Source organism: Pistacia vera, unplaced genomic scaffold (assembly GCF_008641045.1).
Source record: "Pistacia vera cultivar Batoury unplaced genomic scaffold, PisVer_v2 Contig487, whole genome shotgun sequence".
NCBI lineage: Eukaryota > Viridiplantae > Streptophyta > Magnoliopsida > Sapindales > Anacardiaceae > Pistacia > Pistacia vera.
The window spans coordinates 863056-921784 of NW_022196320.1; the positions used below are offsets into that span (position 1 = coordinate 863056).

Genomic DNA, 58729 nt, shown 5'->3' on the forward strand with positions numbered 1-58729 from the left:
CTTACTTACCATGAATGATACTATCTAAGTTTACCCCTAATCTTCTCTTTTTCCCATTCCGCTTGTCAAAGGAATGGAACTAAGCAGAGATTAAAGAATACAATGAATCCTACCTACCACAGGACATGCCCTGGGTTAGGTTCAAAAGTATCAGAGCACAAAACCCATATGCATAACCATTATCAAGAGCAATTCCATAACCATGGACATTAACAAGGTAGGGCCCGTTAATGACACAAAGACAAAGCACTAGATCAACACCCCAAGTCTTCCAATTGTCAAGGTAGCCTCTTCTAGCACAATCGCTCGCCGAGATATCATAAAACCAAATCCCCTTACACGATAAAAAACCCATCACATAAATACAAACCATATAATTACCTCCCATGGGATGTTTTAAAAATAGACATGGGGAGACCCCATTTCTCGGCAAGTCTTCTATTGTAGGTACTCCTTATGATCTTGCTAAGGTCCATAGCCCTCTCCCTCACCACATTCTTGATGGAGTTGTAGAGAGTATGGGGCATCCTTGCATTCCCCACCAAAAATCCGGCTATTCCTCTCTCTCTAAATAGAGTAAACAGTGGCTCCCAAACTTTTTTTTNTCCACTCTTTTGTCAGCAGATTAGGCATCTTATACTTTATTCATTATTCATTGATATTGGGACCTTCTATAACATGATTAGGGTTCTTTTTTGAACTTGAAGTCAAGGGCTTCTGATGTTTCATATACTTAAAAAAACTTTTCTTTGGAGCTTCAAGAAACCTCCTTTTCTTTATTCATTTGTATTAGGACCTTCTATAACATGATTAGGGCGAGCTTTTCTTTTTGAGTTTTAAGTCAAGGGCTTCTGATGTTTATGGATTGATAACTCATCCACTCTTTTGTTGGTAGATTAGGTATCTTATAGCCTGCCATCTGCTTTAGAACTTTTTGACTAAAATTTTTGTTTGACTTTAATGTGATTTGTGTTGTATCTGCTTAGTTTACAGACTGGTCATCTATTTGCTGGCCTAGTTGGCAGACTAGTTTGGTCATCTATTTGCTGGCCTAGTTGGCAGACTAGTATCTGAAGGACATAATTATTGAAATTCTTAAAAAGATCAGCATACATTTTCTGCATGCCGTAGGGGTTGAGGTCCATTATACATATTTATTGACATTTGACTAAGTAATTACACGAGTTTTCATGTTTATAATCTGTGTGCATCACAGGTGGAAGAACCAGTTAAAGGCAATTGTAACTGTTCTGAAGAACTTTGGTGCTGACTTCCTATGCATACAGGTTTCATTTACATATATATGTTGGTGGGATTGGGGGTTCTGTTTTGCCTTTGCTTTAGGCCATTTCTTCCTGCATAATCTGTGAATTTTAAATTTTCTTTACAAAAACTGTGTTCCTTCATATTTATCATCTCGTGCAGGTGCATAAAGCATGTGTTTCAACTTTTATTTACAGTCATTTATGAGAATATATTGTCTTTGTGGTTTATATTATGAACCTTACCAGGAATTAGATGAGAATGACTTTTACAAAGCAAATTTGAAGACTGACGGTTATTCTAGTATATATATTCAGAAAAGTGGGCAGAAGCTTGATGGGTGTGGAATTTTTTATAAGGACAACCGGTATGCTGACTTTTCTCCTTTTTTGATTCAGGATAGACGTTGCCTTTATTTAAGAGTTATGTGCCCAATTGGCAAAATATTTAACCATGTTATAGGAATATACTTGTAAGTTCTTAAAAATTATAATCCAATATATTTTATTGATTTCAAATAAATTTTATATTTTAGCCAAAACAAGCCATAGGTATCCATAATTCTATCACTATTCACGAGTGCTAATTAGAAATGAACTCAAAATATCTTGACTCCTAAACCTTGGTTGGCTATATGTGCTTGGGATATGCTCAAATGGGTGGGATGGGATTGGAATCAGTCTTAGGCGAAAATATTACGAATCATTAGTAACAAATTTAAAAATAGTTGGCTGCCCTGATTTTGATTTCTATAGCAACTAGTTGGACTGTCAAGCTACTAAACTTAAAAACTTAAGCTTATAGGAAAGGATGCACATTTATTTTTAAGTTCTAATGTGCCATACCACTTTCAAGGGATGTGAATCTAACAAAACCAGAAAATCAACAAAAGGGATGAACACAACTTAGATATATCTAATTATGAAGGATCGGGATTCAAATGCAAAATCACCTGGTTATCTTGGCATTGATAAATATGAAGTAACCAATCAACCTAAATGCTTAAGTTGATATGTAACGGTATTTAAGCTCTAACTAGAACTAAATGTATACCATAACCTTTGGCAACTGTGCCTTCTTTACCTACAACATTAGTCAGTACTTTATAATGAAGAGTCATTTGCCCCGTGCTGAAGTCATTTAAAAAAAGCATATGCTAAGGCCCTCTATTCAAAACTTGAAAGTTTATCTACCAAAATTTGTGACACAAGGTGCGTTATACACCCTATATTTACCACATATTAGAATAATAGCTTTTTCATTGTCTTGTGCACATGGGAATCCATTACAATTGCTAGCTTATGTGTTCTTTCAATCATAATGAAAATATTAACGTATAAGAGTTGTCATTTGTTCAATGTAGAATTGCTTGTTGAGGAAAGAATAGAGCACAATGTTCTTGTAAACTCACTACAAGATGAAAATATTTCATGTGGTAATAAACAAAATGATATTCTGGCTGTAGAGAATGAAGATGCTGATCCAAAGAACGGTAACTTGTTTTGTTAATTCTTTTCATTTTTGGGTTTACTATTGTTAAATTGTTATGTTTAGTTGGGTGGAAGGAAACAAAGGAGAATTCATGAGTTCCTTGCGCCGGTGACTTGACGCATTCAAGATCTAGTGAGATTAAGCAGTGTTGGAGGAAATTTTGAACAGATTAAAGGCTCATGGATACCAGCCAAACTCAGTTCTGTTCCTTATGATGTAGCTGATGAGGAGAAGAAGACTATATTAATGACTCACAGTGAGAAGTTGGCATTGGCATTTGGAGTGCTCACAACAATGCTGGCTGCATCATAAGAATTATGAAGAACATGAGATATGCGAAGATTGCCACGTATGTGTGGTGCATCTCAAGGTCACAGGGAGTGAGTATTATTGTGAGAGATAACTTAGATTCCACCACTTCCGAGATGGTAAATGTGTGGTGATTTCTGGTTGACTAAAGGTCGGATTTTCTTATACACATTTTTTTCAATGCAATTTTCTTTTCAATTTTAAAACTCTTGAAAGTGTTAATACTTTTGAAATTTAGTCTCTTCATTTGTTTTATCTGGAACCAATACAGTTCATATGCTATCTGAAATTAATAATCCTAAATTTTCAAATAGTTCTTGGTTCATCATTCGGCTTATAACCTTCACCTTTTCCCAACAGTTTACATCTAACTAATATGACTTTGGGTTCCCTACCGAACGGCTGCTTACATATGGGTTATGCCACGCATACATGTTCTTTTAGTTTATTATTATTATTATTTATTTTTTTTTAACTAAAGAATATATTGCTTCATACTTATCTCATTTAATGGGTTATAATATGCAAAAAGTTCTACTTGATGATTAAAGTAAAGAAAAGTTTGAATATTTGTACTATGGCTTTTTATGGAAACGAAAAAAGAGGTTGTCTGGAAAGTTAAAATCAAATTCCTAAAAGATTGGATTAAAAATGGTGAGAATCCCTTATAAAATTTTAATAACGAATTAACACTTCATGTCCAACAAGAAAGAGTGAGTTAAGTTTAGACAATTTAGCCTCCTGAAATGGCCATTACCATTAAGTTTCCAAATATTAATGTTTGTTTGCTGCTAGTCAGATCAAGTTATCTTGACCGTATGTTGAAGAAAAAAAAAAAAAATATTCCAGATAAATGTGCAAATGAGTTGGAATCGTGAAAGCAATAAACATTTTCTTGGATAGAGACTGTTAGGATATATTGGAATGAACTTTCACATTTTTCACTTGTGTTACTGAAGTTCATTATTATGCAAGTACTGACCAGGAAGTCATCTGAGGCAAGAAGCTTGAATTCGAATGAAACCAATTTTGGTAATTTGGTAAGTTTGGTGTTCTATGGACTATGGTTAGGAGTAACAAACTAGTTCATATGATGAATATCACATCTTTGTGACCTTTTTTCTGGCTTTGTCTGTTCCCAGGTGTGCACGCAACATCTTAGTTGGTCAATACTCTGTAAGACTTAAACCTTCTTTCTCTTTCAGTATTCTTTCCAAGTTGTAATTGGAGACATTGGAGGCTCTCCACCATTACTTTGATGATATACTTGCTAAAAGATGCTATGTGAAAATATCTCCATGTTTATGATCTTTCTTCTTGCTCATTTGCTTAGCCAACTTTAATTTATGTCTTCATTAGCTCATTTCTGAGTGGGTCCAGTGGGTTTTTACTAGTTTGTTGCTGGATGAAGGCTGGGTATCTGCAGAATTTGTTGCAGAAGAGTGAGCTCAAAGCTGTCATTAGCAAGCCTAAAATTCATGTCTGTTGAAGGGGGTGATCCTTCGAGTAAAAGCGATGGTATGCAACTTTTTTGTTTATTTGGTTAAATCATTTGCATCATGCAGGCAATATTTTTTAGTATTGTCATGATATGACACTTTGATGTGTGATTTTCTACCCTGTTTTTACTTAAGATAATTATTTTCGTTATGTTACAGCTGAACAGCACACTCCTCAATCTTGAGTAATCTAACTCTTACCAATGGAACTCTCAAGATTGATAATTTATGTTTAAATTCTAAAAGCACATGGACCCTAATCTACTTTTATCTTTCTCCAAATATAAAATTAGGCCGCAAGTTTAGGAATTTTAATGCTATTGGAGACTGAAGGGCGCACGTTAGGAAAATTATGTTTGGCTTTCAAATATGCCTTTTGCTACAATTTTATCAAGATTCAGGATGTGCATTGGTTATGATGACTTAAATTATTTGCGAAAATTGTTGTGTGTGATTGACATTATATTCGATGGGGATGCTATTCATAGTACCAGTGTTTGCAGTTTATCAGTTTTGGAACATGCATTGTGCAGGGCAACGATGGTCATTTAATGTTGTTTTCATCTCATTTAATGTACGCTATGCTGTACTAACAAAATAATTTGTATCCAAGGGTGTGACAACTAATTTGGTTACCCATAAATGAAGGGACAATGTGTTAAAATATATAACTATGGTTCAACGAAGATGAGGGGTTCAACTCTCCCTGGGTTTACTTGTAGTGACAGAGCCATAGGTGTCTAGAGGGTACAATTCCCTAACCCAAAATTTTTTTGGATGTATTATCCAAATGCATGGTTTTGGTTTTTTATTTAGTCTTTGTACCCTCCGAGCAAAGCAAAAGTCAACTACTAAGTTTGCTTTTACCCTCTTTCAAAACAGAAGATGCAAAATTTGGACATAGCTTCAAGTAGAAACAACTTCTGTAGTTGCTGGATGTGGTTTGTGGCTAAAAAGGAAACATTATGATGAAACAGCAGAGATTTTCATTAACTGTCTTTATCATGACATCTCAAAATCTGATACCTAAGCATGATTTCAAATTGTTATTTCAGTGTGCAATATCAGTCTTGTCTCTATCATTTCAGTACAGGTATAACACTTATCACCAGCTGTCAATTGTTTAATTTAAGTGATTGTGTGATTTTTTAACCTATCAAGTTTTTTCTTCATCTTATTATTCTAATGGTGTACTTATAGGAAGTTTTGCTTTTGTTTGGTGCCAATATCACTTTGATTGAAGAGCATAAAGATGTTAAAGCATTCTATTTTTAAAACCAGGGCCCACAACTTCAGGATACCTATTTTACGTTGTGCTAAAAGCAATTGAAACTTTGGTGGGGAAATTTCTTGGGTTGCATCTTGCACCTTGAATGCAGGATTTGTGTATTCTATTGGATTGGAGCTCATCTGAGTTTCTATTAAGGTTAACTTGTATATAAGCTTAAACCTATGATGGATTAAATAGATGTAGTTTTGAGACATTAAAATTTTTTGGTGCTTGGTTTAGAAATTTTTGAATTAACATGTCAATTTTCTGCGGGTGCTATTACTTTGATTCTAACATGCAGAGGTTTATGTGAAGAGTTCTCTCTTTCCACACTCTCCATCTGCTTCCTCTGTAAATCTTCACATTTTGTTCCATCCCTTTTGTTCCATGTCCTTGACTGCACTTTTAGCTCTAGGACAAAAGATAAAGTTGTCATTATTGTAATTGAAATCATTAATCAGCGTTTTTAATAAGCTTTATTCTGACAACATTTGTTTTTCAAAACCACCACTGATTTCGTATCTCCATATACTGTAAAAAACTATCCTTTGAGCTTCAAGAAACTCGTTTTCTTTATTCACATGATATTAGGACCTTCTATACATGATTAGGGTTCTTTTTTGAACTTTAGTCAAGGGCTTCTGATGTTTCATATACTAAAAAAAACTTTTCTTTGGAGCTTCAAGAAACCTCCTTTTCTTATTCATTTGTATTAGGACTTCTATAACATGATTAGGGAGCTTTTCTTTTTGAGTTTTAAGTCAAGGGCTTCTGATGTTTATGGATGGATAACTCGTCCTAGAGAGAGTCGAGAGAGATAGAGAGTGAGAGTGAGAGACTGAGTGAGTGAGTGACTGAGAGTTAGCCAGTTAGGGTCTTACACTCTTACTTAGGGATTCCAAAGTCAAAAACCCAAAATGCATAATTTCAAATTTGTTTAAAAATTCGGTTCAAAAACCGGTTTCCTGGTAACCGGAATTCATTTAACCAAAAACCGAAACCAAACCGAATATTCGGTATTTTTTATAAAACCGAACCGAAACAAAAAAAAAAACCGAATTTTTGGTTCGGTTCAGTTTTTGGGTTTTTTTTTTCCACCCCTAGATACAAGGTCGGACCTAGGAATTAACATTAGAGAGGCAAATTTAAAAATAATAAAAAATAGAAGAAAAGTAAATAAGTTGAGTCAATTATAGAAACGTTAATACAAATATAAGATGGTCAAAAAAGAAAAAGAAAAAGAAAAACTAAACCAAAATAACGAAAAAAAGGACTGGGGTCACCAACACTCATGCATCAATAGTTGGATCCGTCCATAATGATATTTGCTGTTATATTTGATTACAGTAAAACCTCTCTATAGTGATACTCTATATAGGAATAAACTTTACATAGTCATCAAAAATTCTAGTCACAATTTGGGATAGTTATAAATAAGAATAAACTCTATATTGTAATAAGTTATAATTTTTCTAATTCCCGCCTTAAGGAAAATTGCCTCTACATAGTAATAATTATCTGTATATTACAAAAAAATATATGTTATGTAAAATTAAAAGTTTAAAATGAAATAAAATATTTATTTAAAATTGTTTGGGACAATGATTTATGCTTTAGAGTTGTTATCACATCTTTTACCTTATGAATACGTAATAGTTCGTTAGTATGGATACCTTCTTGTTGAAGCCAAAATATTTTTAGTTTCTCAAGCATGTTTAGAGTTTCATGACACAAGACTTTTTGTATTTCCGTACCATTATCTTTAGGATTATTTCCTTTCTCTTCTTGTCCAATTGCAACAATGATTTCTCTTTTTGTTAAAGCATACACAATTTGTTGCTCATTTGGATAATCGAAGAAGATATTAATATCCGTTCAATTAGTGTAGTGAAGTTGTCAAATCTGATCACTCAATTCTATAGCGACTCTTTTATTCTCCTCATTCACTTCATTTGTAATTTACAATTCATTGACATTAGTGGTCCTAATTTTACAGCGTTTAAAACCATTGGTAATTGTTTGTGGCTTTACATCAATTGACCATGTATCAACTGCATTTACAGTTCCATCAATGACACTTATTTTTCCTAGTTCTAAGAAACGATCTTTTATCCGTTTCAAAAATAGGCAATTGAAGTGCTGAATTAAAATCCTAATACTGTATTACTAAAACATGAATTATAAAATAAGAAATCAAAACTATAATTTTTATAACTACACCTTTATTAACTTACTAATAAAATTAGTTAGTCCCATGACTGTAAAGAGGTTTTGCTGTTACTTTGGTGAGATTCATAAACTATAAATGCTGAAATAACATCAAACATTTCGTGTGGACAAGTGTTAAAAATGTGATTGCTAAAATTTATAAAACTTTTTTACTGCACAATGTTATTAAAAATACGATTATATTTTATTTCTTGATTCCCAGTTCTTGACATTTTTTTTTTTACTATTTCAAATGCTTTTTTTTATATTTATAAAGTTTTCAAACTTATTTCAAATTAAGAAAGGGTTGATTTAAATAATTTTCTCATAAATCATACAAGCTCATGCGTAATTAAGTGATTTAAAGATATGAGGTATAATACTCAAATTAGTATATACTGTATATAAGAAAATTATAAATAAATATAATTTTAATATACGTAATTTAATATAAAATTAAATTTAAAAAAATAAAAAGGACACATGAATGGACAGTGCCAAACACAAGCCAACTTTGGGTATGCTTTGGCAAGGTCCAACGGGTTGAAATCTCAAGCTCAACCTAGCTCAGATTTGGGTTCATGTTCATGTCGTGCTGTAGCTGTACAATATGGTGTTATCAAATTATTGTTATTTGCAACATTAAGTGTCAGATTCATGACAATTTCCTCCACTTCTAAAAATAGCCGTTGAATTTGATAACCCAAACTTCACTTCCTCCATTATAAAAGGAACTTGTACTGCACACCTCAATAGTCACTCCAACGGCTCTTTTCTTCTTCTCCAAACTAAAACCCAAACAAACCCTATTCTCCCCCAATTTGAATCGGTGAAATATAGAAACCTCTGCTCTCATTCGTGAGATTCTTGATGTGAATTTGGGTAGGCAGTTGCATGCTCAGACGCTTTTGGTTGGAGGTTTTGTGTCTCATCTATATGCCATTAATACCTTGATTGATATGTATGTATAATGCGGGTTTTTTGATTGTGGGCGTAAGGTGTTTGATGAAATGGCTGAGAAAAAGAAGGGTCTTAAAAAGAATCCTGGATTTAGTTGGGTGGAAGGAAACAAAGGAAAGGAGTAATTCATGAGTTCCTTGCGCCGGTGACTTGACGCATTCAAGATCTAGTGAGATTAAGCAGGTGTTGGAGGAAATTTTGAACAGATTAAAGGCTCATGGATACCAGCCAAAACTCAGTTCTGTTCCTTATGATGTAGCTGATGAGGAGAAGAAGATTATATTAATGACTCACAGTGAGAAGTTGGCATTGGCATTTGGAGTGCTCACAACAAGTGCTGGCTGCATCATAAGAATTATGAAGAACATGAGAATATGCGAAGATTGCCACGTGTTATGTGTGGTGCATCTCAAGTCACAGGGAGTGAGATTATTGTGAGAGATAACATTAGATTCCACCACTTCCGAGATGGTAAATGTTCATGTGGTGATTTCTGGTGACTAAAGGTCGGATTTTCTTATACACATTTTTTGTCAATTGCAATTTTCTTTTCAATTTTAAAACTCTTTGAAAGGGTATGATACTTTTTGAAATTTTGTCTCTTCATTTGTTTTATCTGGAACCAATATAGTTCATATGCTATCTGAAATTAATAATCCTAAATTTTCAAATAGTTCTTTGGGTTCATCAGTTCAGGCTTATAACCTTTCAGACCTTTTCCCAACAGTTTACATCTAACTAATATGACTTTGGGTTCCCTACCGAACGGGCTGCTTATCATATGGGTATGCTTAAGTGTCACATACATGTTCTTTTAGTTATTATTATTATTATTTATTTATTTATTTTTTAACTAAGAATAATATTGCTTCATACTTATCTCATTTAATGGGTTATAATATGCAAAAAGTTCTTACTTGATGATTAGAAAGTAAAGAAAAGTTTGAATATTTGTACTATTGGCTATTTATGGAAACGAAAAAAGAGGTTGTCTGGAAAGTTAAAATCAAATTCCTAAAAGATTGGATTAAAAATGGTGAGAATCCCTTTTATAAAATTTTAATAACGAATTAACACTTTCATGTCCAACAAAGAAAGAGTGAGTTATAGTTTAGACAATTTAGCCTCCTGAAATGGCCATTACCATTAAGTTTCCAAATATTAATGTTTGTTTGCTGCTAGTCCAGATCAAGTTATCTTGACCAGTATGTTGAAGAAAAAAAAAAAATATTCCAGATAAATGTGCAAATGAGTTGGAATCGTGAAAGCAATAAACATTTTCTTGGATAGAGACTGTTAGGATAATATTGGAATGAACTTTCACATTTTTCACTTGTGTTACTGAAGTCTCATTATTATGCAAGTACTGACCAGGAAGTCATCTGAGGCAAGAAGCTTGAATTCGAATGAAACCAATTTTGGTAATTTGGTAAGTTTGGTGTTCTATGGACTATGTGTTAGGAGTAACAAACTAGTTCATATGATGAATATCACCATCTTTGTGACCTTTTTTCTGGCTTTGTCTGTTCCCAGGTGTGCACTGCCGAGCATCTTAGTTGGTCAATACTCTGTAAGACTTAAACCTTCTTTCTCCTTTCAGTATTCTTTCCAAGGTTGTAATTGGAGACATTGGAGGCTCTCCACCATTACTTTGATGATATACTTGCTAAAGGAATGCTATGTGAAAAATATCTCCATGTTTATGATCTTTCTTCTTGCTCATTTGCTTAGCCAACTTTAATTTATGTCTTCATTAGCTCATTTTCTGATGTGGGTCCAGTGGGTTTTTACTAGTTTGTTGCTGGATGAAGGCTGGGTATTCTGCAGAATTTGTTGCAGAAGAGTGAGCTCAAAGCTGTCATTAGCAAGCCTAAAATTCATGTCTGTTGAAGGGGGTGATATCCATTCGAGGAGTAAAAGTGAGGTAGCAACTTTTTGACTTATCGGTTTAATATTTTGCAATCATGCACAACAGACATGTTTTATTATTACTGTCATGATATGACACTTTGATGTGTATTTCCTAACCATGTTTTACTAAAGATAATCATTTTCGTTCTTGTTACATCTGAACAACAGTCTGAATCTTGGAGTAATCTAACTCTTACCAATCGGAACTCTCAGATTGATATTTATACAGGAGTTGATTCTTAAAAAGCACATGGACTCTAATCTACTTTTACCTTGCTCCAAATATAAAATTAGGCCCGCACAGTTTGTTAGCCTTTAATGGTAGTGGACTGAAGGGCGCACAGTTTTGGAAATTATGGTTGGCTTTCAAATATTGCCTTTTTGCCACAATTTATTAGATCAGGATGACATTGATTATGATGACTTAAATTTTGGCGAAAATTGTTGAGTGTTCGACATACATTCGATGCGGATGCTATTCAATAGTACAGTGATGGCAGTTTATCAGTTTTGGAACTTGCTCTTGTGCAGGGCAGTGGGTCATTTATGTTATTTCATCTCATTTTAATTGTATGCTAATGTTGTCTATAAACAAATAATCTTGTATTCCAAGTGTGTGACAAACTAATTTGGTTTTACCACATAAATGAAGGGACAATGTTTTAAAGTATATAACTGGTTCAATGAAGATGTAAGGGGTTCAACTCTCCTGAGGTCTACTTGGAGTGACAGGTGTCTAGAGTACCAATTCCTTAAACCAAAAATTATTTTTGGATGTATAAATCCAAATGCATGGTTTGGGTTTTTATTGATCTTTGTACCCTCCGTACAAAAGTCAACCATAAGTTTGCTTTACCCTCATTCAAACAGAAGATGCAAAACTTGGGCATAGCTTCAAGTAGAAACAACTTCTGTAGTTGCTGGAGTGTGGTTTGTGGTTAGAAAGGAAACATTATGATGAACAGAGAGATTTAGTTCATTGTCTCTGTCATGACATCTCGAAATCTGATAACTAGCATGATTTTCAAATTGATATTTCAGGTGGCAATTTCAGTCTTGTCTCCTATAACATTTTAGCACAGGTACGATAAAATTATCACCTGCTGTCAATTGTTAGTAATTTAACTGATGTTTGAACTTTTTAACCTATCAAGTTTCTCCTCTATTATTATCTAACTGGGGTACTTATAGGAAGTTGTTGCTTTTGTTTGGTGCCATATCACTTTGATTGAAGAGCATAAAGATGTAAAGCATTCTATTTGTAAAAACATGGCCTCCCAACTTCATGATACCTATATTACTTTGTGCTAAAAGCAATTGAAACTTTGGTGGGGAAAAAATGTACACTTTGAAGGCAAAAATGTAAATTCTTTTTGGGTTGCATCGTTGCACTACAAATATAGGGATTTGTGTATTCTATTGGAATGGAGCTCATCTGAGTTTCTATTAGGAATGAGTTCTATATAAGCTTAAACATGGAATTCAATAGATGTAGTTTGAGATTTTTAAAAGTGTCTGGTGCTTGGTTATAGAGTAATTTTGAATTAACAGGTCAATTTTGTGCAGCTGTAGCTGATTTAATGTTGCCAGAGATTGTTTTATTATATAGGTTTATGTGAAGAGTTTCTCTTTCCACACTCTCATCTGCTTGCCTCAAGTAAATCTTCATACTTTTGTTCCATCCCTTTTGATAAGTTGCTTCATTGTTTTTCATTTGATTGATGTCAATAGTTTCCAATTTTTGACTGCACCTTTTATCTCTAGGACAAAAGATAAAGTTGGGATGTACTTGTAATGAAATCATGATCATGCTTTTGTAACAAGCTTTATTCTGACAACATTTGGGTTGAAAAACCACCACCTGATTTTGTATTCATACACTTTAAAAAACTTGCTTTAGAGCTTCAAGAAGCATTTTTTCTTTATTCATTGATTAGGACCTTCTATAATATGCTTAGGATGGCTTTTCTTTTGAGACTTCAAGTCAAGGGCTTCTGATGTTTCATATTCCTTAAAAAATATTCTATGAGCTTCAAGAAGCCTCTTTTCTTTATTCATTGGTATTGGACCTCTATAACATGATTAGGGAGGGCTTTCTTTTTGAGTTTTAAGTCAAGGGCTTCTGATGCTTATGGATTGACAACTTCCACTCTTTGTGGCAGATTAGGTATCTTATAGCTGCCATCTGCTTTAGAAATTTTGACTAAAATTTTGTTTTATTTAATGTGATTTGTATTGTACTCTTAGTTTACTGACTAGCCATCTATTTGCGGCCTAGTTGCAAACAGATGACAGGTCAGTAAACTAAGCATACATTTTTGCATGGCTGTAGGGGTGATGTTCATTATACATATTTTTGACCCTGATAAGTTTACACGAGTTTTCATGTTTATAATCTGTGTGCATCCCAGGTGGAAGAACGGTCAAAGGCAATTGTAACTGTTCTGAAGAACTTTGGTGCCGACTTCCTATGCTTAAGGTTTCATTTACGTATATATGTTGGTGGGATTGGCGGGTGTTTCGTTTTGTCTTGCTTTAGGCCATTTCTTCCTGCATAATCTATGAATTTTAAAATTTTCTTTACAAAAACTGTGTTCCTTCATATTTATCATCTAGTGCAGGTGCATAAAAGCAGTGTTTCTGCTTTTATTACAATCATTTTTGTTAATATATTGTTGTTGTGAGGTTTATGTTATGAGCTTGACCAGGAATTAGACGAGATATGACTTTACAAAGCAAATTTGAAGACTGATGTGTTATTTATATATGTTCAGAGAGTGGGCAGAAGCGTGACGGGTGTGGAATTTTTTATAAGGACAACCCGGTATGCTGACTTTTTCTCCTTTTTTGATTCAGGATAGATGTTGCTTTATTTAAGAGTTATGTGCCCATTGGATAATATTTAACATGTTATAGGAATATACTCGTAGTCTTTAAAAATTATAATCCAATATATTGTATTGATTTCAAACAAATTTTATATTTAACTGAAACAAGCCATAGGCATCCATAATTCTAACTATCATGGATGCTAATTAGAAAAGAAACTCAAAATCTTGACTCTAAACCTTGTGTGGTTTACAGTGCTTGGATATTCTTAAATGGGTGGGATGGGATTGGAATCAGTCTTAGGCAAAATATTACAAATCAGTAGTAATAAATTTAAAAATAGGTTGGCTGCCCTGATTTTAATTTCTATTGCAACTGGTTGGACTGTCAAGTTACTGAACTTAAAACTTAAGCTTATAGGGTGGATGCAACTTTATTTTTAAGTTCTAATATGCCATGCCACTTTCAAGGCATGTGAATCTAACAAAACCACAAATCAACAAAAGGGATGAACACAACTTAGATGAACCTAATTATAAGGATGGGGATTCAACACAAACTCACTTGGTTATCTTGGCATTGATAAATATGAAGTAACCAATTACCTAAATGCTTAAGTTGATAGGTAACTGTATTTAAGCTAACAAGATGAAATGTATACATAACCTTTGGCAACCGTGCCTTCTTATCTACAACATTAGTCTACTTATAATGAGAAGCTTGTTAACATTTACCCTGTGGAAGAGTCATTTGAAAAAAGCAGATGCTAAGGCCTCTATTCAAAACTTGAAAGTTTATCTACAAAAATTTGTGACACAAGGTGCATTATAAACCCTTATATTTACCACATATTAAAATAACAGCTTTTCATTGTCTTGTGCTCGGGAATCCATTCAATTGCTAACTTATGTGTTCTTTCAATCATAATGAAAACATTAATGTATATGAGTGTAATTTGTTCAGTGCAGAATTGCTTGTTGAGGAAAGAATAGAGTACAATGATCTTTTAAACTCACTACAAGATGAAATATTTCTGTGGTAATAAACAGAATGATATTCTGGCTGTAGAGAATGAAGATGCGATCCAAAGAACGGTAACTTATTCTGTTAATTCTTTTCATTTTTGGGTTTCTAATGTTAAAAGTTATGTAGATCATTCAAGAATTTTTATAACTATAAATCTATATCTTATGATGTACATAGGAGATAAAAGCTCAAGAGAATTTTAACATGATTACGTTAGATTGTCTTTCCACTGCCTATGACTGGTATATGGGGCTTATTCTTGAATGATCTACTCTTCAGGTTCATCATCAAAAAAGAATACTTTAGAGGATCGTGGAGATCTTAATGACCCTTATGTAAGGTTTAAACGTGACTGTGTAGGAATTATGGCTGCATTTAGACTCAAAGGTCCATTTGTTCATGTTGTTATTGTAGCAAATACGCACCTTTATTGGTAAGTTGTTCATTTGTACCGATCATTTTTATTATTATTATATTATTATATGATGTAATCTTGTCTTCTATGGTCTTTCATTATTTGAATATTTCTTCTAGTTGTAACGAATGTATTTCTGCTCCAGGGACCCAGAATTGGCTGATGTCAAACTTGCACAAGCTAAATATCTATTATCACGCCTAGATCAGTTAAAACACTGGTGTCAGCAGATATGAGTGTGCACCTTCAGTTTTTTGGCTGGTGACTTCAATTCAGTCCCGAATGACAAGGTCTCTATTACTTTTCATGTTTATATAATTGGTTCATCTTTTCATGCCCGCGATTCATTTAAATCTTCCTTTTAAGTTGTATAGTAACACTGACGATATGTGATAATGGATGATGTATATCCTACAGAAAATAAAATAAAAAATTCCCAACAGACACTTGCAAGATTCAAGTCCCTAATCTGCAACTCGACATGTTAAATAATTAATATTGATGTGAGATTAGTCAAGTTCTACACATTAGATCACTAACAAATGGCATTAAGTAATTAGTACATGAAACTCTATTGTTACGAGACTTTCCCAGCAAAAGTGTCTTAACATTTATTTGAGAACGGTTCTGAAGTCCTATTCGTTTAAGGTCTCGCTCAAGTCTCAAGTATATGTTATACAACTGTCTTGAAGTTCCTTTAAGCTTTTAGAAATGAATTGATATTTCTGTAGTCCTATATTCTTGCAATAGTTCTGAAGTGCTTCTCTTTTCAGGTCTACCAGTACCTTACGTGGGCTACTCTTTCCTTGGAAACACTGGCAGAATGTACAGAAGAGCTTCCAATTCCCTTATGCAGTGTGGCATGCCGTTACAACAGGGGAACCAGCATTTACAAACTGCACCCTGACTTCACCAATACTCTTGATTATATTTCTTCTCTCCGTCTGACTGCTTAAAACCACAACATACTTGAACTTCCAACTCAGAGTCGCAGAAGTTGCTGGTTGTTTACCGAATTCTACCACCCGAGTGATCATCTCCAATTGGTGCCGAATTTAGAATCACCAGGTGATAAAAATCAGGAACAATAAGGAGCAAATACATACATATCCCTGAAGTTTACTTATTCTTTTGTCCTCTAAGACGCAGGAAAGTGATGGTGTATGCCGAAATTTGGTACCTGTCCTTGTTAACAGTTTATTTCTTGAATTTGTTTGAACAACTATTCTCTTTCATTAGCCGCCCTAGGTTGAATAAGCTGACAAGATTGACAATACGTTAGTGCTTATAATCTTCCAAACGTCATTAGAAATTATTTTGCAATGACAAGCACTACCGTTGCCATTATATTTGATTTTCATTGGCTTTGTGCGTTTCCTATACTTTGGGAATGCCCAGTAAGATAATAATATTCATAAGCAAAATTATTAAATGCATTTGATGATCAAGTGGGAAAGTGGCCGGCCAAACCTCAAATCCTTCTCTTCACCACTACGAATTGCAAAAGAAAAACTCTTTCATTTGGATCGTCGAGTTTGGCAGGCATCCCAAGTGCTGACGAATGAAATGCACTACATTAGTTTACACATACATGGCGATTGCCTTCTCTTTTGGGAAAATTAATAGTAATTCTATTTAAAATAAATATTCAATACAAATTTAACAGATGATTCAGTGTCAGAATATAAGAATTTGTGTGTTTGCAAAACCATCAACAATGGTGTCACTAGTACAAAAAAGATGTAATAACGTGTTTTTGTTTTATTTATCAACTAATGATGTAACGTCATGTTTGTCTCGTACCAAAATACCCCTATATAATTATCTTTGTTTATGAAAATTACATGTTTGTTGCTAAGAGACTGCAAAAACTCCATACAAACAAAACACACTCCAAAAAAGCTGGGGATTGCAATGGAAGCAAAGGCTTCAGCAGTTGAAATTTTGAAGTAAACTTCAATGCAACAAGTATTGTTAAAGCTTCAGGTCCCCGCCAGAACCTCAATCCTCACTCTCTCAAACCTCGACTTACTTTCGGCCGTTTCCCCGTAACATACTTCTACTTCTACCGCAGCTCCCCAAACATGAAGCCCTCAAGAATTCGCTCGCCAAAACCCTAATTTCTTCTACCTTTCGCTGGAAGAATCATTCAGAACCAAAGCACCAATGAGCCTGAGATCATTTGTGACAATTCTGGCGCTTTAGTTTTAGAAGCCAGCGCAAATTTCCTTTGAAAAATCTAGACTTCTACAACCTTGATCATTCTTTCTGTGGAAGCTAGTTTCTGTAAAATCAGAACTGGATTTCCCTTTGCAAGTTCAAGTAACAAGCACACTTGTGGGGGCTCTTCGATGACGTCACATTCGACCATGCACTTGGAATGCTAGTGCTTTTGCCAGTTTCTTCTTCTTGGTCTGAAATAGCTCAACACAAGTTGATAACTTGCACGCCAGATCATTCGAGACATCTTCGCTCTCGTTTCCCTCCAACTTATCACCCTTCTCTCGAGAAACGTTTGTCAAGTGCAGCTTGGAAGAGATTTAAACATCCCCACAAGGTGTATCTTGCTCAAGCGTCTTATCATATGATGCCTCGAGCATTAGAAGATTGCACAAGCTTGCATGTGTTAATAATAACGTAAAAGATAACAAAAATCGAGGCTTTCTCCGCCTATGTCTGGAAGCTCATGGCTGCGCCATTGATGAGGGCCATGAGAAGTGCAAGATGGGTTGGTTAGTTGACGGACGCAGTAGACTTGGGGGCGTCAAAACCAAAACACCATGGCAAATTACATAGGCAATGTCTTGTCTTTGGCTGTTGGAGAGGCGAGGTGTTGAAGAACTGAAGCAGGGTTCTTTATCAGAAATTGCTAATAATGTTCAAGTGTCAATAGCAAAAGCAACAAATGAGGACATTTCTTGGATTTGATTGATTGGATTGAGAGTCACAGGCCTGGATGTGCTTCAAGAATTGTCTTAGGGAAAGAAGGTCCATCGGTGGTGTGTCATCCGGGCGGAGGTTCCAGTGGCAGAACGGATTTTGGGTTTGGGGAGCGGGTCTTGGAACGATGAGTAGCACTGTAGAGAAGATCGGATTAATTACCTGAACCAGAGGCAAAGTGCACAAGTGTGATGGCTCCTGGACTGTTTCGCTATATTGTGGCCAGAACTTGTTGCTGCACTGGAGACGATTCAATTTTCAACCCATGTGTGCTACTCACCTTCAACTTAGAAAAAATAGTAGAATTATCTAATAAAAATAATGAAGATTTTAAAAGCAGAACTAGCTCTTGTAAAATATATATATATAATGCATGATTTCAATTTGAAACTGTTTTTACATTTACAAATTTAAGAATTGCCATATGTATGAAATTGTGCTTCTCATCCCCGAGAGACAAAACATCAGAAACCTTTGGCTCCCGATGTTTTGATCAAATATTTTAGCTGATGCTTGCCTCTGAATTGTGCTTTGCCATTTGCTGTGTGTTTCGAGCTTTGTATTGTATGGTTTTTTGTTGTACAGTTACATTGACCTCCCAGGCTTATTGTCTAAAATCAGGTACTTTTTTCCCTTCATTTTGTAACATTTTCTTGTTACCTGATTGGTATATAACCTCCAAGAAATATAAAACAAAATTTCCGCGCGATATAAATGAATAGACTGTCAGTAAATCATACTTGATATTGATGTCATTGATCTGGATCAATCGATGATGTAGAACTAGCCATTGCTAAAAGATGCACGATAGATCCCCAGTGCAATAACAAGATCCTGAAACCGAAAGGGGTAGATGAAAAATTAATATATAGCATCCATTTAGTTCAAGGGAAATTTTCATTTATTTGAAAAAAAAATACATACCCCAGCTATCAAATCATTCTTCAATCATCAAACCAAAATAAACCCATTCAAGCAACTCATTTTGTGAGAGCTTCCCTACAACAAGAATTCGACAGAAATCACCTTGTAACACAGAATTTTAAGCTTTAGCCACAGAGATAAAAACAAGTAACAGGCTAACGATAAAAATGCAAGGGCTTTTAAGCGAATAGCACCAATAGAAGGGTGATGCAGAAGGGGGCATCTACAATTACCAAGCTATTTAGCTTGCACAATTAATGATCGAGCTCAATTTCTTTAGAGACTGGAACTGATTTTGGCTGCGAATTTTCATTAGCATCTTTGCATTCTCAAATAGCGTTTTATCCATTTTTATGCAGAACCAAAAAGACTAAATTTTATCTCTCCATTCTTCTCTTTTTTCTCTCTTATTATCTACCAGATCTACATCATCTGTTTCTTCCTATAAAATAAGAATATGATTAAATATTAAATGAGATAACAAGCTCTGAATCTAGATATAATTTGATGACAAGGAACCCTGAAGCCTCACCTTGAGGGATCAACTAATGCAGAAACCATATAGAACTCCAACCATGGACTTGTCAAACTAACATCTGTAATCCTCCACTTATTCGATATAGCTATCTACTAAGAATTTTGAAGGAATGATACAACTATATAGTAAGAAAATTCTCATGAAAAATTAAACATGTAAAATATTATACAATTTTCATGAGAAGCTTTCGAGACTCTTAGACACGTGACATCTAAGCAACCAAGTTTCAGCTCGAGACCACCTAATTAGATGATGAGTAGTATTTCTATCTTTACAAGTCCCACCTCGCATGCAAAACCTGCACATGTTGCAAAAATATAGCTTTTAGCCCCCCCACAAAAAACAAAAAAAAACTCGTTTCAGAAGTATATAGTTCATTACAAGACCAGCCACCAGACAGGAAGAAATGATAACTGGGAAATGAAAATGATCTACATTATAAAGGACAATAAGTTTCTCATGTCTGAATTCAAGCTGTAGACCACCATATCAGCTTGAGTTAGCATCCTCAATGACAACAAAACCAGCAAGCCGATATAAATAAAACCATTTTACTCCAAACAAAGACCCCAAAGAAATTAACTCAATTAAATCAGTTGACATTATGGCCAACTTCTAAAGAATAATCAGAAGCGCAGCAAAGCATGTCAGTGTCAATGTGTACAAGCAAATTACCTAAAAGGAAGCACCAGCAACCATTTGATTTCAAGAACCTATCCTGAATCTGGACAGATAGTGAGTGAATGCTATTATATCATCCACAATCAGACCTCCTGGGAAAGATAAGAAAGACGTATAAATTAAGCACGCTGAACTCAACCTCTGAAGACATGGACTACCAGTATATAATAGAAGTGTTCAAATAAGTTGACCAAAAATCTTTATCAGTTTCAAAGACAAGATACACATAGAGTAATGCAATTACCTCCTGAGAGTTCCACAATCATTCTTGAATTGTTAATGATGATGACTGCCACCCATTAATCAACGTAGTATATGTAATTTCATCTAAGAATAATCCTTTACTAAACATATGATCGCATACTCTGAATGCTTCTTCCATTTTTCCATCCTTGCAATACCCATCCATGAAGACATTATAAGTGATGGAATCTGGTGAAATTCCTTTTTTTTCCATCCAAGTCAGAAGTTTAGCTGCTTCCTTCATATCACCCAATTTGCAATAACCTTCAATCATGATAGTGTAGGTAATTTTATTAGGATGTATATTAAATGAAGCCATTTCTTCCAAGACATTCCTGACTTTATCCATCTGACCCAGTTTAGAATAACCGCCTATAAGTGCAGTGTAACAGACAACATTTGGCAACAAACCTTCCTTTCTCATTTCGCCAAAAAGACTTTTTGCATCTTCAACAAGGCCAATATTGCACATTCCATGTACTAGAGAAGAATATGTAACCAAAGTAGGTGGGGTGCTCCTGCTTCTCATGTAATTAAGAAGTCTAAAAGCTGCTGTCATATTTCCATTTTTACAGTATGCTCCAATTAGTGTATTATAAATAACAGAATTTAGTGATACTTTCTTAGAGATGAGCTCATTAAAGAGATTTTCACCTTCTTCAGTTTTATCAGCTTTACCATACCCATCTATCATAACCCCATATGTATAGATATCTGGTACAAAACCATTTCTTATGCACTTATCCCAAAGCTTAATAGCTTCATCCATTTTACCACTATTACATAGCCCATGTAGCAGCAAATTGTAAGTACATATGTCAGGCTGAATTCCTCGTTTCATCATATCTTCCTTAAGCTTAAAACCTTCATCCAGTTTCCCCTGTTTGCAGCAGCCCAAGATGAGCGTGTTATATGTGACCTTATCCAATACCAAACCCCTCGCTAGCATCTCCTTGAGGAGTTTAACAGCTTCTTGCATGTTACCTGCTCCACAAATTCCATGAATTAATGCATTTGAGGTCACAGTATTGGCTGCAAAACCTTTCTCAAACAGCCTAAACCAAAGATCAATTGCCTCTGCATGCTTTCCATTCTTACAGAGTGCAACAACCAATGAGGTCAGCAACCTATCACCAGGCCTTAAATTTCTCAACAACATCTCCTCAACGAAACAAAGTGCAGAATCAAACTTAGAACTTACACATAGCAAGCGAATAACTGAAGTAAAAGCTCCCTGGTTTACCACTAAACCTCTGGATAGCATCTCTTCTAAAACATTCTCTGCATGATCCATTTGACCACTCTTACAAAACCCCTGTATAAGGGAGTTAAATGTCACTGAATTGGGACTCATCCCCTTGGATATCATATCATCCCTTATATCCAGTGCCTCATTAATATTTCCATTTTTACAATAGCCATCAATCAACGTGTTATAAACAACTTCATTCGGAACAAACCCCCTATTGGACATTTCATTCAAAATATAATTTGCATCATCAAATTTCTCCAACTTAATGAAACCATTAATCAGAATACTGTAAGTTATAAGACTAGGTTCCAATTGCCTTAGTACCATCTTCTCTTTAAACTGAAATGCCTCATCTAATCTCCCATTCTTACATAACCCATGAATAATGTTATTGTAAGTTACAACATTTGGAGCAATACCCAACTCTTCCATTTTTGTAAACAACCCAATTGCATCCTCAATCCTTCCTCCCTTGCAAAATGCATTAATTGCTGTACTAAACAAGTAAACATCAGGACAAACACCACGACAAATAGTTTCATACATTTCAATACCCTTTTGTACCTCGTTAGCTTTCACTAAAGAACTCAACAAAAAATTGCAAGTCTTCAAAGAGGGAAATATACCCTTACTAGAAAATGTCGAAAGCACATCAATAGCATAACTAAACCCTACATTTTTAAACTGTGTACAATAAACATGTACCAATAAATCAGCCACTTGAAAACCAATGTCCCGCTCAGTAACCACATTTAAATCAATCATTTCAGCAGCTATCTCAATGTGCCTATCTTTGGGATTATTCAAATACACAGCCGGCATCTTTCCATCAATCAAACGAATCAAAAGCAATCTTGCAGGCGATAAAAGGTTGGAAAAAAGAAGCAAACGAATCAAAAGACAATAAGACCGAACCAGGGCATCCCAATTGCTGACGAATTGAAATGCACTACATTAGTTTACACATACATGGCGATTGCCTTCTCTTTTGGGAAAATTAATAATTCTTATTTAAATAAATATTTCAATACAAATTTTAACAGATGATTCAGTGTCAGAATATAAGAATTTGTGATGTTTGCAAAACCATCAACAATGGTGTGCACTAGTACAAAAATGTAATGTGTTTTGTTTTATTTATCAACTAATAGTGTAACTTCATGTTTGTCTCGTACCAAAATATCCCCTATATATATCTCTTGTTTATGAAAAATGACATGTTTGTTGCTAGAGACTGCAAAAACTCCATACAAACAAAACACACTCCAAAAAAGCTGGGGATTGCATGGAAGCAAAGGCTTCAGCAGTTGAAATTTTGAAGTAAACTTCAATGCAACAAGTATTGTTAAAGCTTCAGGTCCCGCCAAACCCAATCCTCCCTCTCTCAAACCTCGACTTACTTTCCGGCCGTTTCCCGTAACACTTCTACTTCTACCGCAGCTCCCCAAACATCGAAGCCCTCAAGAATTCCTCGCCAAAACCCTAATTCTTCTACCCTTTCGCTGGAGAATCTCAGAACCAAAGCACCAATGAGCCTGAGATCATTTGTGACAATTCTGCGCGCTTTAGTTTTAGAAGCCAGCGCAATATTCCTTTGAAAAATCTAGACTTCTACAACCTTGATCATTCTCTTCCTGGGAAGCTAGTTTCTGTAAAATCAGATGGATTTCCCTTGCAAGTTCAAGTAACAAGCTACACTTGTGGGGGCTCTTCGATGACGTTCACATTCGCCCATGCACTTGAGATGCTAGTGCTTTTGCCAAGTTTCTTCTCTCTTGGTCTGAAATAGCTCAACACAAGTTGATAACTTGCACGCCAGATCATTCGAGACATCTTCCTCTCGTTTCCCTCCAACTTATCACCCTTCTCTCGTGAAACGTTTGTCAAGTGCACTTGGAAGAGATTGTAAACATCCCCACAAGTGTATCTTGCTCAAGCGTCTTATCATATTGATGCCTCGAGCATAAGAAGATTGCACAAGCTTGCATGTGTTATATAACGGTAAAAAGATAACAAAAATCGAGGCTTTCTCCGCCTATGTCTGGAAGCTCATGCTGCCGCCATTGATGAGGGCCATGAGAAGTGCAAGATGGGTTTTTAGTTGACGGACCAGTAGACTTGGCGGGCGTCAAAACCAAAACACCATGGCAAATTACATAGGCAATGTCTTGTCTTTGGCTGTTGGAGAGGCGAGTGTTGAAGAACTGAAGCAGGGTTCTTTATCAGAATTGCTAATAATGTTCAAGTGTCAATGCAAAGAACACAATAGGACCATTTCTTGGATTTGATTGATTGGATTGAGAGTCACAGGCCTGGATTGATGCTCAAGAATTGTCTTAGGGAAGAAGGTCCATCGGTGGTTGTGTCATCCGGCGGAGGTTCCCAGGGGCAGAACGGATTTTGGGTTTGGGAAGCCGGTCTTGGAACGATGAGTAGCACTGTAGAAAGATCGGAGTTATACCTGAACCAGAGGCAAAGTGCCAAGTGATGGCTCCTGGACTGTTCTGCTATATTGTGGCCAGAACTTGTTGCTGCACTGGAGACGATTCAATTTTTCAACCCATGTGTGCTACTCACCTTCAACTTTAGAAAAAATAGTAGAATTACTAATAAAAATAATGAGATTTTAAAAGCAGAACTAGCTCTTGAAAATATATATATATATGCTATTTCAATTCTTAAAACTGTTCTTTACATTTACAATTTAAGAATTGCCATATGTATGAAATTGTGCTTCTCCCCGAGAGACAAAACATCAGAAACCTTTGGCTCCACGATGTTTTGATCAAATATTATAGCTGATGCTTGCCTCTTTGTGCTTTGCCATTTGCTGTGTGTTTCGAGCTTTGTATTGTATGGTTTTTATTGTTTGTACAGTTACATTGACCTCCCAGGCTTTATTGTCTAAAATCGTACTTTTTTCCCTTCATTTTGTAACTTTTCTTTGTTACCTGATTGGTATATAACCTCCAAGAAATATAAAACAAAATTCAGCGCGATATAAATGAAGACTGTCAGTAAATCATACTTGATATTGATGTCATTGATCTGGATCAATCGATATGTGAACTAGCCATTGCTAAAAGATGCACGTAGATCCCCATGTGCAATAACAAACCCTGAAACCAAAAGGGGTAGATGAAAAATTAAATATATAGCATCCATTTAGTTCAAGGGAAATTCATTTATTTGAAAAAAAATACATACCCCCACTATCAAATCATTCTTCAATCATCAAACCAAAATAAACCCATTCAAGCAACTCATTTTGTGAGAGCTTCCCTACAACAAAATTCCGACAGAATCACCTTGTAACACAGAATTTTAAGCTTTAGCCACAGAGATAAAAACAAGTCAACGGCTAACGACTAAAATGCAAGGCTTTTAAGCGAATAGCACCAATCAGAAGGGTGATTGCAGAAGAGGGCATCTTACAATTACCAAGCTATTTTAGCTTGCATTATGATTCGAGCTCAATTTCCTTTAGAGACTGGAACTGATTTTGGCTGTGAATTTTCATTAGCATCTTTGCATTCTCAAATAGCCGTTTTATCCATTTTTTATGCAGAACCAAAAAGACTAAATTTTATCTCTCCATTCTTCTCTTTTTTTCTCTCTTATTATCTACCAGATCTACATCATCTGTTTTTTCCTATAAATAAATATGATTAATTTAAATGAGATACAAGCTCTGAATCTAATATAATTTGATGACAAGGAACCCTGAAGCCTCACCTTGAGGGCATCAACTAATGCAGAACCCATATAGAACTCCAAATCCTGGACTTGTCAAACTAACTCTGTAATCCTCCACTTATTCGATATGCTATCTACTAGATTTTGAAGGAATGATCAACTATATAGTAAGAAATTCTCATGAAAAATTAAACATGTAAAATATTATACAATTTTCATGAGAAGCTTTCGAACTCTTACGACACTGACAATCTAGCAACCAAGTTTCAGTCGAGACTCACCTAATTAGATGATGAGTATATTTCTATCTTTACAAGTCCCACCTCGCATGCAAACACGCACATTTGCAAAAATATAGCTTTTAGCCCCCCACACAAAAAAAAAAAAAACTCGTTTCAGAAGTATATAGTTCTTACAAGACCCCCACAGACAGGAAGAAATGATAATGGGAAATGAAAATGATCTACATTATAGAGGACAATAAGTTTCTCATGTCTGAATTCAAGCTGTACCACCATATCAGCTTGAGTTAGCATCCTCAATGACAACAAAACCGCAAGCCGATATAAATAAAACCATTTTACTCCAAAAAAGACCCCAAAGAAATTACGTAATTACATTCATGGGATTCAAACACAAAATCACTTGGTTATCTTGGCATTGATAAATATGAAGTAACCAATTAACCCAAATGCTTAAGTTGATAGGTAACTGTATTTAAGCTCTAACAAGAATGAAATGTATACTATAACCTTTGGCAACCGTGCCTTCTTATCTACAACATTAGTCTACTTTATAATGAAGAAGCTTGTTAACATTTACCCTGTGCTGAAGAGTCATTTGAAAAAAGCAGATGCTAAGGCCTCTATTCAAAACTTGAAAGTTTATCTACAAAAATTTGTGACACAAGGTGCATTATAAACCCTTATATTTACCACATATTAAAATAACAGCTTTTTCATTGTCTTGTGCTCTTGGGAATCCATTACAATTGCTAACTTATGTGTTCTTTCAATCATAATGAAAACATTAATGTATATGAGTTGTAATTTGTTCAGTGCAGAATTGCTTGTTGAGGAAAGAATAGAGTACAATGATCTTTTAAACTCACTGCAAGATGAAAATATTTCCTGTGGTAATAAACAGAATGATATTCTGGCTGTAGAGAATGAAGATGCTGATCCAAAGAACGGTAACTTATTCTGTTAATTCTTTTCATTTTTGGGTTTGCTAATGTTAAAATGTTATGTAGATCATTCAAAGAATTTTTATAACTATAAATCTATATCTTATTGATGTACATAGGAGATAAAAGCTCAAGAGAATTTTAACATGATTACGTTAGATTGTCTTTCCACTGCCTATGACTTGGTATACTGATGGCTTACTTCTTGAATGATCTATCTTCAGGTTCATCATCAAAAAAGAATACTTTAGAGGATCGTGGAGATCTTAATGACCCTTATGTAAGGTTAAAACGTGACTGTGTAGGAATTATGGCTGCATTTAGACTCAAAGGTCCATTTGTTCATGTTGTTATTGTAGCAAATACGCACCTTTATTGGTAAGTTGTTCATTTGTACCGATCATTTTTTATTATTATTATTATTATTATTTATTGATGTAATCTTGTCTTCTATGGTCTTTCATTATTTTGAATATTTCTTCTAGTTTGTAACGTATGTTATTTCTGCTCCAGGGACCCAGAATTGGCTGATGTCAAACTTGCACAAGCTAAATATCTATTATCACGCCTAGATCAGTTTAAAACACTGGTGTCAGGCAGATATGAGTGTGCACCTTCAGTTTTTTTGGCTGGTGACTTCAATTCAGTCCCGAATGACAAGGTCTCTATTACTTTTCATGTTTATATAATTGGTTCATCTTTTCATGCCCGCGATTCATTTAAATCTTTCCTTTTAAGTTGTATAGTAACACCTGATGATATGTGATAATGGATGATGGTATATCCTACAGAAAATAAAATAAAAATTCCCAACAGACACTTGCAAGATTCAAGTCCCTAATCTGCAACTCGACATGTTAAATAATTAATATTGATGTGAGATTAGTCAAGTTCTACACATTAGATCACTATACAAATGGCATTAAGTACTTAGTACATGAAACTCTATTGTTATGAGACTTTCCCAGCAAAAGTGTCTTAACATTTATTTGAGAACGGTTCTGAAAGTCTCTATTCTTTTAAGGTCTCGCTCAACTCTCAAGTAGTATGTTTATACAACTGTCTTGAAGTTCCTTTAAGCTTTTAGAAATGAATTGATATTTCTGTAGTCCTATATTCTTGCAATAGTTCTGAAGTGCTTCTCTTTTCAGGTCTACCAGTACCTTACTTGGGGCTACTCTTCCTTGGAAACACTGGCAGAATGTACAGAAGAGCTTCCAATTCCCTTATGCAGTGTGCATGCCGTTACAACAGGGGAACCAGCATTTACAAACTGCACCCCTGACTTCACCAATACTCTTGATTATATTTTCTTCTCTCCGTCTGACTGCTTAAAACCAATCAGTACCCTTGAACTTCCAAACTCAGAGTCGCCAGAAGTTGCTGGTTGTTTACCGAATTACTACCACCCGAGTGATCATCTCCCAATTGGTGCCGAATTTAGAATCACCAGGTGATAAAAATCAGGAACAATAAGGAGCAAATACATACATATCCCTGAAGTTTACTTATTCTTTTGTCCTCTAAGAACGCAGGAAAGTGAGTGGTCATGCCGAAATTTTGGTACCTGTCCTTGTTAACAGTTTATTTTTCTTTAATTTGTTTGAACAACTATCTCTCTTTCATTAGCCGCCCTAGAGTTGAATAAGCTGACATAGATTGACAATACGTTAGTGCTTATAATCTTCCAAACGTCATTAGAAATTATTTTGCAATGACAAGCACTACCGTTGCCATTATATTTGATTTTCATTGGCTTTGTGCGTTTCCTATACTTTGGGAATTGCCCCAGTAAGATAATAATATTTCATAAGCAAAATTATTAAATGCATTTGATGATCAAGTGGGAAAGTGGCCGGCCAAACCTCAAATCATTCTTCCTTCACCACTACGAATTGCAAAAGAAAAATTCTTTCATTTTGGATCGTCGAGTTTGGCAGGCATCCCAAGTGCTGACGAATTGAAATGCACTACATTAGTTTACACATACATGGCGATTGCCTTCTCTTTTGGGAAAATTAATAATTCTTATTTGCATCACTATTTAAAATAAATATTTCAATACAAATTTTAACAGATGATTCAGTGTCAGAATATAAGAATTTGTGATGTTTGCAAAACCATCAACAATGGTGTTCACTAGTACAAAAAAGATGTAATAACGTGTTTTTTGTTTTATTTATCAACTAATGATGTAACGTCATGTTTATCTCGTACCAAAATATCCCCTATATAATTATCTCTTGTTTATGAAAATGTACATGTTTGTTGCTAAGAGACTGCAAAAACTCCATACAAACAAAACACACTCCAAAAAAGCTGGGGATTGCAATGGAAGCAAAGGCTTCAGCAGTTGAAATTTTTGAAGTAAACTTCAATGCAACAAGTATTGTTAAAGCTTCAGGTCCCCTGCCAGAACCTCATATCCTCACTCTCTCAAACCTCGACTTACTTTCCGGCCGTTTCCCAGTAACATACTTCTACTTCTACCGCAGCTCCCCAAACATCGAAGCCCTCAAGAATTCGCTCGCCAAAACCCTAAATTTCTTCTACCCTTTCGCTGGAAGAATCATTCAGAACCAAAGCACCAATGAGCCTGAGATCATTTGTGACAATTCTGGCGCTTTAGTTTTAGAAGCCAGCGCAAATATTCCTTTGAAAAATCTAGACTTCTACAACCTTGATCATTCTCTTCCTGGGAAGCTAGTTTCTGTAAAATCAGAACTGGATTTCCCTTTGCAAGTTCAAGTAACAAGCTACACTTGTGGGGGCTCTTCGATGACGTTCACATTCGACCATGCACTTGGAGATGCTAGTGCTTTTGCCCAGTTTCTTCTTTCTTGGTCTGAAATAGCTCAACACAAGTTGATAACTTGCACGCCAGATCATTCGAGACATCTTCGCTCTCGTTTCCCTCCAACTTATCACCCTTCTCTCGATGAAACGTTTGTCAAGTGCAGCTTGGAAGAGATTGTAAACATCCCCACAAGGTGTATCTTGCTCAAGCGTCTTTATCATATTGATGCCTCGAGCATTAGAAGATTGCACAAGCTTGCATGTGTTAATAATAACAGTAAAAAGATAACAAAAATCGAGGCTTTCTCCGCCTATGTCTGGAAGCTCATGGCTGCCGCCATTGATGAGGGCCATGAGAAGTGCAAGATGGGTTGGTTAGTTGACGGACGCAGTAGACTTGGCGGGCGTCAAAACCAAAACACCATGGCAAATTACATAGGCAATGTCTTGTCTTTGGCTGTTGGAGAGGCGAGTGTTGAAGAACTGAAGCAGGGTTCTTTATCAGAAATTGCTAATAATGTTCAAGTGTCAATAGCAAAAGCAACAAATGAGGATCATTTCTTGGATTTGATTGATTGGATTGAGAGTCACAGGCCTGGATTGATGCTGTCAAGAATTGTCTTAGGGAAAGAAGGTCCATCGGTGGTTGTGTCATCCGGGCGGAGGTTCCCAGTGGCAGAACTGGATTTTGGGTTTGGGGAGCCGGTACTTGGAACGATGAGTAGCACTGTAGAGAAGATCGGAGTTAATTACCTGAACCAGAGGCAAAGTGCCAAGTGTGATGGCTCCTGGACTGTTTCTGCTATATTGTGGCCAGAACTTGTTGCTGCACTGGAGACTGATTCAATTTTTCAACCCATGTGTGCTACTCACCTTCAACTTTAGAAAAAATAGTAGAATTATCTAATAAAAATAATGAAGATTTTAAAAGCAGAACTAGCTCTTGAAAATATATATATATATGCATGATTTCAATTCTTAAACTGTTCTTTACATTTACAAATTTAAGAATTGCCATATGTATGAAATTGTGCTTCTCTTATCTACACTGGTTTAATATCCCCGAGAGACAAAACATCAGAAACCTTTGGCTCCACGATGTTTTGATCAAATATTATTAGCTGATGCTTGCCTCTGAATTGTGGCTTTGCCATTTGCTGTGTGTTTCGAGCTTTGTATTGTATGGTTTTATTGTTATGTACAGTTACATTGACCTCCCAGGCTTTATTGTCTAAAATCAGGTACTTTTTTTCCCTTCATTTTGTAACATTTTCTTTGTTACCTGATTGGTATATAACCTCCAAGAAATATAAAACAAAATTTCAGCGCGATATAAATGAATAGACTGTCAGTAAATCATACTTGATATTGATGTCATTGATCTGGATCAATCGATGATGTAGAACTAGCCATTGCTAAAAGAATGCACGATAGATCCCCCATGTGCAATAACAAGATCCCTGAAACCAGAAAGGGGTAGATGAAAAATTAAATATATAGCATCCATTTAGTTCAAGGGAAATTTTCATTTATTTGAAAAAAAATACATACCCCCAGCTATCAAATCATTCTTCAATCATCAAACCAAAATAAACCCATTCAAGCAACTCATTTTGTGAGAGCTTCCCTACAACAAGAATTCCGACAGAAATCACCTTGTAACACAGAATTTTAAGCTTTAGCCACAGAGATAAAAACAAGTCAACAGGCGAACGACTAAAAATGCAAGGGCTTTTAAGCGAATGCACCCAATCAGAAGGGTGATTGCAGAAGAGGGGCATCTTACAATTACCAAGCTATTTTAGCTTGCACAATTAATGATCGAGCTCAATTTCTTTAGAGACTGGAACTGATTTTGCTGAATTTTCATTAGCATCTTTGCATTCTCAAATAGCGTTTTATCCTTTTTATGCAGAACCAAAAAGACTAAATTTTATCTCTCCATTCTTCTCTTTTTTTCTCTCTTATTATCTACCAGATCTACATCATCTGTTTTTTCCTATAAATAAGATATGATTAAATATTAATGAGATAACAAGCTCTGAATCTAGATTAATTTGAGACAAGGAACCCTGAAGCCTCACCTTGAGGCATCAACTAATGCAGAACCCAATAGAACTCCAAATCCATGGACTTGTCAAAACTAACATCTGTAATCCTCCACTTATTCGATATAGCTATTACTAAGAATTTTGAAGGAATGATACCAACTATATAGTAAGAAAATTCTCATGAAAAATTAAACATGTAAAATATTATACAATTTTCATGAGAAGCTTTCGAGACTCTTAAGCACGTGACAACTAGCAACCAAGTTTCAGCTCGAGACTCACCTAATTAGATGATGAGTAGTATTTCTATCTTTACAAGTCCCACCTCGCATGCAAAACCTGCACATGTTGCAAAAATATAGCTTTTAGCCCCCCACAAAAAAAAAAAAAAACTCGTTTAGAAGTATATAGTTCATTACAAGACCAGCCAAGACAGGAAGAAATGTAACTGGGAAATGAAAATGATCTACATTATAGAGGACAATAAGTTTCTCATGTCTGAATTCAAGCTGTAGACCACCATATCAGCTGAGTTAGCATCCTCAATGACAACAAAACCAGCAAGCCGATATAAATAAAACCATTTTACTCCAAACAAGACCCCAAAGAAATAACTCAATTAAATCAGTTGACATATGGCCAACTTCTAAAGAATAATCAGAAGCGCAGCAAAGCATGTCAGTGTCAATGTGTACAAGCAAATTACATAAAGGAAGCACCAGCAACCATTTGATTTCAAGAACCTATCCGGAATCTGGACAGATAGTGAGTGAATGCTATTATATCATCCACAATCAGACCTCCTGGAAAGTAAGAAAGACGTATAAATTAAGCCCGCTGAACTCCACCTCTGAAGACATGGACTACCAGTATATAATAGAAGTGTTCAAATAAGTTGACTAAAATCTTTATCAGTTTCAAGACAAGATACACATAGAGTAAGCAACTACCTCCTGAGAGTTCCACAATCATTCTTGAATTGTTAATGATGATGACTGCCACCCATTAATCAACGTAGTATATGTAATTTCATCTAAGAATAATCCTTATAAACCTATGTCGCATACTCTGAATGCTTCTTCCATTTTTCCATCCTTGCAATACCCATCCATGAAGACATTATAAGTGATGGAATCTGGTGAAATTCCTTTTTTTTCCATCCAAGTCAGAAGTTAGCTGCTTCCTTCATATCACCCAATTTGCAAAACTTCCAATCATGATAGTGTAGGTAATTTATTAGGATGTATATTAAATGAAGCCATTTCTTCCAAGACATTCCTGACTTTATCCATCTGACCAGTTTAGAATAACACCTATAAGTGCAGTGTAACAGACAACATTTGGCAACAAACCTTCTTCTCATTTCGCCAAAAAGACTTTTTGCATCTTCAACAAGGCAATATCACATTCCATGTACTAGAGAAGAATATGTAACCAAAGTAGGTGGGGTGCCCTGCTTTCATGTCATTAAGAAGTCTAAAAGCTGCTGTCATATTCCATTTTTACAGTATGCTCCAATTAGTATTATAATAACAGAATTTAGTGATACTTTCTTAGAGATGAGCTCATAAAGAGATTTTCACCTTCTTCAGTTTTATCAGCTTTACCATACCCATCTATCATAACCCCATATGTATAGATATCTGGTACAAAACCCTTTCTTATGCACTTATCCCAAAGCTTAATAGCTTCATCCATTTTACCACTATTACATAGCCATGTAGCAGCAAATTGTAAGTACATATGTCAGGCTGAATTCCTCGTTTCATCATATCTCCTTAAGCTTAAAACCTTCATCCAGTTTCCCCTGTTTGCAGCAGCCCAAGATGAGCGTGTTATATGTGACCTTATCCAATACCAAACCCTCGCTAGCATCTCCTTGAGGAGTTTAACAGCTTCTTGCATGTTACCTGCTCCACAAATTCCATGAATTAATGCATTTGAGTCACAGTATTGGCTGCAAAACCTTTCTCAAACAGCCTAAACCAAAGACAATTGCCTCTGCATGCTTTCCATTCTTACGAGTCCAACAACCAATGAGGTCAGCAACCTCACCAGGCCTTAAATTTCTCAACAACATCTCCAACGAAACGAAGTGCAGAATCAAACTTAGAACTTACACATAGCAAGCGAATAACTGAAGTAAAAGCTCCCGGTTTACCACTAAACCTCTGGATAGCATCTTTCTAAAACATTCTCTGCATGATCCATTTGACCACTCTTACAAAACCCCGTTATAAGGGAGTTAAATGCACTGAATTGGGACTCATCCCCTTGGATATCATATCATCTATATCCAGTGCCTCATTAATATTTCCATTTTTACAATAGCCATCCATCAACGTGTTATAAACAAATTCATCGGAACAAACCCCATATGGACATTTCATTCAAAATATAATTTGCATCATCAAATTTCTCCAACTTAATGAACCATTAATCAGAAAACTGTAAGTTATAAGACTAGGTTCCAATTGCCTTCGTACATCTTCTCTTTAAACTGAAATGCCTCATCTAATCTCCCATTCTACATAACCATGAATAATGTTATTGTAAGTTAAACATTTGGAGCAATACCCAACTCTTCCATTTTTGTAAACAACCAATTGCATCCCAATCCTTCTCCCTTGCAAAATGCATTAATTGCTGTACTAAACAAGTAAACATCAGGACAAACACCACGACAAATAGTTTCATACATTTCAATACCCTTTTGTACCTCGTTGCTTTCACTAAAGAACTCAACAAAAAATTGCAAGTCTTCAAAGAGGGAAATATACCCTTACTAGAAAATGTCGAAAGCACATCAATAGCATAACTAAACCCTACATTTTTAAACTGTGTACAATAAACATGTACCAATAAATCAGCCACTTGAAAACCAATGTCCCCCTCAGTAACCACATTTAAATCAATCATTTCAGCAGCTATCTCAATGTGCCTATCTTTGGGATTATTCAAATACACAACCGCATCTTTCCATCAATCAAACGAATCAAAAGCAATCTTGCAGGCGATAAAAGGTTGGAAAAAAGAAGCAAACGAATCAAAAGACAATAAGACCGAACTGTGAAACGAAACTTACAGGAGTCAGATGCAAAGTAAAAGAAATTCAAAACCGTTTTCGGATTCACATTCAATCTTAAATCTAAAAGCAGCCTATCAAACTCGTGTGGGCACAAACTGGGCAAGAGTAGTTTACATTTAGAATGATCCAAAGAAGGCTTTGAGAGAATAGAAGATACGCACTTAATCAAATTGGAATTAGAACTATCCGAATGGCTCTGAGGCTTCAATGGAGGCGGTTGAGAATGGTGGTCTTGTTGCGGCTGTGGAGTGGTGGATATCACGTGAGTTAAGGGACGCGTGACGGAGATAAAAAGAGTGTAAGGTTTGGTGACTGAAAGCCTTCTCAAATCCATTGAAGAAAACAAACATATGAAGATATTTAGGTGAGGTTTTGTAATTGCGTTTAAAAGGTTCGATGAAAAGTTAATGAAACAGAAGCCATGAGTTTTTGTGGGGTTTAAGCGGATGTTAAAGAGCCACGGTTTGCGTCTGAGAGTGAAGAAAAATGGCGTGCCTTTGTTCAAGGTTTGTGAATCAGGGTTTAGAGAGAGTCCATAGTATGTTTCAGAGCCTTGCCGAAATTGAATGGGCCGAAAATTTAGATCCTGGACTTTGATATAAACTTTCTGAAGGTAGCACAGTAACCCTGTAAGAAATACCATAATGAAAGTAGCCCAATTGGAGAAGAATCCAAAGACACTTGGCCCGATCCAGTTAACTAGTGAAATACATTGTACGTTTTCTTCCTAACTGAGAATTACTTTCATCCATATAAAAACATGGAAATGCGATTGAAAAGGACTGCGGGCTAAAATTTTGGTCGAGGGTGGAGTTTTAATTCTTCTCTTCTCAAGTCCGGGGCGTTTGAAGACGACAAAGAATGGAAAAGCCTGTTTGTGGAGTAAATTCCTGTACGTGTTCAGTTTGTCGAAGGAGAGGAAAATCTGAAATTTCATATAAATTTTGGTACAGGATTTTTGTATGTGAATAGAAGGGGCGATGGATGAGTTTGGTTTGTTGATATGTAATAATTCACAACACAACAATACAATTAGCAAAGGATTTGTCATTTCCTTCAATTAAAATTGCAGTTATTAGCAAAACAACACATCAAGACAAAGACCATAACTTTTTGTTTTGAAAATGAGAATATGACAAAATAGACGTCTTTGACATTTAACTGAAAAGCTTTTGTAATAAGCAAATAATAAAGTTAACCATATAACAAATATTGTCATACAAATTTCTTGGTCATTCGATCTATACCACATAAAATATAAATGAATCGAGAAATAAAAATAAAATGATTTTAGACGAACTTATATTGAAATTTTAAGGAATTAAAATGATTGCATTTGCACAGCGCGACAAGCCCTCCCTATTTTTGGATTTTAATTAGATAGTTTTCAATACGTCATGTCGGTTCTTATTTTTATACATAACAATAAAGTCCTTTGTGGTGTGGGCCACTTTTATTTCCTTAATTGCAATTCTCTGTCAATCACATAAAATACTTACCGTTTGGCCCCTCTAAGTCTAAGATGTTGAATATATATATATATATTAATTTCCCCCCAAGCCAAGCCCCAGGAGGCATAAAGTAGTAGTAATTATAATTTCATTAACTTGACAACCCAGATCTTAATTATTTATGAGATTAGTAATTTGTCTGCATGTCCATTAATTATGATTTTTCCTTTTTCTTTTCACGTTGGCGACAAGACAAATACAATTATTATATATTATTGGATCCATGTGCTGCTCATTTAATTTTTAAAACCGTGGAATGGGTATTTTGTTCCTTATTTAAACTTTTGTATTTTGTTTTCAACACTTTGATCATTTTTTGTCCAAATTCAAGCTAGCTTCACCTTATTTACCAAATTTCTCTCTATTTTTTGCCTACCTAAACACAATTATTACTCTTAAAAATCCTATAATCACGTGAAACATAAATAATTTAAATAAAAAGTTCCATTAATCCAGTATATAAACAGACGACAGTGATCTCATTTGTATTTTCTAAATAGACAAAATATTCGACTGTCAATCAAGCTGGCTGCTATAATTCATTAATTTAATTACACCTAAACAAAACCTTCAAGTAGACAATTAGTAGGATAATTAGAATGTTAATGTATTACAATTACAACAAATTAAGCTGCCTCACTTTAGCCTGTTAATATTATTGGTCTTCCAGTGGACTAAGGCTGCTGTTTTCTCAAGCCCCACCACTAGTATGAATCAGATTGGAATTAAATTCCCTACAACTTCTTCACAAATCCATTTTTTATTATATTTTGACGGTTACATTCTTTTACATATTTATCGACTATCATACACTGATATTATTTGGATCCTTTCTTCATTTTATCTTACCTCATTTTTTAAGGATTTAATTACACATGTTAATAACATCATCTAACGGTTATAAATCCTTATTTTATTTTATTTCCTTTTTACCACTAAAAGGTGTTAATTGTGTTTATTTTATTATTTTGAGTTGTATTTTTGAAAAAATTGAAATTGATTGTTATTACGAGATAGGATTTAAAAATTAACAAAAACATCTCGTAAGTTTATTGATTTAGCTAAATACCCTCTACAATAAAAAAAATTTATAAATTAATGAAAACACTCCTACTCACTCATATTTGTCACACCGAAATCTCCCGTAATAGCATACGACCATGGATCTGGTCAAAAAATACCAGATTTATTATCAGATCTGTTGTCAATGACAATATCTCAAAAATATTTTTAAAATTTTAAAATATTAAAATTTAACTCAAAAATTTAGTGTTTGAATGACAAATCAAACAACCCTTACATTCCAATAAAAGTAAAATTCCAAGAAACACAAAATTGTAACTCTTAAGAATTTAGCAAATAAAACACAAAATTGCCAACTCTAATCTGACGTTTGAGTTGCATCATACAAAATTCGAGTACGAGGAATCACTGTATACTTAATTAATTATTTACGATTAGAAATTAATAATTGAGTAGGTGATGTGTTACTTCTGGTAGATTCTATTCTATTGCCATCACATTCTGCCACGTTCACACCAATTATTGGTCTTGATTTAAACCTACTAACCGAATTTAGTTAAAACTTGAGTAATTAGAAATATCATTCAGACCTCATATACTTGGTCAAATGACATTGCCCCCCTTATTATCTTTAAAGGTTTATATGTTAGAATTATATGCTATCAAAGACAAATTTTGATTTTTATAATGTTTTATTTGAATTTCTATACATATAATTATGAGTACTTATTATTTAATTATTATGTGATATAATATGCAGAAGTTATTTGGAAATATTGTAAATTTTTGGCGCCTTGTTGCTCAAATTATTTTTAGTAATTTATTATTAAACTTATGTGTTGCGATATGATAGAAGAATAATTTATTCCATGGACAAGGTAATAACCTTATGCAAATGAGTGCGGGCAGTATAAATACTATATACATGGAAGAGATTTACCATTTATATAATTTTGATATTACCAACTGTTGATGCTAAATTTGGAGGTCATTTACAAGTACATTGAGTTATATTTATAATATATAAAATATGTAAATGCTTGACGTGAAATATACTATTCTCAAGTGTAAAAAAGTATAGCCAAACAATTTTCATATAAGTATCAAATTTAAATAAAGTTGATCAACGTGTCTATGAAATAAATTTTACATTGTATGTACATTAGGATATAATAAACATTATAGAAAATGTTTTAGTCTGATAAAAAATAAATATACACTATTGGAATCTTACTATCTAATGAATTAAAGACTTTATGATTCCACATACATATAATTTATCTCTAGGTTCTTATTATAAAAAGAGACAATACACTGAGAAATTTGACCGTGTATAAAATCTCTTAAAAGAGAAAAACCCTAATAAAAAAACTAGTTGGCAAGACACATAGATTGTCCTAAGTGAGGTGAGGTATTAAGTGTCCTAAGTGAGGTGTGACTGTAACGCCCCACTTGAGGTACGTAGCTAATGTTTCTTCTTTTGCTCTTATTTGAGTCGATTTATTAATATTATTGTTTGGTTGACCTTTGATTGAGTGGTATGTTGAATACTTGTCTTGAAATTGGTGAAAATAGAAAAAGTTTAGTGTTCCAGGCTTCGCCGGGGCGAAGAAGAATCTTCGCCGCGGCGAAGAGGTGTTGAAGCCCACGGGGAAGCTACTGGATAGTTTCGCCGCGACGACAGAAGCTTCTTCGCCGCGGCGATGTGCCAACCAAAATGTTTATTAAGTTTTAGATATTTTCTTCCCTAAAGACAATTTGACCATTCTACTCCTAATTAGTAGGAAAAGTGAGGAGTAAAATGTAAGGAATTTTCATGGAGAATATGTTAATATGGGGGTGTGTTTGTAATGAATCAAAGGATATAAATGGAATTCCTAAGGAAGAGTAAGGGCAAAATGGGAATGCGTTGCAATCATTGTAATAAATGAATAAGTCATTGCAAACCCTTCATTCTTCTTCTCCACCACCACTCTCTTTTCTTACTTCCTCAAATTCTCTTTCTTTTGTTCAAGGATTTTTAGAGGCTTTTGGAGTGATTTGGGGATAGAAAATCAATCTAAGCATCCTAAGGTAAGGATTCTTGCTTTGGATGTGAAGTTTTGTGAGATTTTGTGTATCTTTGATTATTGAGGTCTTTTGGTTGAATGTTTAATTGTTTAAAGGGTAAGAAAAGTCAAGCAAACCAAGAGAAAAAGTGCTAGTGAGATCTCTCCATCACAAGGTAAATAAATCCCAACTCAAGTAGAGACTTGAGACCTTTCTTGAAAGAGAGTTAATAGCAATTATGTATGTATGTATATACATGTGATATGCTATGTTTTAATTTAAATGGAGATAATTATTGCTTTGTGGTTGTTCATATACTTCAATTATGAAAGTGAGTGTGGGTTGGAATGTAGTTTGAGATGGAATTGAAGGATATTGAGAAATCCTTTTGGAAGTTTTATTCTATGGCAGGATTTATGGCTATGTGAGGAGTTTTCTCCCATTTTGGATGGTTAAGAAAGACATAGAATTATTGTTATAGTAGAGTCTTGTTATGCACTTGAGTTGTTTGATGAAATGTCTAATAGAGGTTTGAGTATGATGTAGTGAAATTTAATTCTTGCAACATTGCATGTTGGCATTTCATAAGTGTATTAGTGGAGATGAACCATCCATATGCATTAATTGTGCATTGAGAAGTGACTTAAGAAGAGTAGAAAACTTTGTGTATGCACTTGCTCTATAGTAGAGAACTTTGTGAATGCAACTACTCTAAGGGTAGAGAGAATGGAAGTGCTAGATATAGTGAATGAGAAGAGCATTAAAACGGGTTGATGCTTTGTGATCGTCACCCGATTTATTAGAAACGGTTTGATGCTTTGTGATCGTCACCCGATAGTTATTAGAAACGGGTTGATGCTTTGTGATCGTCACCCGAAAGTCATGAGAAACGGTAGGTGCTTGTGGGTCTCCACCCGATAGTTATGAAAATCGGGTAGGTGCTTTGTGATCCCCACTCGGTAGATCATTAAGAGCGGGTTGGTGCTGTGTGAACTCCACCCGACAGTCATGAAGAGTGAGGATGAGGCCATGACGTTAGTAGAAAACAATAGAAATAAAGAGTGAGGAAGGAATTAAGAAAAATAGTTACGGGGATAGACAAATAGAGGGTTTACTTACTGAGCATTATTTTGTGCTCACCCCGTCATTTTCCTTTGTGGATGTAGGATCTAGGTGATGATGCAGTCAGAGGGGCGTCGGCAAGCGAGGAGCAATAGCTACACTGTTTCCCCTGTTTTTGTCTTTTTAAATGACATTTGGTAAATAATGCTTTTTGTGTATAAAAGACTTATTACATATAATAAAAAGAAAAGTTTTGGGCCCATTTTCTATTATTATTATGCAAGCATTTTACTAGTTTACAGTAGTTGTTACAGTAACCTCTAAAAGTTGTTTTCATTTTCTATTTCATTTGTATACTTAGAACTAAGGACATTAATGGAATTTCAAAATTTTCTCCATGAGTTGACTTAAAATAGGGAGGTAAGTGACATTTCATCAAATTATGGGAGAGGTCATTTACCCCGAAGGAGTAAATAAAAAGAGTGAATAACCCTGATTCCAAAAAAAAAAACAGAAAAGAAAAAGAAAATGTTAGTCAAGACAAAAACAAAGAATTTACCATATCTGTTGGGCTCCATTATAAATGAGGCCACGTAAAGAATTTGATCTTCATCATCACCATCAAAACAAACACAAATCCTCTTACATAAACTCTCCCACCAAGCGAATCCCTCGCCGGAGAGTCTTGCCGTCGCTGCTTCATATAAAGTTACTGTTGAGGTTTCTGTTCATGGCGGGACAGTCAAGAAAATGGATGATATTAGTCGCCACAATTTGGATTCAAGCCTTCACAGGAACAAACTTTGATTTCTCAGCGTATTCATCGGATTTGAAATCCGTTTTGGGGATTTCCCAAGTGCAGTTAAATTACTTGGCGACGGCCTCCGATTTAGGAAAATTTTTCGGGTGGTCTTCAGGTTTGGCGCTCATGTATTTGCCTTTATGGGTCGTTCTTTTCATGGCGGCTTTCATGGGATTCTTCGGTTACGGCCTACAATGGCTTGTTATCAGAAATATTATCTCTTTGCCTTATATTTTGGTACGCTATTTTATCTTTTATCTTGTTATGGATTTTCATTGGTTTTTAAATTCGTTTTACAAGATTCATTTTCTTGTTTTGCCTGTTTCTGGAATTTGGAGGGTCATACAGTGACTTGAATACGAGAGAAACGAATTAGAACATTATCTAAGGGAACATTTTTTGTTTTATGAAAACGTTTTAATAAAACACTTTGGTAATTAAGGACCACATGTGTTTTAAATTAAAACACGTAGTCTGGGTTGCTGGGTTTGGTTTAGTATTTATTGTGTGGCTGAGAAAAAAGTGAGAAATGGAATCAGTTTTGAAAATTGGAAGGAACGGTGAAGCCTATTTAAATTTAGATAATGGCGGTATGGCCATCCATGGCTGCTCCTTCCTCATTTCTTCATTGGTCAATCACTTTAAGCAAAAGTGGCTTTATTTTCATAATTTGATTTACGGAGAACAACATTTACCCGTCCAAGGTTTGACATAACAACACTTTCCCATCCATCAAATTTTAAAATGATATTTTCTCACCTTACGTTAGGATCTGTTAATATTTTATTGAAAAGATGAAAAATACTTTTCAATAGTTTACTTTATAAATTTTTTATTATTTTTTAATTAATCAAAAAATCAAATATTAAAAAGTCAAAAAAGTAAAAAAAATAGTTAATTCCACCTAAAAAGTTAAGAATAATGATATGGAATTGTTTAAAGTTAAATTACTTTAATATTTATTTATTTATTTATAATGTCATCAATATCTCATTACTATTATTTAATAATCTATTAAATTTATAATATTTTTTATTTATACTAATTAACATAGAAAATTAATATTCTTAATTAAATAAATAAATATTTTTATATTTAAATTAATAAATAATCAAATAAAAATTTTGATTTAATTAAATTTTAATTTATAATAAATTATTTATGAGTGTTCTTATATTTTCAACCAAATATTATTAAAAAACACTTATAGAACCTCACGAAAGTGTCATTTCGAAACTTAACCATTGAAAAAGTCTGGTTTCGTCAAACCTTGGGTGGGACAATGTCGTTCTCCCTTTGATTTAAGTGTTTTATATCTTTCTTTTTTTTTTCCAATTTTTTAACGGAGATTAGGTAGCCTTCTACAAACTACCATTAATTATTAATTTGCATAGGACAAAATCGAAAATTCTGTTGAGGTCGCAAAACTAAAATATTAAACCCCCTTATACTTTTAAATGTTTCACAGAATTCCCCCAAGGTTTGTTATTAATACTAAGTTACCCCTTTATAATTTTAGCATAGTAAGTTAGTAACTACAAGTCTAAAATGCCCTAAAATTAATTATATCGGCGTTTGTTATATTGCAGTCTAATCTGAGACTTGAAACAAAAAATTATTAATTGTTTATGTCAAGCTTTATAATTTTCTTTTTAAACTTATAAATTTAAATCGAATTTGTGGATAGTCTCTCTATATGAGCCGGTTCAATCTTAAAACCTTATGCATAATTCAATTAGTTAACACCTACCTCATATTGAGTGAGATTTGATCTAAAGTAGAACTAGATTTATTAGTTAATTACAACATTTTCATTAATTATTTTCGAACTTGTGAAATTTATAAACTCAAAAATGAATCTTGGTTAACTTATTTTTACAATGTAAAGCATGTTTTCCTTTGTGATTCTATTTAATTTTTTCTTATATATCTTCTACGAAATGAATAGGAAATTCATTATTTTAGATAAGTAAACTGATCTTTTTCTTTGTAAAATGTTTTGTAGCCTTACAATGAAACTTTTTGCAGGTTTTTCTTCTATGTTTGTTAGCTGGATGCAGCATCTGCTGGTTCAACACTGTGTGTTTCGTTCTTTGCATCAGAAATTTCCCTGCAAATCGAGCTCTGGCTCTCTCACTTACAATCAGCTTCAATGGAGTGAGTGCAGCCCTATATGCCCTTGCTGGCAATGCATTCAACTCTTCATCAAGTTCATTATATCTCCTTTTAAATGCTCTTGTTCCTCTCCTCGCTTCTGTTGCAGCCCTCATTCCAATTCTTCGCCAGCCTTCTTTAGACCCTCTTCCCCCTGATGGAGTTAAACGCGACTCTCTCATTTTTCTCATATTGAATTTCATAGCTGTTCTCACTGGAGTCTATCTCCTTCTCTTTGGCTCAAACTCATCAGGTGCAACAACAGCTCGTCTCCTCTTTGGTGGAGCCCTTTTTCTTCTTGCTTTTCCATTGTTTATTCCCGGTATTATATATGCTCGAGACTGGTTTCGTCGTACAATCCATTCGAGTTTTCGCCTTGAAGGCTCTGGTTTCCTTCTTGTTGATGTTGATGACCTCGAGCTGCATAAAGAGCTCCTTACCCGTGAGGCAGGTAGCTATGGAAATAGTCATCTTTTAAGCGAAAATGATGTTTCTACTTATAGTATTACTAGAAAGAAGAGCACTGAGAGTGATGGATGCTGTGAGACAGTGATGGGGAAAGATCAGTTAGCAATGCTTGGAGAGGAGCACTCGGCGAAGTTGCTTGTGCGCAGACTGGATTTTTGGCTATATTACATTGCATATTTTTGTGGGGGAACCATTGGCCTTGTTTACAGCAACAATCTCGGACAAATTGCACAATCCCTAGGACAAAGCTCCAGCACGACCACTCTTGTCACTCTCTATTCTTCCTTCTCCTTCTTCGGCCGCCTGCTTTCCGCTGCACCTGACTACATTCGCACGTAAGTTATCATTTGACCCAAAAGCTAATAATAAAAACTAATGTGAAACATTAACCAAACTTTTGTGTATGCAGGAAGATGTATTTTGCGAGAACGGGATGGCTGGCGATTGCGCTATTGCCAACGCCGGTAGCCTTCTGTTTGCTGGCCGTATCGGGGCAGTCAATGGCATTACATGCAGGTACAGCACTAATTGGATTGAGCTCGGGGTTCATATTTGCGGCTGCAGTATCAATAACATCCGAATTGTTTGGACCGAATAGCGTAGGAGTCAATCACAACATTGTGATCACCAACATCCCAATAGGTTCACTTGTTTATGGAGTTCTTGCTGCAATAGTTTATGATGCAAATGTGAGGTCTGGCCTTAAAGATATCATCACAGACTCGGTGGTGTGCATGGGGAGACAGTGTTATTTCTTAACATTTGTGTGGTGGGGATTCCTATCGCTTTTGGGTTTAGTCTCCAGTGTGCTTTTGTTTTTGAGGACTAGGCCTGCTTATTATCGTTTTGAAAGAAATCGTTTAACGCAATTGTATTAAGAGAGATCAATCATGTTAATTCATTAGGGGTAACTAGGCATCAAATGTATAGATTCATTAAATGTTTACTTGTATTCAACCTCTAAATTAAACAAACAAAAGAAACATTTTTGTATTCAGAGGCAGCACTAAACAAATTCAATAATGCAGTATTTATTGTCCTGTTACTGTTATCGACGTACATACACTTCTTATCCTTGTATATGTATGACATCTAATAATTTTTAACTTAAAAGACCATATTAAATCATTCTCTCATTTTTTACCATCAAGGAGCCAAAAACAATTGATTGAGGATTAAATTTTGGGCGTGATAATGGATGTTTTCCGACGCTATTATAATTTATTCCGAAGCATTCCAGTAAGTCATAATTCTTGTGGCGAAACTCAAGTAAGCCCTTGTACCTGGAGGTATCCTTACATCGCAAGTTAAACCTGCTTTTCCTTTTTTTTATATGAACGGCTAATGGTTCTGGAAGCAACATTTATTTTGGGCCTAACCCATAAAAGGAGGACATTGAAATGTATGTGACTTGGACTACCTATCGCATCATAATTTATATAATTTGTTTACCTTTTTAAGTACAATTCCTCAACATAATAATATTGTCTCAAAGAAAAGAAATAGAACTAAAAAGAATTATAACCTAATCTGTATAGTTACAAAAAGTTTCATTCTTGATACAAAGAAATAATCTTTCATATGCTAATGCCATCTTGCTTGCAGTGAACATGGAGGCTGCATATTTTTTACAAGCCTCCCCTCTTTGCGCTAGCCTCTTTGGACCTTCTCTCACCGCAGCCTCCAATGCCTTCAACAGTGAGTCCACATTCGGCGCAAACATGAAACCAAATTCATCGTCAACAACAATTGTACCTTTAATACTCGGAAACCTTGAAGCCATTACTGGTTTACCACTCATCATTGCTTCCATGAGCGTGAGATCGAGCCCTTGTGGCCGCAGCGTCGGATTCACAAAGATATCAATGGCATTGTAAAATGCCCTCAATTCAGCGGGACTCATTGAACCCAAAACCACAACTCTAGAGCCAAAATCTCTGTAACGATTCTCCCATGGCCCTGACCCTGCAACGATTAAGTACACATCTGGGTGATCGATCATGAGCTTGGAGAAGGCCTCGTAAAGTAAAGGATGGCCTTTATCTTTCACCAATCTTCCGGCCACTCCGAGAACTAAACTTGCATTTTCCGGGACGCCGATTCTTGATCTGAAATTTTGGCCTAAAGAAAGGTCCTTTACAAAGTCGTTTTCATTGACGCCATTGAGAATTACATGGACTCTTTCACTCGGGATTTGGTAAACATCTCGCAACATCTCCCCACAACTATCACTTATCGCAACGTGGTGGGCGTAGTTTTTGAAGAACCGAATCTCTTTTAGTAGTTTCGGAACGACTCCCTGTAAGCTTCTGTTGAAAGCCGGCGAAATGGGCTCTTGAAGTTTGCGCGTCAAGTCCTGGAAAATATCAGACTGCAAGCTTTCAAGCGCGATTCCATGCCATGAAACCGCGAGATTCGGAATGTTTCGCGCAAGCCAATGAGGAAGCGCCACGCTCTCAGAGTGAACCACATCGAAGGTTTCCCGTTGGTTCTCTTCATCAAACTGTTCCCACGCTTTGTTGTATCTCCACTTTCCGGGCTCCCCTTCATGGCAGTGAATCCTTGGCGCAAAATTATCTATCTCTTGAGCCGTAGAGGGGCCGCTGCTCTGCACGGGAGATGTAAAAATATGAACTTGATGGCCTCGACGAGCCAGAGCCGTGTGCAGAGTGTGCGCATGCCGCTCCATGCCACCCGGGGTCGTCCCAATCGGCCATTTCCTCGAAAAAACAGCAATTTTCAGAGTCTTCCGCGGCGGATCATTCCACACAAACCCAAGACGATTCCATGCAAACACTGCATTGCGAAGATCACCAGACCAGGGCTTCATAACATGGTTGGAAACAATGCTTGTACAAATCGTTGTGGTGGGTGTGTGAAGGAGAAAAAGAGCTGGAATGGTGAAGAGAACAACGAAGAAAAGAGTGGTGCAGAGATTGGACTGGTAAAAGGAGTTTTGCTTCTTGGGTTTGTTGTTGATGAGGGCCATTGTTTTGGGATGTGAAAATTTGGAGAAATTCCAATTGTTTTTGTTGGGTTTTGGGTTGAAGAAAGTGGGTTCAAATTGGACATAAATTTAGTAAATGGTGTGATGAAAGGTTGGGGAAAGTGGGAGGGTAGACACGCACTTAAGCAAGTGTGTGTTGGGTTTGGAGTTTTCTTTAAGTGCGTTTCTCACGCCCGTTTTTGGAAAAAAGAGAATGGTGATTCTTCAGTTTTGTGATATCCTGTCATCACCCACCTTGCTTTATGGGGCAATCAAATATATAATATATAATTTAGGGCCATTTGCGTCGGTGTTAATATTAAATAACTGGGATAATACTTTTTAAATTGAAATATTTGGTTGATTTGTAAAAAATTATTTCCACAATATTTTATGACAAACAGTAGCTTTTGGGGGTATATTGTCGAGAATATTAATACCATGGGGGGTTGTTATTAAAGCTTACCTCTGGTAATACAATTTTGTTTCCCATATTGCCCTTAAACAGTTAAGCATTTGGTCCAAATTAACCTTATATTTGTTAACATTTACAAAACACTCAATTCACCCATGCAGACACTTTTGTCCTAACTTTTTAAATTTTTCGAACAACATTGCCCTTGTTTTGTCATTATTTACAAAAATGTCATTTTACCCAAAACTGGCCACCATCGCCAATTACCGTTGACTGCCGTCAGAGGCTGTCAAAAGTCGTCATAGTGGCGTACGACCGACCGTATATGGCCGGTCGTGTGTCGGTGAGACTTTTTTCCAACAATGGATCACAGATCCATAGTCGGAAAAGGCTATATCTGGTTGTTTTATGACCAAATCTATGGCTGTGAAACGGTCAGGTCTTTGGTCGTGAAACGGCCAGCGTTTAGGTGCTTGGCTAAAGAGATATGCTAGCCAAATTTGTGAAACGGTCAGGCTTTTTTCACGGCCAGATTTGTGGCACGGGCTGGCTACCGGCAGTGGCTTGGGGTAGGTAGTGGTGTTTTTGTTAAGTTTAAAATGCTTTTTGGTTGCTAGGGTGTTTTTACTAAATTTGAAAAGTAAGGGGTTAAAAAAATTATTCAAAAAATAATAATAAAAAATACTGTTATATTAATATTTAAAAATAAGGGCAATTTATTAATCTATAGAACATATCTACCCATTTATCCTCCCAACCAAACATATTATTCACAAATTTATTCGAACCAACCAAACGCATTTTCTAAACATCCCTATTAATCTTCAAGATGATCTTTTATTCCGTTAATATATTATCCTCTTATAATAAAATATTATATGATCCAAACGCCTCCTTAAAGTATTTCTTGTCACATGAACCAGCAATCTTTCAGTCTAAACTTTCCATTAATTTGACATTGCAGTTACTTTGTTACAAATGTTTAGTTCCTATCCTTAATCAATTTTTTTTTTTTTTTTGGAACGGGTGTCCAAGCTATCTTACACTCACCTTAACTAATCCTCTGGGACTCTAAAGTTAATGGTCAGATAAATTCCTTCAGTGATCACCTCTATTAGCAACGCAGGTGGATTGAATTTAAAACTTCTTGAATAATACACCTAAGAGTCCTGATTGATCGTTAGACTGTTCCTATGCTTTGTCTTAGTGCCTATTTCTGAAAGTTAAAACTTCTTGAAAATGTCTAAATACCTCGAGTGGAAGCAAGAAAGTCAACATGGCCGGGTAGGTTAGGCAGCCCATTGTTTGTTGAGATCCAATTGAGAGTAATTATAGTCAAACAATTTTGGTTTATTTGAAGAAGACGCATATGTTAATTTGCATATCAATTTTGACTAAGCAAATAGAAACCCCCATCTCATTTTATCAAGCCACATTTTGAGTGATTTGTGTTGCACGAATTTGATTTGGGACTTTATTAGAAGTAGACTCAACTAAATTATAAAACCATTTTAGCAACTTTGCTTGCTCTTTCTGTCTGCCACCACCATTTTTATAAATCTAAATTTTCAGTACACTTGACCTGAATTATGCCGATGCATTTAGGCTCACATGAAGAGGGTTCAATTTCAAGGTACGTCTTAAATTATATATGCTTAAATTTTATGAATTTAATTACTTATTTTACGAATGATTCGTTGATCCAATTAAATATTTTTTTTTGGAATATTTACTTCTTGGTATTGGAAAAGAGGCACAATTTTATAGAGTATGGATCATGTGCTTCCTGGTTTCTTAAATAAAATATTAATATTCATCAACTCTTTCCAGGAACTTAATTTATTACACATGTTACATTTAATTTGACTCTTACTATATATTTATTTTTTATTGTAATGAAAATTGAATTTTAAATTAACATCCAAATTCTAGATTTCTTTTACAAAGTTCCCAAATGCAACTCTAATAATAATATTTAGAAAAGAGTAATATATACGTATTCTATAGTCTGTTTATTTATTGTGCCGTTTTGAATTTAGAACCTTCAAAGAGACAAGCCCAAAGGTCATTGAAGGTTTAAATAACTAGCCGGGCCTGAAATTAGTGGTGGGCTAGGAGAAGCCCGAGAGAAAGCCTAACATTTTTCTTTTTATAATTCTTGCTAAATTGCTGAGTTTAAAACAAAACAAATCACCAAAACGAAATAAAAATGGAAGATCATTGTTACTGATCTTGTCACCACTTTATTGCAGTGGATTTTTAGTATCATTATTCACATTTTTACACACATATATATATTATATACACAAGTAATTAAACTTAACCTTATATGCACACTATTGATTATAAAACTTAATTTAACTACCTTCATATCATGATTTTCTGATCGGAGTTCCAGGATAGGATTTTCTATAATTCCATTTCTAGGAGAAACTCCATTTTTAGTTGATTTTGGTGATGAACTGGCCATTGCCCACAAGAAATCGCCATGTCCTTGAAATTTTGCAGGCTTTCAAGAGTTTCAACGACGGCTGGCATTCTCGGCCTGTCTTTGGGTTCAAACTTATGCATTGCAGGCCAAAATGCCCATCTCCTTGGCTCCTTTCACTGAATATTGGCCGGCAAGTTTTGGGTCCATTATATAGCGCAATCTCCTGCTGCTTTTTAAGTATGGTTTTGCCAGTCAACTAGTTTTGCTCACTCTTTGTCCTTGTTTTGTCCATTGATCTTCTCCCTGTTAGTAGTTCTAGTAGTACTACTCCGAAACTATAAACGTCGCCTCTTTGTAGTTAATGACCTGAAACAGTTAATTATGTATAATCCATTAGAAAACATGTATTGTTTTGTGTTTTCATTCCTGACAACAATTAAAGAATCATTGGGTTAATGATAGCATCTAAAATTCTCCATACAGGTCTACAATCTAAACATAAAGTCTGGACTTGAGTTAACTCAGCATGTAAATATTTAGGGATTGAATGCCTAAATTAACATTTGTCAACGAAATTGGGTTTTTAGATTTTATAAAAAGCCTTTATTTGTGATATTATTATTGGTTGGATGTGTTACCTGTAGAGATAATTCAGGGGCAGCATATCCATAGTACCCATGACTCGAGTGGTGACATGAGTATTGGATCCCTCAGGACCCATCTTGGCAAGTCCAAAATCTGATAATTTAGCTGTGAAATCCTGTAGTAATTAACCAAAAAAAAAAATCATAATTTTGAAGCTAGCCTTATTATGTGAATTAATAGATAAAAGAGAGTTAATATAACACACAGAATCAAGTAAAATATGGAAGTTTTGAAGTCTCTGATATGACAGGTTGCTCACCCATCAAGAAGGCTAGCCCTTTGGCCGCTCCGATTGCTATCTTCAATCTTGTTCCCCATGGCAATGATATTGAGATCCCTTCAAAAAGCAAATTTCTAACTCTTTTATGGCTAATATTTATTTATTCATTGATGTTAATGGAAACTAAACTAATGAAGAAACTCACTTTTGAATAAGTGATTTTCTAAGCTCCCCCGAGGCATGAACTCATATACAAGGAGACGTTCTTCTTCCTCGCAACAATACCCAATCAATCTAACCAAATGTCCATGCCTCAGCTGTCCCAGAAATATTACTTCTGCCTGCAAAATATAATAAAAATTAGTTCTTTGGAATAATTTTCTTCTTCTGTAAATTGATTTAAATTAATTAAAGTAAATAATTGAAATACATTATATTTATATTCATAGTCAGATTATTATTTGTCAAGATGTCATTTTTTCAAAAAAATAAAGTTTATTCTCCTCCTAGAAGGTTTGACTAATTAATACAAGTTAGAAAAAGGCATTTATAATCTTTATCTAATTTTTAAATCCTTTCTAATTAGATTTTTTTTTTCTTCAAAATTTGCCATAAATACCAAATGTATTGTTGTTTCCTCAACGCAAAACATTAATTTGTTAAGCTACAAAAAACAACTAAAATAAATAATTGTAACATCTTCAAGCCATTCTCGGTGTCCTTGGAGGCCTTCAATGTCCAAAAGCTAACAGCAACAGCCTGAGCCTTCAATCCCTGCCTCAAATTACATCAACATAACCCTTATGCCCAGTTCCGAATCCACCTTCTCCAAGCAGAAAATTGGTAGAAAATTATGAGTGATGGAACGTAATTCACTCAATTGAAATCATACAAATCAGGTCCGAACGACTGCGCAATATCCTCATTGATTCGCGCAGATGAAGAACGACTCAAATCAGAGAAAGATAGTCTTCGAAACGAAGGCAACGGCGCAATGTCCTTAGAGAAATCTGATTTAGATGTTTTACATCGCTGAAGTTGCTGAAAATGTTTGGTTTTCAGCTGAACAACAGTTTGAAGTAAGGTTCTCCATGGTTTTGATCTCTCATTCATTATTCTGTTTCAATGGAATTTGTTGAATGTAAAGAAAGTATTCTTCTCATCTAAAAGCTAATCAAAGAGAATATATACCTTCAACTGCCCTAACCACTCTACTAAATCGGGCACTAGTAATAATTAAAATATCTTTGGTTAATTAAGTGTCACCTACGTAATTGTCTTCATGCAATATGGCCAATACTATTTTGAATAGTAATTTTTATAGGAATTAGTATTGGTCAAGCATTTTTTGTTTCTTTTTATCGAAAATATGAAGGGGAGTAGTTAAAGAGTGAGGTGATGAATGAAATATACAACATCCTTTCCCTACTCCACTTCAGCAAGATATCGCATGCATACTCTGAAATTGTCATCTCTTGTTTTCGAATAGAGCTTCTATTGAAACATTTTGGATTAATTAACAACTCTTAAAGTTGCATATGATTTGGGAGGCAATTCAAATAAATGGTTATATTTCTTAATTTCAATATTCTATGTTATGTTTAGTTTATGATGCGCCTTAAATAGCTTTGGTAAGTAATCAAAATTTTTTTAATGATGAATTCTTTACAGTAAACCATTCTATTTAACAAAATCAAATGGAATGGGGGTTAGGAACAAATGTCAAATAGGTGCTTTCAGAATCATGAAACTCACAAGATTTCTAAATAATCCATTTATTTATACAGTAAAATCTCTCTATATCTAATGGTAGGACTAATTAATTTTATTATTATGAAAAGATTATAATTTAATAGACGTGTAGTTACAAAAATTTATTTTATAATTTATATTTTAGTAGTACAATGTTAGAATTTCAATTCATGTTTTATAGTATTATTATTCAATTCAGCGCTTTAATTGCCTACTTTTTAAACGAATAAATATCGTATCTTATAATCAGCAAAATAAGTGTTCTTGATAAAATTGTAATACAATTGTTACATGGTTAAACTAATATGAATTCACAGACAATTGCTATTGTTTTAAAGCATTACAAGAGTGACCCCTGATGTCGATAATTGCAAGTTATAAATAAAGTGGATGAAGAATCAAGAGTTATTGTAGAATTGATTGATCAATTTTACAACTTCATTACACTAACGAATGGATATATGTCTTCTCAATCATTCAATGAGCACAAGTCATATATATTTTAACTGAAGAATAAATCATTGTTACAATTCACACAGAAATGAAATGAAATATCAGGAGATGATAGTATGGAAATATAAAAGTTTCGTGCTAAGAAACTCCAAACATGCTTGAAAGCTATAAATATTTTGACTTCAACAGAACATGTCCATGCTAACGAGTATGTACTCATAAGTTAAAGATGTGATAAGAATTCTAAGCATAAATCGTTCTCTCAACAATTTTAAATAAATATTTTATTTCATCTTAAACCTTTAATGTAATAATATATTTTTTTTTTGTAATATACACATAATTATTATTATGTGAGACAAATTTCTTAATACGAATTAAAAAAATATAACTTATTAGTGTGAATTTATTCTTATTTATAACTATCTTAGTTGGGAATATAATTTTTTTGATTATATAAAATTTATTTTTATATAAATTCATTACAGAGATTTTACTGAAATATTATTGATGTATTTGAGTAGTATCAATTTCTTTCGGGTTGTTTTAATGTCTGCAGCTATTCGTGCTTAATCAACTACTAAATATCCGTTTAATACTAAAGAGATTACGCGGCGAATCTCATCCCCAATCCCCATACTCATAACCAGAATATTCCCGATTCATCCCCAAAAAAACAGTCACTGGGTCCCAAAAGAATTACTCTAGGGTCCACAACATTAGGGAAACGAAGACAAAACGCCAAAATCATGAGTTAGCCGTTAAAGATTGTAATAAGATCATCTAAAAAGAACCAGAGCCTCATTTGTTCCATTAACTAAACAAAACACACACTTCTAATGATAACTCACTCGCCACTTTAATTTTTTTTCCTTCTTTTCTCTTCAATGGCGGATTTTGGATACTTATCGGATACGGATGACTCGGCTGTGGAAGATCTTATTCTCAAGCCAGGATCTCTCTGTTCTTGAACAGGTCTCTGCATTAACTGTTCTGGTTTCACCAACTCGGTCTTCCCTCTGAGCTGGAACAACGATCCGCAAACTTGTCCTTTCCTGCAATTAATGCGAAACCTAAATCCTCCGGGAGAAGTCTCTTCAGCGTTCTAAGAGCGAGTTGAACGACTCACGGGAGAGTGGTAGCAGAGCAGAGCCGAGATGGGAAGCTGGGTTTGGAGAAAAAATCTGAGCTTGGTTACGATTCTTTAACGGAAAATGAGATTTTCTCGGACTGGAATATTTTAAGGAAAAATCCAAACGAGGGTCTGATTCAGCTCCCTTTTCATCGAATCGTTTTCTTCTCCATTGAGTTGTACAAATTCATCACGGGTTCGCCTTCCCCGCCTCGAAAGAGCGGTTGTTTTTGGTGTTCTCCTAAGAAAAATATCCGGCCAAAGAGCAAGGAGATCATCAGTGATGTGTAAAAACGACGAGTTCTTATCGGATTTGGGTATTTCTCAGTGAAAGAGCAGCAAAATGCTAAAGAAGGCAATGAAGGAGGAGAAAAGGTTAGCCGAGAGGCAGAGAGATCGTGAAATGGGCAAAACAAGCGTCAATGAGAATGAGTGCTCATGACATTGAAGATGAGCTCGCGATGATTAGAGTGCAAATGAATGAGTATAGTTTAAGGGTTTTGATTTTTGTTTAAATTCATTCGTTAATTACTGGAAGCTTTTCTGTTTTCTCTTTGATGCTTGCGTTGTAAAGGCTTATATACATATTTGTTAATGGAATTCCGAAATGGTATCATCTGTTGTATGAGCAATTGAGTTTACAAGGCCATAGAACAATTCCCATCCTTGATTTTCATGATTTCTCTCTCTTTTTTTTGTTTTTTTTTTTTAATTTTTTTACTCTGGATGATGTACTTTGTAGCCCTGGTTTTTGTAAGAATAGCATTTTCCTTCTTGTATTCGTCTGTTGAAATTCTTTGTCTGAATTGGAAGGGTCCAGATTTTGACAATTTTGTTTTCAATGTACGTTGGTGTGACTATAATTTGGACTACTACCTGCCTGAAAAACATCACTTTCGTGACACAGGGAATTATATGGATTATGTGAAACCAAAATTTGGAGTGAAGCAATTTTTGTAGTCTTGCCCTGTTTTGATCATTGCAATGTATTATGTTTTTAACATTCTATTAATAAACTGTTAAGTGAGTTGTCTATAATTCACTTTTTTGTATTCTTTTTATGTGATGGTTTTGCAAATGCATCTTGACTTGTAGTTAAAGTTCATGATATCTTATCTGATGAAATTCTTTCTGAAGTGTTCCAGAAAAACAAGAGTAATTTTCTAATATGTATGAAACAAGAGAATATTAAGAGCAATGGTTCGACCATTTCCACGCTTGCAATTGAGATTTCATCAAGGGGATGTGATCATCTTCCATGCTGAATTACAATAAGTTCCTTAATTAGTATTATCTTTAAAGTCACTGGTTTCATGTATAAACGTCTGGCTTTTCATCTGATATTCTGTTTTTCATATAGGGCTGATGGCAGTTTACAATTTCTTATAACTGCCTGCTATAAAGCAATTTATTAACAGGATTAATGAATTATAAACTTGTAAGTAATTCTACACATTTAAATCTGACTTTGGATTTGTACAAGCATTATTCATAAATCTAATACCCATTATTTCTATTTTATATCAGATTGATGATAGACTCTCTGTATATTATAGACAGATACATCATTCATGTTATCTATCTAAGTAGCTTTTCCCATAATACAAATTGATCGTGGCACACCGTATATGAGTTGAGAGGAAACTTAGGAATATAAAACATTACTCATTCATAAAACTATACGTATAAAATTAATTATTTCTAGCCTGTGATCATTGACCTTCCATTTCTATCATATTCATATCCTCTTTTGAGTAACGTGCAGTTTTAATATGCTCTGCCTTTACATATTCTCCAGGAGCCCGACCCTATAAATATGCTGCACAAAATTCAAATGATCTCACCAGTCACCACCTTTCTTCTACTCTCACAAAAACAATGGCAGCCACTTTCAGATTAAGCTCACTATTCGGTTTTCCTTATCGTATTCTTTACGTTTGCAGAAGCCAATAAACAGGTGGACGTTTCACAGTTGATCTCATACAACGTGACTCCCCTCTCTCTCCCTTTTATAATCCTTCCGAATCCCATTTGATAGATTGCTAACGCTTTTCTTCGTTCAATTTCACGTATGAACCATCTCAAAACACCCTTTCACCATCATCACACTCTATAAAGTTCTCCAGTCCCCGCTGGTGTCCATTGGTGAGAGTATTTCATAACATCTCCATCGGCACCCCGCCTGTAGAGTTAACGAATCGCCGACACCGGCAGCGACCTCACGTGGATTCAATGCAAGCCATGTGAAGAATGCTACAAGCAAAAACCTCCCTTGTTTGATCCCAAAAGATCTTCAACCTACAAGATTTTAACGTGTGAATCTCGTTACTGTTCCGCACTTGACCTCGCCAAACGTTGCGAATCGCACAGAAACTTATGTGATACAGTTACTCTTACGGAGATTACTCCTTCATGAGGGAAATCTCGCGGTAGAAAATTCTGCCATTGGCGATTCAACTTCAGGAAGTTCAGTTACTCTTCCGAAAATAGTTTTTTGGTTGCGGACATATAATGGTGGCACGTTGATGAAGCGGGATCCGGCATTATTGGCCTCGGCGGGGGCTCTCTTTCCTAATCTCTCAATTGGGATCATCAATCAAGGAAAATTCTCTATTGTTTGGTGCAAACTTCGTCTTCGGAAACAACAAATTATGCGACAAGCAGATAAATTTTGGTGCTGAAAGTTCTATGAATGTTTCAAGTTTTGTTTCGACTTCGTTGGTTGATAAAGAACCGGCAACTTATTATTACGTTCATTAGACCTTAGCGTCGGAAAATAAGCTGCCAACACGAATTCTTCAAACGGGATCATAATTTTGCAGAAGGCGAAGAGGGTAACATGATAATCGATTCAGGGACGACTTTAACGTTTTCTCGGGAGTCAGGTTTACGACAAAGTGGCGACGGTTCTGGAGGAAGAAATTGGGTCTAAGCGTGTTGTGTGATCCGATGTTTTCTTGGAGCTTGTTTTCGAGTTAAAAGCGAAGTGATGTTGATCTTCCCGTTATCACAGTTCATTTTAGTGGCGGTGCGGATGTGAAATTGCAGCCATTAAATGCATTCATGAGAGTGGAGGAAGATTTGGTGTGCTTTAGTATGGTACCTTCAGATTCAGTTGCCATTCTTGGAAATTTGGCTCAAATATTTTTCTGCTGGAATTTGACTTCGAAAGAAGACGGTGTCTTTCATGGCAACTGACTGCTCAAAGCAGTAAGATTTAATATAATATATATATATATATTATATATATATTAGTGCCAATGCGAAGGGGGAGCCAAATTTTATATATTAATAATATGGTTTAAAATACAAGTTAGAATATATATATATATAAATGAAAATGGGAAAGTTCAATTTTTTATTTTAAAAATTAAAAGTTTTTAAGTGCCAACTGTAGAAGAAGAGTTGATCCAGCTAAGCCATTTTTTTTTCGTTTCTTGTAAATGAAAACGAGTTGAAGGAGAATCGCAATTTCCACACCATTTCAATAAAATTTCAAAATATAAGCACTAGAACTATTGTCTGAAGATTAAAATAACAAAACTATTTTTTATTTTATTTTTAAATTTTTTAACTACTTAAGGTTGAATTGATGGTTGCAGAGCCACTAAGAGGCCTTTTACTATATGATTTATTTTATTTACTGAAGTAACTAAAATCCCAACATTTTCACCTAAAATCTTAACTCCGTGCCACATCGAGTTCAATTGTTTCCACAGTGGGGTTTCCGTTTGTCTTCTTCTTAGTTGTCACCTTCTTTCTTTCTTTGGCATTTCATGAAGCTTCTTTGAACACCACAAATCCACACAAATGTATATCATGAGATATTTCTATTTCTACTCGAATTCACATACAACTAACCCAATACTACTTAAATCACATATTTGTTTATGAGATATTCCAACTTCCTTATTTCTAGTTTTACCATGCACCAAACTTTTACTTAAATTCTCCTTCGTATCCTTTTATGGACCATTTAAAATATATTTAATGAATTAAAAAATACTATTTTTTTTTAAAAGTAATATTATACCTACAAACTTTTCTTACTAATTTTCTTTTATAAAGATGATGTGTCAGTTTATAATTAATTAACTCATAATAAATCTTATCTACCTAAATTTAATTAACCGTGATAAGTGTTTATTAACTTATTTTATTCGTTAAATTTAATCAATAATTTAAATTTTAAATTAAACAGAAAATAACAGTTGTACAAAAAGTATCTTTTAAGCTCTTGGGTCAACCAACAGTCAAAACACTTTGGTAAAAAAATTCTCCATTAACCGACGGTTTTCACTCTCCCTCTTCACACTAACCTTCCCTTTTTGATATATTCTTCTCCACGCGTTTCTCTGCTTCTCTTCATTTTTTGGTTGCAACGTTTTCAATTAACTGATCCGTCACTTTCTTTTTACTTCATGAAGTCAGTTTGGTGATCGTGTTTTTATGGAGGCTATAAGGAAACAAGCAATCAAGCTCAGAGAGCAAGTTGCCAAACAGCAACAAGTCAGTTTCACTGTCTTTCTTTTTTTTTTTTTTTTTAGTTTCTTTTTTTCAATTTATGATGGTACGTGCTTTCGTGTCTATTGAATTATTGGTGAAATTTTTGTTTGAATTTTTGATTATTTTGATTTTGCAGGCGGTGCTGAAGCATTTGGGACATCTTAGCNTATCGAAAATATGAAGGGGAGTAGTTAAAGAGTGAGGTGATGAATGATATATACAACATCCTTTCCCTACTCCACTTCAGCAAGATATTCTGCATGCATACTCTGAAATTGTCATCTCTTGTTGTCGATATAGAGCTTCTATTGAAACATTTTGGGATTAATTAACAACTCTTAAAGTTGCATATGATTTGGGAAGGGCAATTCAAATAAATGGGTATATTTCTTAATTTCAATATTCTATGTTTATGTTTATGTTTATGATGCGCCTTAAATAGCTTTGGTAAGTAATCAAAATTTTTTTAATGATGAATTCTTTACAGTAAACCATTCTAATTTAACAAAATCAAATGGAATGGGGGTTAGGATACAAATGTCAA

The 58729-nt window shown here is 34.9% G+C and overlaps 5 protein-coding genes, 1 long non-coding RNA gene and 2 pseudogenes across 7 annotated transcripts; 3 read left to right on the forward strand and 5 right to left on the reverse strand.

Moving 5' to 3' along the window:
• Positions 1-9050: 9050 nt before the first annotated feature.
• LOC116104827 (carbon catabolite repressor protein 4 homolog 4) lies at positions 9051-28400 on the forward strand. The gene is made up of 11 exons (XM_031391259.1): positions 9051-9121; positions 9207-9434; positions 10348-10429; positions 10534-10570; positions 11953-11993; positions 13323-13401; positions 13686-13731; positions 26511-26647; positions 26866-27019; positions 27155-27302; positions 27793-28400. Exons 1-11 carry the CDS (start codon positions 9051-9053, stop codon positions 28096-28098), a joined length of 1329 nt encoding a protein of 442 aa, XP_031247119.1. The 3' UTR covers positions 28099-28400.
• LOC116104856 (pentatricopeptide repeat-containing protein At4g19440, chloroplastic-like) lies at positions 19045-22668 on the reverse strand. 2 transcript variants are annotated; one of them, XM_031391286.1, is made up of 4 exons: positions 20509-22668; positions 20259-20356; positions 19825-19881; positions 19045-19120 (listed from the first exon to the last, which is right to left on the reverse strand). In XM_031391286.1, the coding sequence occupies exon 1, from the start codon at positions 22579-22581 to the stop codon at positions 20527-20529; it is 2055 nt and encodes a 684-aa protein (XP_031247146.1). In that variant the 5' UTR covers positions 22582-22668; the 3' UTR covers positions 19045-19120; positions 19825-19881; positions 20259-20356; positions 20509-20526. The 2 variants fall into 2 exon arrangements, with proteins under 2 accessions (XP_031247146.1, XP_031247145.1); XM_031391285.1 differs by having other exon boundaries at positions 19073-19147.
• Positions 28401-28807: 407 nt separating the features above from the next.
• Positions 28808-30374, forward strand: LOC116104863 (anthranilate N-benzoyltransferase protein 1). The gene has a single exon (XM_031391295.1). The coding sequence runs from the start codon at positions 28973-28975 to the stop codon at positions 30320-30322; it is 1350 nt and encodes a 449-aa protein (XP_031247155.1). The 5' UTR covers positions 28808-28972; the 3' UTR covers positions 30323-30374.
• A 128-nt stretch (positions 30375-30502) lies between these two features.
• Positions 30503-31829, reverse strand: LOC116104899. Its single transcript, XR_004123972.1, has 3 exons — positions 31771-31829; positions 30989-31092; positions 30503-30897 (listed from the first exon to the last, which is right to left on the reverse strand). It is a non-coding gene; the product is annotated as an uncharacterized LOC116104899 (long non-coding RNA).
• Positions 31830-32202: 373 nt separating this feature from the next.
• LOC116104828 lies at positions 32203-35219 on the reverse strand (annotated as a pseudogene).
• A 5630-nt stretch (positions 35220-40849) lies between these two features.
• Positions 40850-44679, forward strand: LOC116104877 (protein NUCLEAR FUSION DEFECTIVE 4-like). Its single transcript, XM_031391313.1, has 3 exons — positions 40850-41260; positions 43052-43980; positions 44055-44679. The coding sequence occupies exons 1-3, from the start codon at positions 40952-40954 to the stop codon at positions 44521-44523; spliced, it is 1707 nt and encodes a 568-aa protein (XP_031247173.1). The 5' UTR covers positions 40850-40951; the 3' UTR covers positions 44524-44679.
• Positions 44680-45148: 469 nt separating this feature from the next.
• Positions 45149-46674, reverse strand: LOC116104875 (D-inositol 3-phosphate glycosyltransferase-like). The gene has a single exon (XM_031391310.1). It carries the CDS (start codon positions 46632-46634, stop codon positions 45171-45173), a length of 1464 nt encoding a protein of 487 aa, XP_031247170.1. The 5' UTR covers positions 46635-46674; the 3' UTR covers positions 45149-45170.
• Positions 46675-49146: 2472 nt separating this feature from the next.
• Positions 49147-51455, reverse strand: LOC116104829 (annotated as a pseudogene).
• Positions 51456-58729: the final 7274 nt, after the last annotated feature.

What these genes read in the sequence shown, in the direction of transcription:
- LOC116104827 (XM_031391259.1), top strand. Translation starts at nt 9,051, where the DNA reads ATGGCTGAGAAAAAGAAGGGTCTTAAAAAGAATCCTGGATTTAGTTGG. An exon ending in ATGCTTAAGGTTTCATTTAC is followed by an intron (nt 13,402 to 13,685) that starts GTATATATGTTG and finishes ATATATGTTCAG; the next exon opens with AGAGTGGGCAGAAGCGTGAC. An exon ending in AGATGCTGATCCAAAGAACG is followed by an intron (nt 26,648 to 26,865) that starts GTAACTTATTCT and finishes ATCTATCTTCAG; the next exon opens with GTTCATCATCAAAAAAGAAT.
- LOC116104856 (XM_031391286.1), bottom strand. Translation starts at nt 22,581, where the DNA reads ATGCCGGCTGTGTATTTGAATAATCCCAAAGATAGGCACATTGAGATA.
- LOC116104875 (XM_031391310.1), bottom strand. Translation starts at nt 46,634, where the DNA reads ATGGCCCTCATCAACAACAAACCCAAGAAGCAAAACTCCTTTTACCAG.
- LOC116104877 (XM_031391313.1), top strand. Translation starts at nt 40,952, where the DNA reads ATGGCGGGACAGTCAAGAAAATGGATGATATTAGTCGCCACAATTTGG. An exon ending in TCTCTTTGCCTTATATTTTG is followed by an intron (nt 41,261 to 43,051) that starts GTACGCTATTTT and finishes AACTTTTTGCAG; the next exon opens with GTTTTTCTTCTATGTTTGTT. An exon ending in GCACCTGACTACATTCGCAC is followed by an intron (nt 43,981 to 44,054) that starts GTAAGTTATCAT and finishes TTGTGTATGCAG; the next exon opens with GAAGATGTATTTTGCGAGAA.
- LOC116104863 (XM_031391295.1), top strand. Translation starts at nt 28,973, where the DNA reads ATGGAAGCAAAGGCTTCAGCAGTTGAAATTTTTGAAGTAAACTTCAAT.